General features: G+C 32.5%; 3 protein-coding genes across 8 annotated transcripts; all 3 read left to right on the forward strand.

Moving 5' to 3' along the window:
- The first annotated feature begins 11,832 nt into the window (after positions 1-11,832).
- Positions 11,833-18,107, forward strand: LOC132045259 (E3 ubiquitin-protein ligase WAV3-like). The gene is made up of 2 exons (XM_059435816.1): positions 11,833-12,233; positions 15,822-18,107. Exons 1-2 carry the CDS (start codon positions 11,994-11,996, stop codon positions 17,724-17,726), a joined length of 2,145 nt encoding a protein of 714 aa, XP_059291799.1. The 5' UTR covers positions 11,833-11,993; the 3' UTR covers positions 17,727-18,107.
- An 11,523-nt stretch (positions 18,108-29,630) lies between these two features.
- On the forward strand, positions 29,631-38,051 carry LOC132045232 (receptor-like serine/threonine-protein kinase NCRK). 4 transcript variants are annotated; one of them, XM_059435782.1, is made up of 11 exons: positions 29,631-29,648; positions 31,709-31,751; positions 32,378-32,464; positions 32,733-32,843; positions 33,420-33,530; positions 33,736-34,008; positions 34,206-34,447; positions 34,550-34,846; positions 35,387-35,623; positions 35,824-36,051; positions 37,376-38,051. In XM_059435782.1, exons 3-11 carry the CDS (start codon positions 32,395-32,397, stop codon positions 37,700-37,702), a joined length of 1,896 nt encoding a protein of 631 aa, XP_059291765.1. In that variant the 5' UTR covers positions 29,631-29,648; positions 31,709-31,751; positions 32,378-32,394; the 3' UTR covers positions 37,703-38,051. The 4 variants fall into 4 exon arrangements, with proteins under 4 accessions (XP_059291765.1, XP_059291764.1, XP_059291762.1 ...); XM_059435781.1 differs by lacking the exon at positions 29,631-29,648 and adding an exon at positions 29,868-29,963; XM_059435779.1 differs by lacking the exon at positions 29,631-29,648 and adding an exon at positions 30,522-30,964.
- Positions 38,052-52,266: 14,215 nt separating this feature from the next.
- Positions 52,267-57,860, forward strand: LOC132045236 (protein CNGC15b). 3 transcript variants are annotated; one of them, XM_059435789.1, is made up of 8 exons: positions 52,267-52,545; positions 53,359-53,437; positions 53,970-54,522; positions 54,767-54,979; positions 55,084-55,376; positions 55,711-55,822; positions 56,274-56,510; positions 56,888-57,860. In XM_059435789.1, the coding sequence occupies exons 2-8, from the start codon at positions 53,409-53,411 to the stop codon at positions 57,581-57,583; spliced, it is 2,133 nt and encodes a 710-aa protein (XP_059291772.1). In that variant the 5' UTR covers positions 52,267-52,545; positions 53,359-53,408; the 3' UTR covers positions 57,584-57,860. The 3 variants fall into 3 exon arrangements, with proteins under 3 accessions (XP_059291772.1, XP_059291769.1, XP_059291771.1); XM_059435786.1 differs by having other exon boundaries at positions 52,267-52,512; XM_059435788.1 differs by lacking the exon at positions 52,267-52,545 and having other exon boundaries at positions 52,569-53,437.
- The last annotated feature ends 14,229 nt before the right edge of the window (positions 57,861-72,089 follow it).

Here is a 72,089-nt window from a genome sequence, read left to right on the forward strand (position 1 = left end):
GATATAATTAAAAAAACAAATTGCAATTTGCCCCAAATTCAAAAAAGAGTTCAATTTGACCAAACTGTTATATACATTGTACCATCTTGAAGTTTGACGCATGAGCTTTCATTTGCTCTAGGTATTTTTCAAGGTTATAAGTGAAAAGATGCCAACTCCTTAAGGTTCTAGTAACTTGAGTTGGTATTCCTTTGTGCTAAAAATGTCCTATTACTTATTAGAAACTACGTATTTTGCCCCTAAACAAACAATTCTTGAATGGAGTAGACTTTTTGATCAACTGATGTGCACTTTAAGTTATGAACCACAATATCAATTCTAATTTGTTGAAACTTTTTAATGGTTGATGAGCATTAGAAAGCAGTAGTAAGTAGCATTTACTAGTCATTTTTTTGTCTCGTTTTTGAATAGCAATTGTATTAGAATTTCAGATTTTACAAATGAAACTCCAGGCTATTATCCTGAAGTTTCCCTTATAGAAATTGAAAAACTCTAAGACAATGGTTATTTCTCAATTACAAATATTAAAAGATGACTGAATTCCCCCCCCCCCCCCACCCCTACCCCCTCACCCCCCATTATAAACCTCGAAAAGACGTCATAATGTTTTGACGATGATTATTGTTGAAGTGAGGTCCATCTTATTTAAACTGTTAAGAGTGATACACTTGTATTTATTTATTTGTTTATTTATAAGCTTAAATATGTACTCCTATGTATGCATTTTTTTTTTTTGTCTAATGTACATGAAGGTACAATGCGAAAGAATCTGAGTATTAGAGTCAAAAGGAATGGATTGGTGGATCCAAAATCTTTACAAACCCTTTGATGCTCCTTAATAACTAAGATGTGATGCGATGACAACCTAAAATAGTACATTCCTAATCTAAGTTTATTTCACCATGTTTATTGTTAGTAACAGGCAGCTTGGTTTTATTATAAATCGTTAATTCCTTCGTGGTAGAAGGGTAACGATCACTATTTGAATAAACGTTTAGGCATAAAAAATATGTCACTAATGTGATCATGCAATAGAGAGAAATATTGTTCTTCCTTCTTTCATATATGCAAGAGCGAGATAATCGTAGTGTCCGAATCAGTTTGCTTGTGCCTCTGACTAATTCACGGGATATCTACTAACTCGCACCTGTACATGTATTAACTTTGTCCACCAATGCTTGAGATCACTTTCTTATTTTATAGTAGTAGTACAAATGCTGAGTCTATGGTGATATTAGATCAACCTTTGTAACCTTGTAGTTCTTGTACAAGTACTTTTCAGCGATTTTAACTAGAATTTGAGTTAAGAAGTTTCCCTACTTGTAAGGTTTTTTGTCGGAAAAAGAAAAAGAACTTTTGACCACCGTATTTTCCTTGCATGATCCCACGAGTTGTACTTCTTTTAAAAAAAAATAAGAAAAAAGAATACTCCTATATCTTAGTATTAATAGTCCAAGTTTTCAACTGAGTCTACTAAATTTTGTACGACGATTCCACTTGTTGAATATAAATTTATTGTTAACGGTTCTCAAATTCGGTATACACTGGTAACTCCCCATATGGAGCCTTAATTCTTGAACGTTTAAAAATCTAAGATCTGATTATTACATTAAAATTTTTTTAGTATCAGACAATATATGATCATTTTTTATAAATTTAACTTCAAATATTGTTTTTCCTTTCAAATTCAACTAAATATTGTCGCGCCACCAACTAAAAATACAAACCAACCTTATTTGGTAACAATTTAACTTTAAACTTAACCTTTTACGCTTAACAAGATGATTTACAACCACACAAATATCTTTGGCTTGTTTTAGATCACAAGATTTAAAAGTTTTTCTTTATTTCTTAAACTCCATGTCAAGTCAAAATACATCACGTAAATTGAGATGGAGGGAGTAAGAAAAAAGAATATATCTTATTAGAGTTTTCAACTGAGTCTACTAAATTTTTTACGACTATTCCACTTGTTGAATATAAATTTATTAAGGTTTCTTAATCTCGGCATACTGGAAATTCCCCAAATGGAGCCTTAATTGTTGAACGCTTACAAATATAAGATATGATTATTATATAGAATTTAATATCTAACAATATATTTTTCATCTTTTACTTCAAATATTTTTTTAAAAAATTCAATGAAATATCTTCGAACCGCCTACTAAAAATACAAACCGACCTTGTACCTGCTTTTCTTTCATCATCATTCACTTGGCTACATCAGCCCCTCGTCTACTTACATTTTTTTTAATTATTATATTACTTAAATTAGAACATAAAAAATTCAATTTTGAAGTGGTGAATTGATAAAAAACCACCAAACATTGAATAAAAAAAGAAAAAAGAACAAATATTGTCACAGTGAAGTCATATAATTTTAGTGGTGGCAGTTGTGATCCACAATCAGCAATTTCTGTCTACTTCCAATGAGCTCTTTCAAGAATAAATATTTATGGGGTACCACCGCATTCACTTTTTGCTCCAAAATTTAATTTTCTTTGGACTTGTATAATGAGGCAACCATGATGTATTTATATTGTTCAAATGCTCAAACTTTAGTATACTGAATGTTCATGCAGGTTAACCTTACATTTAAGGAGATTCATTTGTAATTGTTTTGTTGTTATTCTTAAGTCCGTGTCGTACTTGACTTGCTTGTTTAGTGCTTTATAAATTATTGAGTTTAATTTATATATATTGACAGTAAAAAAAAAATTGTACACTTACATCATCTTGACTTGTTATAACAGGTTAACTATTACGACGACACACTAAACTCTTGGTCGGCAAGTGGATCACCCCCCTTCCTTTTTCCCTGACATACATTTCGTTAGCAGCTCAAATTCAGCTCTGATCATCAACATTATTAGTATATATAATCTCAAACAATAACCACGCTAGCTTCAATTCCACACAAGTTAGAATCGGCAATATAAATTCTCACTGATCATATTTCTTCATTTAAACTCAACCTTAATATATAATCTCAGCGATACTTAAAAGAATTTGAAAATTATCCATTTTTTTTTCATTCAATAATGGGAATGGAGCCAATCTTTATACACATCCAACGTCATGGTTCAACATTCACCGATAATTTTGCCCACTTATAGTGCAAATGTATGACAGCCTGTGTGTATTACTCTTTTCCTCTTCCTCATAGATTCATAGTTGAATTCTTTGGTTGAATATTAAAGATGCCAATTTCTTTCCTACCATAATAACTACTATAGGTATTGGTTGCATTGGAACTTGAAAACTTATAGGAAAGTTCAATTTTTAGGTCACAAAAAAGGCTGTCACTCTTGTCTTTTGAATAATAACATCTTCAAGTTCACTTTTGAAAAAGTTTGGTGTAGAGTCCCTACCTAACTTGAAACTTATGTTTTTATTTCTCAAAATTTGAGTTTTTTTTTTTTTAAGTCACAATACTGAAAAATATATTTATGAGATCATTTTTATTTAATTTGCTGGAAAGAAGATATTATTGTTATATTGAATTAAAATCGAAGGTGCATAGTTTCCTACCTGTCAGAATTAATCTGAGAGTATATCAATTCCCAAATAGTCGTAGCAATAAAGTAAGAAAGCATAGCTAGAGGATAATCTCAATAAACTGTATCATCCCCAAATAAACTATGTGAAATATGAGTTTTTCCATAGTTTGTAAAACAAATTGTCACCATGTTGACAAGTATACGACAATTAATTTTGTCAAATTTGAGGTATAAGAAGATTCTAAATTGAATAATAAAAAAAAAAAATTGAATAAAAGAGGAATAAATCAATGTTAACATTTTGAAGGTTCCACTACCATAATTTACAAAGACAATATGTTTTTTTTCCATATTTGTGGTTGTTATGGTGACAAAAGAGAATTGGTTCTTTTATAAATTGGAGTATTTGTTTTGAGATATGCTACTAAATTTAATACTTAATCGAGAGACTTTTAAATTACTTAATAAAAAATGACTTATTCAAATGCGTTAGTGGGATAAAGCCTTCACTTTTATGCAAGGCTTTATGGGACAAAGTCAAAACATTAAAGCATAGTTTAATTAGTTTGCTTTTGTTGGCAAACAAGCTCTAATTAATTGATGTCTCTAACTACTTTTAGTAGACTTATATAAATAATTTGTATACTATCACGTTATGCTAACTTGTAGCAAGGAACATAAAATGGTTATAATCTGTTAAATGTACTGAGGATACAAAATAACTTTACTTTGTTAATATGTATAACTTAAATTCTTAATTAAAATAATCAAATCTCATTTTCAAGTAGCATAATATAACTGATTTTGGAACTTTCTGATAAGCAACTAGAAGGTAAAACCGCTCTCTGCTAAAAACGGCTTCATTAACTCTGGTCAAGGGCAAAAGGATACAAACCACGCCACTACCACATTTGGAGATCCACTAGTATACGGTAGGTAATAATATGACATGTATCTTTTGCATACACTTTATCACCTAACTATGGTAGATAACACTATATTTTTACCTCATTTATCACTTAACTATGGTAAAGATGTATTGGTCTGATGTAAACGTTAAGTACGGGTAAGTTTTTTCCCGTACGATATAATATTATGGGCTACAATGTGTGAGTGACGCCGACATAGGTATGAGACATTGATCAAGAATCTACTACTACTATAAAACATAAAGATCCACTTGGTATATGAATTAACATTGTATTTACTGCAAGCAAAAAGTTGTCCCTTGATTTATGAACTATAGTCCCCCACAAAGTCAAAATCAAAAATAGCGTATGATCATACATTGTAAATATAGATACAAGTTGGTGAAAGTTCTAATTAAAAGCAGAAAACCTGTGGCCTCACTTATGAGATATTGACCTCTACATTATTGCTGTGACCCCTACAAATTAAACAAGAGATTTTTTGGCATTTAATAGCCTCACAAGTTTCTTGTTTCAAGCATTCTGCTGTTCCCTTTTTTACTTATTGCATATTTTTGCCTTGATATTCCCATCTCTTAGCTAGCTTGTGAATTAGCTAATTCTTTTTGTCCCTTTTGTTTCACAATTTGAATGGTACTTGACTAGGAGTAGTTTGGCAATTGTTAAAGAGTTTGAGAAATAGTCTTTACCACGTTGTTTTAAAATTTACAAGTGAAACTTGAAGATAATTTTGAAATTTATAAGTGAAACTTCAAGACAATATTCTGAAGTTTTACTTGTTGATTTTGAAATTTCAAAACAGTGACTATTATTTCAATTACAAATGCCGAAAAGTGGTAATTTATGAAACTTTCAGTTTTTTTGAGTCTTAAAACACCTTATTCGATAAAGATCCATACTAGATCTGACCAACTGCCCGTCCTATCTCCTTTATGTTCTTGACAAGAGTTAATTCCTTCGATGGTCACCCAAGTTTAGAAAATTTCCTATAAAAGTCACTTTTGTTTCATTTAAAACAATAAGGTCACTCAAGTATTACTATGTTCCTTAAAAAGTACTTAAACACCTCAAAAGCCCCATTCTCTTCTAGTTGGCATGCCATGTCACTAAAGCCTCATTTTTGTATTTTTAATAATTGACATATTTAACTCATTAAACTCATTTAATCAAATTCATATTTTATACCCAATTAAATCTCACATGGTTAAAAAGCGGCAAAAGAATCAAACCATACTTTTTATTAAGCCATTTTTTCAAATCTAAATTCTTTTTAATCTCAATTCAAATATATTATCTTTCAATTTAAATTAAAGTTCAAGTAATTAATTTAATATTTCTATTCAAATTCAAGTTTTTTTAAATAACATATTTTTTTCCTCATTAAACAACATATTCTTTCCACATTAAAATATAATTACACAGATAACACAAAAATTACATTCATATTCGTTTAACATTAAAAAAATCTAATTAAATCGAATATTTAAAAAATAAAGTTAGTGTAAATTTCTCTCTTTATTTTTAGCTATCTATTTTTATATATGTAGTGTGCAATTTTTGGCCTTTTCATTTTCATACCATCGATGTATTTTTATTTCTCATGCAAAAGATATAGATTTTCATTACTATAATACTTATTTTAAAATATTATATTATAACTCTTATTTTTTATTTTGAAATATTATATTATTACTCTTATATGAAATATAATATATTCTTAATTAATTTCATGTTATGATATAGATATTCCAACTTGTCATGTTAATCATGTTAATACCTAGCAATATATTAAACTAAAGCTCTAAACAATTTTTTTTATATTTTAATACTTATCTATAGATTTTAAAAAAATTCTCTCTTTTAATTCTAATTCATTTAGATTACATTGTTCCTTTGCAACTTTTTAACCGAGTCATATTTGATTAGATATAAAATATGAATTTGATTAAATGAGTTTGATGAGTTAAATAAGTCTATTATTAAAAATATGGGGCCCTAATGACGTGGCATGTCAACTAGGAGAGAAGGAGGCTTTTGAGGTGTTTAGTATTTTTTGAGGAAAATAGTGATACTTGAATGACTTTATTGTCTTAAATGAAATAAAAGTGACTTTTATAGGAAACTCTCTAAATTTAGGTGACCATCCAAGGAATTAACTCTTCTTGACAATTCATCTCAGTTTTAGTAGAGTTTTAATTTCTTTCGCATGTTTCGCGTGGCAATATATATATATATATATATATATATATATATATATATATACCCTAATTCTAATTTTATACAGTAATACTGTAACGATTAGTATTTTTACACGTGTCGTCTGACCTAATATAATAGGTTGATTATAATTTTTATAATAAAATTTATGTTTAATCCACATGTAATAAATGATACTGTACAGGGTCCGAGTTGTATATATATGAGTTATTTGATTAGGAACCACATAAAATTGAGGGATCAAAGTGAATTTACTCATTATAGTTTCCATCAAATGATGTATTACCAGCTGTCATGCACCATTAGAGGTCAAACTAGAAACTTAGCACATATTATTATTGAGAGAGACATTATATATATTGGTTGAAGTATTTCTGAAAGTGACTTTAAGATAATCCCTTTAGCTAAATAAAAATTAGTCAATTTCTCAATGGTTCTAAATCATTAAACAAACATGAATTTAGTGATGCTCTTTTTGCCTTAGCCCTTAGCCATAAGATAGTGGAAGTAACTATGTCTAATTCCTTCCCATGTTGAGGATTGTGATGGAATGCATAAGATTTTTCCTCCCTTAATAATAGGGGGTTTTGGGTTCGAATTGTGCAGATAGAAAAAAATGATAAAGAACGATTTTCCTTTAATGAGCGTTATATCATGCGAATTCAAATTAGTAGAAGCTTCAAAACTAATATCGGACATTGAGTGAAAAAATAAAAAATAAAGTAGAATTATGCCTTCCATTCATTCCAAAAATTGCAATTTCCATAACTGAAAAAGACATCATTCAACTTAGTACTAATAATAATGTATTGTCATTTTCAACGAAAACTATGTCTTTCTTTTGGGATAAAAATTGACCTTAGCTAAGGGGATAAAATGAAACAAAAAAGATACAAAGACAAAAAATTAAAGATGGTGGAGGTATAGCTCTGTCTGTATCTCTCTCTCTCTCTCTCTCTCTTAATTTTTTATTTATTAACCTTTCGTTTTTACCTTAAATAACTTGCTATTTGAATAATAGTTTGGAGTTTAACAAAAATTGTAAGGGCCAAATCAAAATCTAGCTTTGGGGTAATTACAAGTAAGAGCTTATCCGTATCGGGTGTTTACATAAATGAATATATGGATAACATGCTTTTATACACACATGACTTCTATTATTTAATCATGATTAATTATAGGCTTAATGCATATGCGGCCCCATAAGCTTGTCTTTTTTTTTTTCATTTTAGGACAAGAAATGAAAGACACCTGTTAAGTGTTGTTTGTTTTGGACATTTACTTCTAAGGACACGGGCCTCGAAATGTACTATCAATCCAACTTTACAAATATTTCGAGTTATTCCATCTTTAATGTAGCAATATGATAATATATATTCTAATTTAATAATGCCATATTTTAGCTAAGATTAGCAGCAATTGAGAGGGAAAAAAAGAGTAGGCTTTAATTAAGCAACAATGGAAGAGCAGAAACCGACACTTCCATGACCTAAAGAATAACTTACTACATGTCTAAAATATTACTCCAACTTCATTTCCTCAATTTAGTTTCTGCTTCAAATAAAAATCAGATTTACGGGGTTTGATCACACTTGAGGACGATCCAGGGGTTCAATAGGAACAATCTTTTAGTTGAGGTGCCAAAATGGAAAAAAGGAACAAGTTTAGGGGGCTGCATATGCATTAAGCATTAATTATATTAGTGCATATTTTCAAACATTAAATCACTTAAGCATAATAATTGAGTTGGTTTGGTATAAACGCCTGATGTTTGCTTATCCTATACGCAACATAATATAAGTCAATGGTTCAAAAATATACGACTTAAATACAAGTTTAGCCTTTGAATGCATGAGTAGCAGTGACTATTCCGATATAAGTTATGGTTGAAAATGTATCTTATTTTTTTTGGTTTCTCATCCGTGTTGGAGCCCGACTATAATCGGAGTCGCGCCGCATAGAGTCCATTCGGGGGTTAAGTGCTCCCTATCAAAAAAAAAATTCATACCCAGGGCTATAGCAAATTTATCTTATTGCTTATATTGCATTTGGCCACAAAAATGGAGGGGGGCCTGATCTAATATCAAGATGGGAAAAAAATCACAATATCTCGTAATATCTAGCTAGGGTTGGAAAATTTTAAAAACCAAATAATGTGAAATCTCACCTAATTTATATATATGGGTTGAATCAAACCAATATCTATTGCTTCAAATAGAGTTTTCCCTATTATAATTAGTTGAGTTGGAGGTTGTTCAATCTCCATTTTTGCAATCTCTTAATTAATAAAGTCTCAACCAACATGTATAAACTTCTTGGTTAACTTTTACCTTTTACATCTTTAATTGGTGCACCAAATATTGAAGATGAAACCAAAGCTACCATTCTAGTGTTTTAATCCCCTTTATAGATTTCTTTTTGTTTTGTCTTTCTTTGTAATATTGCAAAAGTTGAAAAGATTGAAACTTTCTTAAACAAATTAAAGAAGTTTTATCAAGGTACGTAATTTCTCAAATAAGAATTCGTCTAAGTTGATATTATAAAAAAGAAGTCTCTTGTCATTACACGATATTGTATCTTTCTACCATTATAACGTCAAATCAAAATCAACACTAAACTGCGAAAAACCATCATTTTCATTTACTTGATGGATAGCCGTATTTGTTACTCACATATTTGACAATTCTAAAAAAACAAATATCATTTGTGGGTTATGGGATTTGCCAAAATAAAGATAAAAATGAATAATTGGATCTCACTTTATAATTATGGTTGCCATTATTATTAATCTTCCTATTAACTTCGATTTGATGTGCAACTAAAATGCAATTTTTGATTTTGAATTGTAGCCAAGCATTTAAAACCAACTTTGATTCTGATCTATAACCAACGACCTTTGATATAAATGGCTGAATCGTAGCCAAGCATTTAAAAACAACTTTGATATGATTAATATAAATTGTTAGTTTGGAGCAGTCTAGCTGTTCTTCCTTTCATAACTGTAGCAGTAGCATTATTCTAGTAGTTTCTTGTCTTTCAATTCATGCTATTACATTTAGTTTTTGTGCTTCGATTATCGCATTATTTAGCTGTTGTTATTCGTGTCTTCAATGCTTTTCATATTATTGGCTATGTCCTCTTTAATTTTGTATTATCTTTTTCTAACTACTTTGATATGTGATACTTGAGTCAAGAATTTTTCGGAAACAACCTCTCTACCTCAACAAGGTAGGGGCAAGGTTTGCATACACTTTACCCTCCCTAAACTCCACTTGCGGGATTTCATTGGCTATGTTGTTTTGTTATACAATGATTATCCACTGCGTACTGATTAAAAGTTATAAGAGCGTTCAAAGGTGTGACCTAGTGATCAATGAATTGGATTGAGAATCATGAGGTCTCAAGTCTAAAAGCAAAAATTTAGGTGATTTTTTCTAATTTATTCAAGCCTTGGTAGACAAAATTATTCGATTTTTGGTGTTGGTGTGAGATAGTATGTACCCCATAAACTAGTTGGGAGGTAATTTATAACCCGTAAATTAATCGAGGTACGTACAAACTTATCCTAACATTACAATTGTAAAGGAAAGATTTATAATAAAGATTAAACTATTTTTTTATTATGAAGTTTGATGAACTGTAGTGTAATGCCAAAATTCCGAAATTATGCCCTAAGACTAAGGGCAACTACTATAAAATATTGAAGACATAAAGTAGTGGAGTTTATAAAACCCATGACTATTACTACAAAGTCCAAAAACATCTCAACAAAGGCAAAGGTCAAAACAAAACTTTGACCCACTCCCATAACCACCAATCCCAAGGTCTCATCATACTCTCTAAAATCCAATTTTACCCTTCTTTTGTCCTTAACAATATTCTCACTATTCACTAACCCATTCATCATGGATAAGTGCACTCACAGCCAAAAATAGAATTTTTGAGGAGATAGAGGTAAAATAGAATCATTAAGATAGTGTTTCAACCAATAGCAATAATGCATCATCTTACTGCATTGACCTTAAGTGATATACACCATTAATGTAATTATATCATAAAATCTATTTATATGTTATAGCAGGATATATCATTAAGATTTTTTTCATCTTTACACGATAATATAAGCAAGATTTCAGGCATATTGCTCCCGAACCCATCCTAATCTGGAATCATTTATTCGGTTGCTCGAAGACAAATTTGGATCATCTTACATAATTCAAGAGCAAATTTGACTATTTCTCTCTTAAAAAGAAACTTATGTGTCAGAAAAATTTATCGTTAATGAATAATGACATATTTAAATCAATTTTATAACGATAAAAATATATTTAATCCCAATTTTTAACGGATGGTCCATTTGGAGCATTTCGCAAAGTTGTAAATTTGGACCTTTTCCTATTTAAAAATTAAAATCTGAAAAAAGGTCAAAATTGTGATTTGAGAATACTTCAAGCATGTGTAAAAATCAAAGGGGGTGAGGTGTTAAAGGGGGGCCACCATAATATATATACGTAACAAATATTTCATATAAAAACTGTTTTGTCCAAATTGTTAAAAGCTATTGGATACCGTGTTCAAAAGATAACGCTACAATCAAGAACACCAACAAGAACCAAAAAAACCAAACACAAAACACCCCATTTCTAATTCACAAACTTCAATTCTTTTATCAAAATCTTTTTCTAATATGTCTAGCTAGATTAATTGTTCTTACAACAATCTTGGGGGGTTTTTTTTTTTTTTTTGAGAAAAAATAGGGAGTAAATGTAGAAAAGCAAAGCTTGCATCGGGTATAAGACCTACGTACACACTATCTTTTCAGACCTACTTATGAAATTATATTGAATTTGTTTGTTGTCGCATTGGGATTAAATATGTGTATTTTTGTAAAGATATCATGCTATGAAGGATATACTTAGATTAAATCAATCTTATAATGATAAAAACATAATTTAATTCCAATGTTTGACGGAAGCATTTCACAAGGTTGTAAATTTGGACTTTTCTTTATTTCAAATTACAACAAAAATAAAGGTCAAAATAGAGAATGCATCAAGCATGTGTAAAAATGAAGAGTAGGCGTGGGGTGTGGGGGAGTGGGGTGTTTGGGAGGTGGTTTAAGTGGGGTCCACCACCATAATACGTATACGTAACCAATGTTACATATAAAAACCTATTTTGTCCAAATTGTAAAAGATAACACTACAATCAAGAACACCAAAAAACAAGAACCAAAAAATCACTCTATTCTCCATCATTTCTTTTCTCTAATATGTCTATATGAATCTTGATTAATTCTTCTCATTACAATCTTGGGTTATATTCTTTTTCTTCAAAAAATAATAATATGGGAAGTAAATGGAGAAAAGCAAAGTTAGCATTGGGTTTAAATATGTGTTTATATGTACCAAAAACACTTGAAGATTCACCGGCCACGGTGGCCGGAGAAAGGTTTTCCGATGTTGTTTCGTTGTCTCCGACCAGTCCACGTAGGCACTCCGACTGCCACGTGGATATGCCTACTACACCAACTCCATCTTCATCTGGTTTGAGATTGCCTAAACAACATAGCTACAAATCTTCTAAGGTTAGTAAAAAAAAAAAAAAAAAATGATTCAATTTTTTTTTGGTTCTTTGGATTACTCTTATGGAAAAATAAATGGTGTTAGTGATGTTTCTTCAACTGTTTTTTTTGTTTTTGGTTATCTGGTTCATCTAACAAGAGTCTCTATTGCTCGCTCGGTACCGATTTGACTAGACATAGAGTTTAAGAAAGAAATACGATCGTTGAAACGGATATTTCTGCAGTTACTATAAATTATCTTTGAGGATAAAATGGACAGTTTAAAGTTATATTGTAACTTCATACTTATTAAATATAGAAATGTGTCATTCTTTTATCTCTCACGAGTGCACGTGGGAATTTTCACTGCCACGTGGACATGCCTACTACACCTACTGCATCTTCTTTTGGTTTGAGATTTGCCTAAACAGCATAGCTCCAAATCTTCTAAGGTTAGAAAAAAAAATTAAAAAAAGATTTAAACTTTATTGGTAATTTTTGTTTTTTGGATTAGTGTTAGTGAAAATTAAAGTGGGTTAATGATTTCCTGTTTATATTTGATGTTTTTCACTCTTTTTTTGGTATATTCTGAATAGTGAAAATTGAGTGCTTTCATGGGGAGAAAGATGTTTTATGTAGGAAATATTTTTTCTTAAGAAGTTATTTTCCAAAGTTTTTATATATTTTTTTTTATTTGGATTACTCATAATGAAAACTAAACTGGGTTAATAGTTTCTTGTTTATATTTGATGTTTTTAACTGTTTTGATTTGGATTTTTAGCTCCAAATCTTCCAAGTTTAACAAAAAAAAAATTAAAAAAGATTCAATTTTTATTGTTGGTTTTTGTTTATTTGGATTATACTTATAGAAAAATAAACTGGGTTAGTAATTTCTTGTTTATATTTGTTGATTTTCACTGTTTTTTGTTGTTATCTGCTCACTCTGTTTCAATTTGTTTGTCTTAATTTTTCATTTAGTTCGTTTAAGAAAGAATGACTCTTTCTTTTGTGACAACTCTTAATTTCAACTTTTCACGTATTATGTTTAGCCTACAAAATTAATGGTCATTTTGGTACATGCTACATATAGATCACAAGATTCAAAAGTTTTCTCTATTTTGTTAGACCCCGTGTCAAGTCAAAACCTGACAAATAAATTGAAACAGAGGGAGTATTATTTTTTGTTTATTTGGATTACTCTTACAGAAAATTAAACTGGGAATTTCTTGTTTATATTTGATGTTTTTCACTGTGTTTTTGCCTTTGTTTTTGTTTTTGGGCTGGGGCTAGTGTCTGGTTCATTCATCTAACAGGAATCTCCATTATTATATTCTGAATAGTGAAAATTGAATGCTTTCATGTGGAGAAAGATGTTTTATTTAGAATTTTTTTTGCTTAGGAAATTATATTTTTAGATTATTTTCTTGATGTTTGGTTGAGTGTTAAAAGTATTCTGATGATATATTTGAGGATTAACAGTTGATAACAATAACCAAGTGTAAACTGAAACTAGAGATAAGATGCATCTTTTTCCTTTCCCAGCTAATTTTCAACTCTTTAAGTTTCTTATTTGTCTTAATGGGATCATTTAAGTGGTTTTGGTTTTCTTTTGCTTTTTCCACTAATTGAGGATAAGTTATAAGCCATCTATGAGTTGGGGTCAAAGGGTGGAGTCACAATAGTAGTTACAAGATCACTAGAATCTAGTAACTTTGGCTCAAGTTATCTTTTAGAATTATTTTCTTGATGTTTGGTTGAGTGTAAAAGTTGATAACAATGACCCAGTGTCAATTGAAACTAGAGTAAAGATACCATCTTTTTCCTTTTCCCCCAGCTAATTTTCAACTGAAATAATCTTCAATGGAGCTGGTTTTCAACTCATTTAAGTTTCTTATTTGTCTTTATTGAGATCATTTAAGTTGTTTTGGCTTTCTTTTGCTTTTCTACTAATTTAGAATAAGTTATAAGATGGGTATGAGATGGGGTCAGAGATGGAGCCACTGTGGTAGTTGCGTGTTCCGCAGAATACATTAACTTTAGCTTAAACTTTATATTTGTGTTAAAAATCCATTTAGTACGTAGAAATAATCTATTCAAAACTTAGTAAGCAGAAAACATTGTGGTCCAAAACTCTGTAAACTAAAAATTCTGGAATGGGACATAGATGTGAAAGACCTGTTTCCTGCCTTTCAAGTGGTTCTTATTGCTATATAGAAACTTGTGTTAGTGTAAAGATGGTGATGCTCTTGTATTCTAATGTAGTTTTTGAGATTCTCCATGTTGGGTGGGGATAAAGTTAGATAGGTATCTGTGAAAGGGTGGACCCCTATATAGTGGTCCACTGGTTTCATTGTAAAAAGGAAACAAGAGACTAATTTCTTTTTAACTTACTCTTCTTGGAGGTGTAAAGTGCTTTGCTTGGTCAGCAACTACACTATTTTTACACACATGACATTTACTCATTTGGTCATTTCTTATCACCCCTTTTCATGGCACCATTGATTGAGAGCTTTCTTGCCATTAAGTACTTTCAAGAAAGCAATTTCAGAGTTGAAAAAACAAAAAAAGAATGGATTTTTATTTTAATAATGGCTGAAACAATGATTTCTATTTCTTTTGATACGTGGGGTTCTTGAATCTTTGATTATTTTAACACTGTATTTAGCTATTTCTGTGGTTTGCACCTACTTTTCAAAAGTTTAATATATGGCCACCACTGTGCTTTGATATTTGACTACTCAAAATATTGACTTTATTAAATGGTAGACCAGTGTGCACATGTTATAATATTCTTAAATAGCCATTAGTTGTGAAAGTAATTGGTGTAGGCATCATCAGTTTCATCTTTTTATGCGGCCGTCTTGATAATGTAGTTGACATGCAGACAAAAGGGGGCCACACTTTACAATGACAATCTTAGCTGTATGATGGCAATGTAACTGTAGCCTTCTGTAGATAGGCCTACCAAGTAACTATTTTTCCTTTGAGGTCATTAAAAATGAGTTTTTTTTTTCCCAGTATACGTAACTGGTGGGGAGGTGGCAGGTGAGCTGAACACTACTCTCTCTTTTTATTTTTTTAATGGTGGCGTCTTGCACTCACCAGGACTAGCTCCATGGATACTTGCTAACTTTGTCCGCTAAGGCTTGGACATATGAGAAAAATCAACTACAGTAGTATTTTTGCCTTCACTGGGGTTTGAACCTAAAATAAAAAAAGATTGCAATTATCCAATTCATGGCGATCCAACAGTTCCTGGGGCTCGATATGTGCAAAACATAATCTAGAATTTAAAAGCTGTTGGACTACTGAGAATTACAAATAAATTGAATTAACCTGTCAGCAATAAATCCAAAGATGTTAACTTTTTGTAATTTAATCTCTTGGTATAAAGAAATGAGTGACAAAATCTGATGAACCAAAGTTGGATTTTTTAAACTTGAATGTGAAAGCTACTTTTTTGTACTACTGGAATTGTATTGAACAATTGTTTGCCATTGGAAGGGCTTTCAGACATCCGTTTTCTCGAAGTATTTTAAGATATGTTCATGTTAGATTGTTCTTTCAGAAGAGTCATGGGTTTTAATACTCAACTTATTTTCTGCATTGCAGAGTACGTGTGCAATATGTTTGATGAGCATGAAAGCAGGCCAAGGTCATGCAATTTTTACAGCAGAATGCTCACATTCATTCCATTTCAACTGTATCACTTCGAATGTAAAGCACGGGAACCAAATTTGTCCAGTTTGCAGAGCAAAATGGAAAGAAATACCCTTTCAGAGTCCTCTTACTGATAATATATCACACCCAAGGTCTCGGAACGGACATGTACATATGTCTGAAGATGATGCCTGGATGACAGTTGTAAGACGGATCCCTCCTGCTCGATTGGACACCAATCGCAACATTTCTACACTTTTCCAAACTGCGGAGCCAGGTGTTTTTGATGATGATGAAGTTGTCGATCACCAATCCTTCAGCAGCCACAAAAACTCATCAACCGATGTGGGTAATCATCATTCCGTAGGGGCAATAGAAGTGAAAACATGGCCGGAAATCTCTGCTGTTTCAAAATCAGCATCTCACAAAAACTTTGCTGTTTTGGTGCATCTCAAAGCCCCGCACGCTGGTCAGAGTTCCCGAGCTCCGGTTGACCTTGTGACTGTTCTTGATGTTAGCGGAAGCATGGCTGGTACAAAGCTTGCTTTGCTAAAGAGAGCAATGGGGTTTGTGATTCAAAACCTAGGCCCTGCTGACAGGCTTTCTGTCATTGCCTTCTCTTCTACTGCTCGTCGTCTCTTTCCTCTTCGTAGGATGAGTGATACTGGTAAGCAAGAAGCACTACAAGCTGTGAATTCACTCAGTTCCAATGGTGGGACAAACATCGCTGAGGCCCTAAAGAAGAGTGCCAAGATCATGACTGAGCGGAAGTGGAAGAATCCCGTCAGCAGCATAATATTGTTGTCTGATGGACAAGACACGTATACCGTTAACAGTCCTAGCGTGGCCGCTACACAGATTAATTACCGTTCATTACTTCCTGTTTCCATGCAGCGTATTAATGCAGCTTCAGGTCTCCATATTCCGGTGCATGCGTTTGGTTTCGGTGCTGACCATGATGCAGTGTCAATGCACTCAATCTCAGAAGCTTCAGGCGGAACCTTTTCCTTCATAGAAGCTGAAAGCGTTATTCAAGATGCTTTTGCTCAGTGCATTGGCGGCCTCCTAAGTGTGGTGGTCCAGGAATTGCGTGTGGAAGCTGAATGCGTTCATCCTGTTTTACGTCTCAGTTCGATAAAAGCCGGAAGTTATAATTCTAGTTTAACGTCTGATAACAGAAGTGGCAATATTGAAGTTGGAGACTTATATGCAGATGAAGAAAGAGATTTCTTGGTCATGATAGATATTCCTGCTGATAATAGGTCAAGCAACGATATGACACTCGTAAAATTTAAGTGTACATATAGAGACCCTTTATCGAAAGATTTAGTAACCTTGGATGATGTTCGTGAAGTCAAAATCGAGAGGCCCGACACAATTGGACAACTTGTTGTGTCAATGGAAGTTGACAAGCAGCGTAACCGGCTTCGATCAGCGGAAGCGATGGCAGAAGCAAGAGCTGCAGCTGAAAACGGTGATTTAGGGGCTGCAGTGTCCGTTCTCGAGCGTTGCCGGATAAAGTTATCGGAAACCGTGTCAGCTCAAGCTGGAGACAGGCTATGTCTTGCATTGGATGCTGAGCTGACAGAAATGCAAGAGAGGATGGCAAATCGTCGAGTTTATGAAACATCGGGTAGAGCTTATGTTTTGTCAGGACTAAGTTCCCACTCATGGCAGAGGGCAACAGCTCGTGGCGATTCAACTGATAGTACGAGCTTGATTCAGGCTTACCAGACACCGTCCATGGTTGACATGGTTAGCCGATCACAAACAATGTACCTCGGTAGTCCTGCTCCTCGACCTCGACCACATCTAAGGCCAGTGCAATCATTTCCTGCACGACAACAGCCTAGGTGATCCTAAGACACGCCTTTTCTTCCTGCTCTTTTGTTCTTTTATCCTATTTCAATCTTTCGGGTTTTGGGATAGCTTTGAGCTATATGGAAAATGGAAGGGGGTATATTTCTAGTAAAATGTACATTAATAAAGAAGATTTTGGCAAGAAATCGTGGGTAAAAACAAAAGGTGCACAGCCAGTAATTTGGCTTCAAGAGGAATTGGTGAGGGTTAGAATTAAATCTTTTGACTATTATGGGTGTATAAGGAGAAATTCATGTGTTCTCTTTTGATGAGTTTTGGGGTATAGTCCATTGTAATTGTGGGTATACGGGGGAGTTTCTTGAATTTATATATGACAATTTTCGTCACTATTCTTTGAGGAGCTCAATTTAGTGACTTATTCTGCAGAGTATTATGTAGATATTAGTAGTTCAAAATTACAGATTGTGCAATATCTTACTATTGCTGGTACATGACATGAAAGCTAATCACTCCAGAAGCTAATGTACCTATATCTTTGATTAATAGGCTCCAATCAATAGCATGATAAGAGCAAATTGGTTGATTTTGAACCAAAGAATTAAATTATATACATTGATGGTGTAAAAGGCTTTTGTACTATCAATGCGATTTAACTGGTTATAGTAGGTTATTAGTATATCAAGTTTGCTATGAAGAGTATATGATGTTAAAAATCTATTCACTGAGTTGCTATAGCGATTTGACTAATTCAATATACAACTATTTGATTTTCTTATATCTTATTATATATAAAGGTGCAAAGGCGAATGCCTATTTAACCTTTTCCAAAGATAACCAGTTAGGTATTAAGAACCCACTGAAGAATGAAGTTTAGAAGCTCAAATCATCGATTTCAATCCTATAAAGCTTTTATTTACTATCACAAAGCCTAAATTCAAAGTGAAACTTTGGGGCAACAATAAAGTTGTTTTCGTGTGATCTATAGGTCAACCACTGCTGCTTGTGTCACGATAGACTGTCTGCATTACATCCCCTTAGCTTTAATCCTTCTCCAAACCCTGAATGAATGCGAGATGCTTCGTGCACCAGACTACTCACAAAGCTCAAACTCGGCCCTTAAAAGCTTCATAAGAGGCCTCCAAGTTGACTTCTTATTTTGTAGCTTGACTTAGAGGTAAGGAAAGTCATAATTCCCTAGAGTGCAATAGTTAATAAATCATACACACCATGTCTAGCAGAGACGTTGCCATTGTACCTTCATGAAGGTGGTATGTCGCAATTGAACAAATGGAAATCGGCAGACACAAAAGAATAAGATAAATTCAGAGTTTAAAAGAGATAAATATGAACTACTATAAAAAAGAATCTTTTAAAATACTATCCATCATCCATGTATCTTTTTCTCAAGGTTAGTATACACTTGTAGACTACAAATGGACTATCTACTTGCATGACTACTCTCAGGTGATTGTTAGAGTGTACAATTACTTGCATATATCAGGACGAACTTGACTACATATAAACCTCCTTATGGTCCTAAAAATAGGTGATATTTCACCTATATTTTTTAGGAGCTGTAAAAAACTCGAGTGGAAAATCCTTAAATTTATGTCAAATCCGCCTGCTTAAGCTGTTTAGGCGCCAGATTAATCTGTGGTCTCACTATATTCCTTCTTAATAACTCCCTCCAGTCCAAAATAATTGAGGATTTAGCCTCTAAAATTTGATCCAAAGTAATTGAGGTTTTAGTCTATCAAGAAGGTTTTTTTTTTTTTTTTTTTTTTTTTTCAAATTTACCCTTGACACATTCTTAATTCAATAAACAAATTTAATGCTTGTTATTGTTTCAAATCCCCTCTTAACTAAGGGTATTTTAGTCAATACTTTTAATTTTTAGGAGCAAGTGAATTTCTTAATCCATATGTCCAAATCTAAAACCTCAATTATTTTGAATCGGAGGAAGTAATCGACGACATGATCCCAATACAATAAAAAAGGATAGGTTCGAAGATTTTAGACTGGGGCATTAATGATTTGGGATCCGATGCCACCACATTAATAACCAAATTACTTATGTCAGTGACTGAAATCTGTGCTAATTAATGAGTTTGATGTTCTGAAAATTGATCCTATCTTTTAGTTTCCAATTTCCAAAAGAGATTGAGCTGCACGACAAGGTCCATTAGCACTTGCAAAATATGCTTTCGATCAGTTGATTAATTATTCCCTCCAATTCATCTAAACTATCTCTCATTAATTAAATGCTATCTGACTTGATTAAGCCTGCACTGATTGAAACAACAAAGGTAAATTTCACATTAATAATGTAACATGTGATGTTTTAGAAACCTAAAACATAAAATATTTTGTTATAAATTAACTTTTTAATATGCAGAGTTAATACACTGTGTTTCCTTTTACTTGTTCGCCTTTGCATTTTATACTCCACTTAAGATATACATTAACTAAGTGTTTATTTCATTAAATTCTCTTCATTAATGAGCTTCTTAAAATGATTATAAGTACTTCTATTAGTTTGAGAAAAATTACTTGACGATTATGGTAAAATTTAATAAACATTAATTCTTACTTAATTCGTTACAACAACAATAACATGCTTAGTGTAATCCCACAAGTGGAATTTGGGGAAGGTATGATGTACGCTGACTTTACTTCTATCTTTGTGGAATAGAGAGGTTGTTTATGATAGACCCTCGGCTCAAAATTAAAGTTAATTCACTAAAGTTAAATAAGTAAAAAATAAAATAAAATTAATTTTAATACTAGACAAATTAAAAGGAGTGCGTGAAAGATTTTATAAGAATTGAATAAATTTATTTTAGTCGACAAGGCAAAGTACGAGATTCGTATTAAAACAGCGTATCCATTCTTCAGAAACTACGGTGCTCTATGCATCGAAATTCATGAAATTCTACCTTATGCCTGCTAATAGTTGACTTCTTTTATTTCTTGTCTCATAGTTGAAATTAAATAAATGAATCCAGAAATAATAGAATAATTAAAGAGTAGAATATTTAATCCTTCGACCACTTTGTTTAGTTTAGTGTAGTAATTACTGACAAAACCTACTTTAGAAAGTTGTGGGAAAATGTTAGGAGTAATATTCTAACATGTCATAGTACACTCTTCTTTATTTTATGGCAGTCTAAGATTTTGACAGTTTTATGCAGTTCTCTAACATTTGTTAAACAACTCATTTAACTAACCAAATTTATCTTTTGATGTGATTTTTTCTTGTTTTTATGGAGCTATATATAGTTCGATTGAGGGCCATAGTTTTATAAATTTGATTTATTTTTTCGTTTCTTCTAAATGTGTAAGAAGTTACTATTTTAACTTCTTAACCTACAGTTTGGGGCAGGGCATGAAAAGCTCAGTGTGAAATTTGAATGAGATATATCTTTCTTTTTTTAAATTCAAAATGTTCATAATTGAGGTTACACAAAATCGGAGCCAGAAAAGGAAAAAGTGGAATCTGGAAAAGTCTTCTCTCGAGTAACCCAAGCGATCAAATAAGTTCTTTGACAAATAAAAATGAACAATATTGAACACACTATAATTAATGACACGGCAAAATGTAAACTCTTTAGGTCTTCTAATTCTTTAGAATTACCTCATATTTGGTGAAGGAACAACCGGATCAGCTTGTTTTTTCCTTTATTATATACTCCCCCGTTCACTTTTACTTGTCCAGTATTCCAAAAATAGATTTTCACTTTTACTTGTCACTTTTAGCATATCAAGATAAGATAATTTAGTTTTTCTTATTTTACCCATAGTATTAATTACTCACTTCAAATCATGTTTCAAATCCAATAAAAATATGCACTAATTAATATGGGTACATTGCTAAATTATGCACTTCATTTATTATTTCTTAAACAGCGTGAAAAGTCCAAAGTGGACAACTAAAAGTGAACAGAGGGAGTAGTTTTGTATAACAAATAGAAAAAAGCTGTATAAAACAAGTAAAAATGAATTCTTTGATTTTTTTCTTCGAAGAGGAAATATAATACGTATTCTCCATTTAATATGTCATGCTTTTGTTTTGTTGATAATTTTACTTCAAAAATGGTGCTCAAACTATCATAAACTTCAAACTATCATAAAAGGTTATGTATGAATAATTTTCTAGTCTTATGGTTTTATTTACCATTTCGACAAAACAAGAATTGCTGTGTCCTATATATTGTCCTCTTCATATTCTTCCCACAAATCATGTTAACCAACTCATATCTCTAATTTTTCTTTAATAAATCGAGTTCACCATTTAGGCTTGTGGTGGAATGAATTGTTTATCGAAAAAATTCAAATAGAGAGCAGTAGCGGACACAAAAGTTTAAAATCATGACTGTTCAATTACCTCTAATATGTAAGATATCTACTATAGTTCATGAGATAATTGGGTGATTAATAAAGGGGAAATTTCATAAATATACAATTTGGTCACTTACATTGCAAAAAAATAGTTCGAAACTTACATTGTAAAGCTTTAACCCATATATACTCATATACACCCATATACAATATTATAATCCATATACCCATATACACCCATAAACAATATTATAACCCATATACACACATATACAATATTATAACCCATATACACCCATAAACCCATATACATAAACACCATATACACTCATATACCACCATATGCACCCATATATACTATTATACAATATCATACACCCACTACCCCTACCCCCCCCCCCCCACCCCAATTTTTCCATCGCCAACCTCAACCACCACCGATGACCCCATCGCCGTCACGTGCGCTCCACCACAGGCTACTCCACCACCGCCGTAAATATTTATCGGAGATGGGGCAAAACCAGTAAACATGTATAAATATATAAAAACACAAGGGCACTCGCCGACGTTCATGGAGGTCGCCAGAAAAACGCGAATCTGGTCAGATCTTTAACAATACAATTAACATTTAAATAAAAACAAAACGTCTCCGGTGACAGCGTTAAAAAGAGAATTCGGTCAGATTTGTAACAATACACCGCGAATCCGGTCAGATCGTTGGGCGTTGTTTGGCCGGAGATAGCTTGCTTCGCCGAAATTAGACCTGAAACACAAAGAGTACAGAAGAAACGTGACCGGGGAAATGGGGAAGACAAAAGAGGAGCGAAGCAGTGAGGGAGGGGTCATGGTGGAGCAGTGACGGTGATGAAGGTGGGAGTGAGTGCAGAGAGAGAGAGGGAGGAGGAGGGAGTGGGTCATTTTTTGAAAGATTTAGCAAAATGGGTCAATTCTGATAGCATTGCTATCCTAATTGACATAGGATGTAAATTTCTCATTAATGAATCCAAAAGTCTGATTTTACTGGTTTCATATATGGTATACAACGTATTTGGTCATAAATAATGGGTACTTGGGCACCCACAAATGTTAATGTAGTTCGCTTGTAGGGAGTTGCTCTCCTTTAAAGGATTTTAAGTGATTTAAATTAACCGCTTGTAGGCAGTTGCTTTCCTTTAAAGGATTTTAAGTGAATTTAAATTAACTGGAATCTCAAACACGAATATCGAACACTGAATGATAAATTAAAAAATATCAAGTTCAAGGGAGGAGAATAACAAAATAAATTTGAAAGTTTATAAGTAGAATAAGAAAGGCACCAAAATAGAAATAACAGAGCTTCGTAAAATTTACTTTGCATGATCTGCATGCAAAAGAAATGGGAGAGTCAACAAAGAGGAAGTACATTATATACACATATTGGTGTAACTTATTTTTTTTTTTTTTTTAGACAGATTCTTCTGGAAGGCCTTGGAGTCGAATGTTAGACAAATTAACCTTAAGTTAACTAGGAAAATTTCTTTTCTTTTCATATGATTTTCCTTACTATTTGTATTAGGGATGAGAATTAACGAGTTAATTCCCTAAATGATCACTTATATTTTGGGAATTGTCTCCTAATATCACTTTTGTTTCTTTTAGGACTATAATATCATTCAAATATCGCTATTTTCCTCTGAATATACTACACAACACAAAAGCCTTCCTCTCTCCTAGTTGGCATGCCATGTCACATTAGAATTTTATTTTTTTAATAATAAATATTTTTAACTCATTACACCCATTTAACTCAATCCAACCCATGTCATGGCTTTAACAATTCTTTAACATTGTAACTTTATCATACTAGTCTAGCCTTAATTTTGAAATAATTAATTGATTCCTTCATTCTTCATTGGCTCAATTTATGAACTGAACATGTACATCAAAAGTTCGTCCATGTAATCAAGATGTCAAGAGCGATGACAAAACTAGACACTATCTTGCTTCTTTTTCTTTCATCATTTTAGAATTTAGAATATTAAAATTATTTTGATTATTAAAGGGTCCTGTTATAAATAAAAATAAGTTTGTTAAATTGAGAATTAGTATCCATATTTGTGACGATATCTTATCCAAAATATCAAGAGTACATAAACATTGGATATTGCCCAATCAATCCTTATATGTGTGGCAATAATCAACATTTGGAAAATGTATTACTGATTATTCTTCAGGCACTCTTTAACAATGTGGATACTGATAATAAATTCTATGCTCATAAGTTTTCGTTGATTTTGTTGTACTTCAAAATGTTCAAACGATCCATGGCATGATCAAAATGAATATTAAATTCGCTAAACAGTATGATTTAGTAGACATTAAGGTGTTGTTTAATGAGCCATTAACTTGTTTGGATCTTTTTCAATTGGGAAAAAGTTAAGCTTCTTCGGATTTTTTTAATCGGGTCTAAAATCATATATAAGGCATGTGTTGGATTGAGTTAAATTAGTTTGATGAGTTAAATAAATTTATTATCAAAAAAATAAAAGTTTAATATGACATGGCCATGACAACTACGAGAGAAAAAGGCTTTTGTGGTGTTTAGTATATTCTGAGGAAAATAATGATAGTTGAATTATATTATAGTCCTAAAAGAAACAAAAGTAATATAGGAGGGAATTCTCAAAACATGGGTGACTATTTAAGAAATTAACTCCAATTTTTTTATAAGAACAATTGCAAATAGGTGTAGTTTCCTAAATATATAGCTTAGCTCTTATTTACAAAAATATCTATTAGATTCTAACTCATGCCTACAAAAGTGATTATTACAAAACATCAGATTTTCATATAATCGAGTTTTTTTATTTTAACATAAAATATATATATTTTTTATAATTTTTTTTGAAATATTAATTTTAAAAGGTAGTGATCATTGTCAAACCCCCTATCACTTATGATATTGGTTTAATATATAAAAAAGAAATTGCTTCGATTCAGTGCTAAGTAATATGTGAACCCAAATTTTTTCTAATCGTCATGTCAAATGTGAATACTAATTTATATTTCACTAAGTTGCAAGAGTCATATATTCTGATAATAATTAACAAGAAAATTATTAATACAAAAATTTCTTTCTGTCAGTTAAACCGTAAGGTGAAACGAATATGGGTTCGAGTATTGGTTTAATATACAAAAATTGGAGGGCCGTATCAAAAATATACAATGGGTGGGTATTAAAAAAAAAAAAAAAAGTGAAACATGATACGTAGTAGAAGCCACGTGGCAACTGCTACTAGCCATTATTGCGCCACATCGGGAACACCAAATTCCCACATGGTTCCATGGGCCCCACTTACCTTAAATAAGCCAAACTTAAGCGATAAAAGATGAAAAACTTTTTACATAAGTTTTTGGGCAAAAAAAAAAATATTTAATTTTTTTAAAAATAAAAATAAATTTTAAAAAAATATATTTAGTAAAAATTATATTTTAAATTAATTTTTAATAAAATATAAATTTTTATAATTTATTTTAAATATCATGTTTTGTATAATTTAAAAAAAAAAATTATTTTAAATTTTTGTCAAATGTATATATTAGTTCTTTATAAATATGAGACATTAGTTATATTACAATTTTTATCCTTCAAAGAACTATGCCTCACTGGACATAAGTTGACGATTGTTAAAGAATAAAAATGAAAATGAGAGAGTGTCCAATTACAGTATTGGTTTAATAAGAAGGAGAATTCATTGTCAATTGTAATATGTGAATCAAATTTTTTTTTGATATAACTAAAATACTCATTTAAACGTACAAGTTGCAAGTTATATACTGATAATTGACCACAAAAAATTAATTCAAAATCCACTGCAGTTAAAGAAAAAGCCTAGGACTAATTTGATCTGCTAACAAAAATCCCCGGGAAAAGGAATTCTCCAAATTTAAACCTTTAAGTATATAAAACATTCTAAACCATCTTATAAAGAAATGAAGAAATAGTAGGGATCACAAGAATTAGTTCGGTTGAAGTTGGTAATAGCACTTTTGGTACCCCGATTACTCGTCAATTCTGAGTTTAGTTCTTATAATATCAGAACGTTTAATACTTGAACTCTTGCCTTAATGTAATAAACATTGTTTTAAAAAAAAAAAAAAAAAAAAAAAAAAAAAAAATTAAATGAAAATAAAATTGCTCTAGTCCAATTTTATTTGAAAAAATAATATCTGAAATAGGAACGACAAAGTAATTTATGGTTGAATAAATCAAAGGATAAAAGAAGGGAAGGTAATATGGGAGAAGAGAGAAGTTTTTGAAGTGGGACCCAAATTTATCCATTTGTCAAGTAAAGAGGTGCCTCACACAAATATGACTTGACATGTGAGGCACATAGTAAAAAATTTCAATCTCAAAGAATTAGAACGTTCATTGAAGTCTGTGCAGTTGTTAAGAATTAGAACGTTCATTGAGTACTCCGAGTTTTTTTCACTTGTAGACGTGGCATTTTCCGGCAGATTCACCGGTGAATTAAGGTGACATTACCGGTAGCTGAGTACTCTTGAGTGTTTCAGTTATACACGTGTCATTTCCATTTGCATTACTACTACTAGTGTCGTTTCATAAGAGTTCAAAAAGTCGCCGTGGCTTTCACTTTGTACACGTGGCATTGTTTCATTAGAGTTCAAAGTCGCCCCTTCGAAACTTGAATTATGTAGTGATTTCATTTACAGTGATTGCACTGTGACGTTACACGAATGAAGGAGAAAGAATGATGATAATTTTTGTATATTTGTTGCATTATTGGTATGTTAGATTTAATCATGTGTATCTATTAAATCAGTGATACTGTTACTGTTATTACTGCTACTACTAATGCGTTTCATTAGATTTCAAAGTCGCCGTTGCCGGCGAACTTTGAATTTTGTATAGTACTAGCTTTTTTGGTCCCTAAATTATAGGTATATAGTATCTTATATTTACCAAGCACATTTAATATTCAATTAGATAAAAAGAATAGTAATTTTTTTAAAAAAAAGTACTTTTCATAAAATTTAATCTTGTTTTTTTAGATTTTTTGATAATTTATTTGATTAAACTTTAAAGATAAACTAGATTAGATTAACTCAATATTTTTAGCTTAAAATTTATATATTTGAAACTTATGTGAAAAGTAAGTCCAAAAAATAATTAAAATGTTAATGAAGTGTTGCAGTGTTGTTTGATTAAACTTTAAAGATAAATTGTATTAAATTAACTTAATATTTTAAGATTCAAATTTTTATCCTTTTATGTGAAGTATGTCTTAGTCCTTTTATGTAAAAAGTCTTTTATACTCAATTTATGTGATAATTTATTTGACTAAACTTTATAGGTAGGGATAGATTAACTTAATATTTTAACTATATTGGCCATTTGATTTATATATTTGAAAACTAAAAAAGTACTATCATTATCAATTTGATGAAAAAAATACTAGATGAAAAAATGTTTCAATTAATAAAGGTTAAGATGTTGCTTAGTTAAATATAAAATTTACTAATATATTTAGTCCAAAAGTTTCATTAACACTAGAATTTTCTAGTATTTATGTCCATTTTTTCTTTTGTGATAATTTATTTGATTAAACTTTAAAGATATTTGTTGCATTAGGTGTGTTAAGATTTAATCCTTATATATTAGAAAATTAGTGATATATATTCACTTTCATATCAATTTTGAAAATAGAAGATAATTTGTTTGATTAAACTTTAAAGATAAATTATATTAGATTAACTTAATACTTTAAGATTCAAATTTATATATTTAAAAATTACGTGAAAAGTATTCTCATATCAATTTAATAAATAAAAAATTCTTTTTATCATGGAGCCAATATTCACGTTTCAAACATAAATTCGTCATTGAGTTTTTTCTAAAAATTTTGTTTACATTTTTCGGGTGGGATATATGACATTGTTTTTGAACTACTTTTGAACTATATTGGCATCAAATTTTTTTCAAGTTGGAATTTAGTTTAACATAACTGGTGTTGTTTTTAATTTTTGTGGGTTAAGTGGTGAAACGACTAATAATTACAGTAAATTTGTTAGCATTCACAAGCAGAGCAAAGAGATGAAAAATGCACATTTCAATTAAATAAAGGTTAAATGTGCTTAGTTAAATAAAATTAAAAGTTAGCAATAATTAAAGAACCAAAAGTGTCATTAACACTTGAATTTTCTAGTGATTATGTTTCCAGTGATTGATTGAACTGTGTCGGTACACGAATAAAGGAGAAAGAATAATGACAATTTTGTATATTTGTTGCATTATTGGTGTGTTTAGATTTAATCATGGACATGTTAATTTAGTGATATATTCACTTTCAATGAATGTTTGAAAATAGAAGATTTTGAGTTTGTTTACTGTGGACCTATCTAAAAGGCATGTCAAATTACTCAAATTAAATGCTATTTTGACAGTCTACGTGACTTTTGAGTTTTGATATAATGATATCACACTCTGCATTTTAAAAATCAAAGGAAAATCATTATGTTGTTAGTAAATATTCAATTCTTCATCACTCATGGAGCCAATATTTACGTTTATAATAAAGTGCATAAATTCAAGTCATTGACATAAGAATTGTGAAATTTTGTTTTATTTTTCTTCGTGGGCGTTTGGACATAAGAATTGTAAAATTTGGAAAAAAGTATTTGTTTTCAAGTTGAAAATGATATTTGGAAATTGTAGTTGTGTTTGGACAATTATATAAACTGGAGTTGTTTTTAATTTTTGTGGGTGATTTGAAGTGAAAATTGTTAAAACAACTTTTTAGAGTTTTTTCAAAATCACCGTAACATATTCTTATATATCTTAATATATATACTATATATATTTATATATATGTACTATATAATAATATATATATATATATATAAGTGATAAACTATCCATGACCAAATAAGCACTTATTTATGAAAAAGAAAAAAAAAATTCTTGTCTGTAATTTTATATGCTTATTTCTTCTTAATTTTATTTGATTAACTTTGGAGAAAAAATATATTGTGAGTAAATTTATCAAAGTATAATATTTGAATATTTAAAACTTTTTTCTGCTTTTTTAATGCATCGGAGATTTGGAGTCAGTCTAACCACTCTGATAACTGAAAGCATAAACTGTCACAACTTTTGCAAAGCAAAAATCAGTTCAAAATCCCAAAAAGGAATATCTTCAAAAAAAAATAAAGCTAAATTTGTAATTTTTCCCTCTTCTAAGAATCAAAAAATTGGTAATCTGGACAAGAAAGGCATCATAGATTAATGTCACCTTTTGCTAATTTCTATATCTCTTATAGCCTATATACCGACAAAACTTATATGTGTATATATGCTGTTGTGGGTCTCCCTTGAATATAAAATATATATGTTATATGCTATACGTCTTTGTTTTCAACTTAATATATATCACTATCAAGAATATATCCACAATACTATATATACACTTAATACAAAGAACTCTGCTGTTAGTTGATGTTGCAGGCCAGGCCACAACAGCTTTTTAAGTAGTTTCTATCAACCCCATAAAATGTCTTGGAAGCAAAGTCTTTTCTAACCGTTGGTATACATGTACCACGGTTGGACTTTCCCAAATATTGGTAGACTTTACTATTTCTAGCATACCATTTGTGTCTAAAATTGTACTCCCTCCATCCCGTCCAATTTAAGTGTCTTATTTTTTTCATCTAGCGTACCATAGTTGGACTTTTCAAGAAATTGGTAGACTTTACTATTTCTAGTATACCATTTGTGTCTAAAATGTATCTTATCCGGTTAAACCAGTTATAATTTACCTTTACCAGGCCACAACAGCTTTTTAAGTAGTTTCTATCAACCCCATAAAGTGTCTTGGAAGCAAAGTCATTTCTAACCGTTGGTATACATGTACCACGGTTGGACTTTCCCAAATATTGGTAGACTTTACTATTTCTAGCATACCAATATTTAAAATTGTACTCCTCCAAAAAGTGCCAGTATCATAGTTGGACTTTTCAAGAAATTGGTAGACTTTACTATTTCTAGTATACCATTTGTGTCTAAAATGTACTCATGTCCGATTCATTTAAGTAATTTTTCTGAATTTGAGGTAGAAAAAGTGAACAATTGATGTTGAGGTGTGTTTTGTTAACTAGTTTGTAATACTTTAGGTAGAAAACTCTTACGAGGAAATTAAAAAAAGAAGAAGTGATGTTTGAGGTGTGTTTTTGACCCTTAACTCATTAAATTAATGACTTGTGAAGCTGATAAGATACACCCAATAATTAGTTTGCTACTATATTAACAATGTATTTGTTACTGGTTAATATTATACTGCTTTGATTGTTAGACAAGTCTCTTTCTGATTTGAGATTGGGTTGCTTTACTATTTCTAGTATACATATATGGTTGAAATGTACAAAATTAATGACCTGTGAAGCTGGTTAGATACACTCAATAATTAGTTTGTTATTGTATTAACAATGTATTTGTAGTACTAGTTAGTTTTATACTGCTTTGATTGTTGACAAGTCTCTTTCTGATTTGAAATTGAGTTGCTTTCATGGAGTTTGGTTTTAGCTTTATATAATTTAATATTTTTCTATCTAACGGACCTTTTTCTTTTAAAAGTGAGTTTTTTCTTTTTCTTGGATGTATGTTATAGAAAACCAAATGTACTTGTCTTAGGTGTCTGCTGTCCGATGACTGGTTTTTGTTATCTTTTTGGCCTTTCTATTCTTAATGTGTGATGGGTCTAACATATATGGTGAATAAGCATAGCTGTGATACCCTCTGAGTGTGATGCAGTTTTCAGCTAATGTGAGTAAGTTGTGAGGATAAGATTTTCTTGCTCTCTTGGTCTAAATTCTTGCTTTGATCACAAAATTTGACTCATCTGATACGGAGCACGTGGCTGGTGTACAATTCAAGAAACTTGGTAGGATATACATGTTGTTGATTGCTGCCTTAGGTGGAAGTTGAATTGATTTTTGTTCTTAACTGAGATTGTCTAGGCTTATGCTTCTACCTTTGTGCATACGGAATTGTATTTTTCCTGCCAAATGTTAGGACTTGGTGTCATCTTAATTGTCTGATGTAACTGCAGTGTCAAAATGTTAGATGGTTTGCACGTGCAAGCTCTTTGAACACTGTATTTACACCTGTTAGTTGAGCATCACTTTCTCTCAGGAGACTATCTATTCAGGCTTCATTGATGATAATTTACAAGTTTCTATAATGGGTTATAATTTGAAGTTCAAACCTACTTACATTTGTTGGCCTACCGTCTATTAAATCCTAACTATCATATAGTACAAATCATCCATGACACTCTTCCTGCTCCATTATTTATGATTAGTATAATTCCAGCTTTTGATCTTCCTACTCCATTTGAGTCTAATTGTCATGTTAGACCAATAGAACAACGCCACTTGCTTAAAACTTGGAGAGCAAAAATCTAAAAATTGTTTCCAGGCTGTTCTCTTTGTCTTTTCTCTTGCACTGAAAGACAATTTGTGGATAATATGAAATCTTCTCATTCCCCTGTCTTTTCTCTTTGTACCAGAATATTGATTTATGGATGACATTATATATGTCATTTGGTGCACTTATAATAATTTTAATTGGATTTATGTTGTGTAATTGATATACAATGTAATGATTTGGCATTGCCTTCCTGCAGAATGGTCCTTGAGATGAAGCTTTCATGAATGAACTACTCTTTGGTAAGATATCTCTTTATTCATTATTTTGAAATATTTAAATTGTTACCAACAGCTTTTACAACGTTCTCGAGGATTTATGTTGAATTAGTTCAAGTTTACTTAGTAGGTAGAATATGCTTTCAAACATCTCAAGACTTGATGGTTTGAACCTCAAAGAACATGCACAACTAACATGGAAGACTTGGATTTTTTTTTTTTTTAAATTTGTATGATCTATATCCTTTGCTTAGTTCGTAGCATCTCACTAAGACTTGATGGTTTGAAGGATCAGTAAAAAGATATAATTTACTGAGATTTAAGTTTTACACGTTCTAAATTAATCTTTATTTTTAATTTTATCGGATGTCTGCGAAGGGACAAATTAATCTTTTACATTCAACTATATGTTAAATAAATATTGTGATGGAACGGTTTAGACTTTCTATTCCATTCAAAAGTAGTTGTTGGTTCTCCCAGAACTCACTTCTGTTATTTCATTTGCGAATTTCATTCTTCTACTTATGCTGTTGTCAGTCTTACAGTTGGTTGTAATACTTCAATGGTCCTTACTCTGAATTATAATATGTTCATGGCTTCTATCACTTTTTCCCCCTCTTTTATCTTTCATTCTTGGCATTTTAATTCAGTGATTTGACAACACGAAATGAGGGTTGGAAAGGAAGCTGCAATTGCTTTCATCATTAGCTTGGTCTGGATACAGCAAATTGTTGGCGGTGAGTATTTTTGTTGGGAGCATTACCGATCGCCTCCTTCCAGTTCCTTCTTTGAGAGTCTACAGACTGCATATTAGAGTAGCCTTTCCCTTTTCAGGACATGTACTTCACTTCTAGCTGAATCCAATTGGTTTAGCAGTAAAGAGTTTAGAGTTCTATTATTGACACTCTAAATTTGTATTAGAGTTTGTTTCACAGAATGAAACAATGTAAATTCCCTTTTAAATGTACATGCAGAAAATTGAAACTTTGTCTATCTCTTTATCAGATGAAGAAGGGCGTAATGCATCAGTAACAAGTAAATGGACCTGCAGCTGTCACGCCAACCCGAGTTTTGCTGTTCCAGTAAACTGTTCTTCATCCTGTGATTGCACTATTGGTATGATTTCCTTTCCCCTGTTTTTGAAAGTTTTTTGCTGCAGTGCTGTGTCACAGTTGCTGTAGTGTTTGGACTGGTAATACTTATTTGAAGCAAGTTTCATGTGATGTCATCCTCATGAACTGAGATGGAGCCAATTGCTTCTGGATGTTGTAAACAGTGTCGTAAGATAGGAATAGTATAGGAAGCTTACTGCTCATATAACAGTAATGCTGATCTTCACACATGCTTTGCTATTTGTTCTGTGGTTGTATTCTCGATAATTGTTCTCCTTTCCAAACTAACTGCCAGCTGCAACTTCTAAAATATGATAGAACTGCATTGGTACTTCGAATTTGATCGGAAGAATTCAGTTCCAAATATGCAAGGAGATTTTGGTTTAAATAGTTGTTTCTAACAGATTTTGTGAATAAACTCTCCTCTAAGAATCAACAGTCTTCAACTGTATGTTGTATGATTTTCTTTTGAAAACTTGAGATAACTCTTTTTTTCTTACATGTTGATTTTGTCATATGCAGGATCATACAATGTAAAAAGGTTAACTCTGCACTGATTTCGTCTTATGCATTTTTGCAGACAAATCAAGCAAGAACAGATGGATATGTATATGTGCAGCTGATGGGTTGCCTAGAGTGGCTGCTGATCGTAATGATAGCAGCTGTTTTACAGCCTGTGATTGTCGTTATGGTATTTTTCTACATGTCTGATCTCTGAAACAATTCAATCAAATGAGTGATTTATTGCATAAACTGTTTGTTGCTATAAAAACTGCAGACCAATAATTTTTGCTGATTCTTTGTCCTTGATAGTGAATCTGTTTAAAGCCGTCCATTGGATTCAGCTTAGCTAACAGGTTTAAACAATTGATTAATTATGTGTTTGCTTCTGATAGGAACTCAGCTTGAAATGCAGTCTGCAAAGAAGAAGATATCCAGCAAAGTTATTTTGGTCATTCTCTTATTATGTGCTACCGTCATAACTCTTGGTTTTGTTGCTGCTTCGATGTTGTGCTATGCCTATAGAAAGGATAAATATTCTATTCAACGACCTCTATTTTCATCCGACAAAGAAACAAGTTGCAACAGTGCTACGAACTTAATACTAAGCCCAGGAACTTCAATTGGAGAACATGGAGGATACACAGGTTCCTCCAACTGTGTTGCAGGTAAACCTGGATTTCCTTAAATGATTTGAGTAGGATCTTCAATTGAAATTACAGATGTTTTAATGTATTACGTTGTGCTTAGGATTAATTTTCAAGCGATTTACTCTTAGAATCCTTAAGAGGGCTTTTGTTATGTAGTATTAGCTTCCTGATATCAAGAATTGGCTTAACTTCTCTCTGAAATTTTTATCCTGTAGGTTGTGTTCCCAAAGCATCCAGTTTTTTCAAAAGAAAACAGGAAGTGTTTTACGGAACGATTATTCAATTTTCTTATGCTGACTTAGAGAGTGCAACCAATAAGTTCTCTGATTCTAATTTGATTGGGGTGGGAGCAAGCAGCCGTGTATACCGTGGTTATTTCAAAGATGGAAAAACTGTGGCAATTAAGCGGATTAAAACTCAGGCAGGGCGGGACGCTGACTCTGCTTTCTTGACAGAGGTAATACCTACAAGTATCATTCACTTTATATGTTAGTTGGGAGCCTTAACACATCTGGATACATAATGAAAAGGTTATTTAAATATTCTTTTGATTTTCCAGATAGAACTCATATCAAGACTTCATCATCGTCATGTTGTTCCGTTGCTTGGCTACTGCTCTGAGCACCATGGGAAACATGCGGAGAGGCTGCTAGTTTTCGAATTCATGGAAAATGGCAATCTGAGAGATTGTCTGGATGGGGCTTCAGGGAGACATCTGGATTGGAGCACACGGGTCGCAGTTGCTTTTGGAGCTGCACGTGGCTTGGAGTATCTCCATGAAGCAGCTGCACCAAGAATTTTACACCGAGATGTTAAATCTACTAACGTTCTATTGGATGATAACTATACAGCAAAGGTAAATAGAAAGTCTTAAATGTAAAAGATGAGGTGCATCCCCCAAAATTTAATAAATAGGAAAATTTGTATGTTGAACAATAAGTGGGCAACATGCTAGACAGTTTCTACTTACCAAATAGATACTGAGGAAATGGTCAGCTTCAATTCTTTTTGGAATGCAGCATTTGAGTTTAATTGATTGTGCTTTTGTTTAGCCATTATAATTGGTTGCCTCCAATGCTGATTCACATTGGTGGAAGAAATGAGCTGTTATCTCCTTATGATCTTAGGCAATCCTCACTTCTTGATCTTAGGGTTGAATTACGCCCGAGATCCATTTCTCATTATGTCATCAGATCATGCAGAGGTCTCCGGTTCAAGTTACACCGCCACCCATTAGATGAGATGGTCACACACTTTAACGCCGTTTAGACTACAATCTTTTTATGATTGCCAGATTTAATAACTACTTCAAATTGCAAATCATCTCATTTTCCGTTATTACTTTCCTCATGTAATATCCCACTTTGTCTTTGACTACCTGAATATACGTGTGCAGATTACTGATCTTGGCATGGCAAAGCACCTCCAAAATGATGGTATTCCTAGCTGTTCCAATTCTCCTGCTCGGATGCAGGGGACATTTGGCTATTTTGCACCTGAATATGCAATTGTTGGAAGAGCTTCTCTGAAGTCGGATGTTTTTAGTTTTGGGGTTGTGCTCCTTGAACTGATTACTGGACGGCAACCAATCCATAAGTCAGCCAACAAAGCAGAAGAGAGCCTCGTGATATGGGTATGGAAAGTTAATGAAACATTTTTTCCCCCTTTCTCCATTTTGCTTAGACTTTCTACTTATTTTTTATGGGAAGAGGAGCATTGAATTGGAAAGTTTATGTTCTCAGATTCCTTTGCAAAGCTTCGTCGTCTCTCAACCCTTAATCTCACGTAATAACAAAAAGATAATGGTGATTACTAATTTTCATCTAAATACAGGCCACCCCTCGTCTGCTAGACAGTAAACGTGTAGTCTCAGAATTGCCAGATCCAAATCTGAAAGGGGAATTTGAAGAAGAAGAATTGCAGGTAATGGCTTACTTGGCTAAGGAGTGTCTTCTATTGGACCCAGATTCTCGGCCAACTATGAGTGAGGTTGTTCAAATCTTGTCAACTATTGCACCCGAAACATCTAAAAGGAAACACTTTTCAAGAGATGACTTCAAGGTATCTGAGCAAACTTATTCTGCTTTTCTGTTGCCAATGGAATTAACATGCTTTTTATTTGCCATTTTATGTTCGCATAGATGTTTGATTGATCTGTGTTGATTTCACAAACAGATAAACATTACCAATTATTTGTATACATATATTATAGATTTCTAAAAGGGGTAAAAATATTAGGTGCTTATATCCAATGTACATATACGTTCGGATTTAGAAGAAACTACATGTAGCTGAAAATTATGCTTTCTGGACATATGAAAATTGAAGCTCCACATGAGATGTTAAAATGCTATAATATTATCATGCTTTATGAAATGTTAGGAATGCTTCATAGGTTCAAACGCACCATAGGCAATAATCTGGTATTTAAGTGGAAAAGGATAGAGGGGCGGGGCCATTATTCACCGAGTTTCAAACCATGTGCCACTGGCCGTCGAGGATTCCTCGGTTATCAAAAAAAGTTTGGAATGAGAACACTATTGTCCCCAGGAAGATCACTTAGGTGACACTTGACACCAGTCTAGATTTCCTTTTCTGGTGCAGTTGATTTCCTTTGTCATTATAGGTTGTTTGAGCATCACATGGTTGTTTACGTGCAAGTCCAGTTTTTGTTGTAATCCATACAAACGTAGAGACAACTTTATGCAGAAGTAAGGGGCTGGGCATAAATACTGAAACCGAAAAACCGGACCGAACCGAACTTCAAAAAACCGAAACCGAAAGAACCGAATGCCCACCGAAATTTAGTACATTGCCCAAAAAATTAAAATAGTCCAGGCCCATTAAGTTTAAGCCCAAAAAAAAATCCAATTGCAACAAGCCCTCTTTTGCTTTTTTATCCCTAATTTTCCACTTCAATTGAGAAAATCAAATATCCTTAACAAAGAAAGGTAACTAGGATGTGTCTTTAGAATTAATGTATGTCCTTTATGTGTTTTCTTAATTATTCTTACGGTATATATATAACACCTAGTAATCCTATATCATAGTTATGGTTTTCTGTTCTTGTGTATCCTGTTTGTTTGATTTTGATTTCAATTTATCAGTTTTATGTTTTATTGCTTTTGAGAATATGAATTAGTGTAAATGGAATCGCTTCTAATATCATATCAAAAAAACCGAATTGAAAAAACCGAAACCGAACCGAACTTCAAAAAACCGAAACCGAAAACGAAGAGACCTTCAAAAACCGAAACCGAAATAGCCGAACTGAACGCCCACCCCAGAGTAACAAGTAGATCCCATACAGTAGATGTTTTGAATTTTGATATATAATAAATATTGGATCACACTGAGACCTGCTACAACTCTGTACATTATACAGGAATCATTCAGTTATGACAACAAGAGTTATGGAGAAAGTTCTGGCTTTGTTGAAGTCGAGGAGATCAAGCAAATAACATCTGAGAATCGCTCAGCTCACTGCTCGTTGCCAAATTGCGAGTTCAGTCATTGTGTCGAAATTAGTGATGCGAGAGAACAAGTTATTCCAGCTGCATATGTTGAGAAACTGCTCCTCCCAAGCTCAAATTCCAAATGTTGGAGCTCACATGATGATGAATCAGTTGATTTAACTGAACCACGGTTTGAGAAATTTCATATGCCAACTGTTAGATCCCCAGGAAACAACATGGATGCTGTAGGAAAATAGCTGATTTCATTTCTTTCACCTTTGGTTGCTTGAGGACATATCAAAAGGTGTTAGGGAGTGATGGTTTACTCATGTTTTCACGTCTTAGAGAATCACGGGTTGGTAAATGATTACACATACAAGGCAGTTGATTTCATTTTTTCAATTGATGTAAACAAGTTTACGAGGAATTTCCTACTCTTCTTTCTTTTGTAAATGATCCTAGTTAGATATGCAGGTATAGAAAGAGAAAAAAAAAGAGATACAAATTTAAACATGCTTTATTGCAACAAGTTGGAACTTGTAAAACCTTTGAACTCATTTTACAATTGCAGTTGATCCATCAATGTTGAACTGTCCAGTACAGTAACTTTAGTTTGCCATAGTGAAAAAAAAAAAATCAATCTTTGATTTTCTTTACATTAGCAGAGGTCAAAGAAAGTAATTTTCACAGGTAATACATTTTTCACGAAAGTTTAATTATATGAACGAAATTTTTAGTTCTTGAATTAAGATAGGGATTTTTATGATAGCAATAGTGCTTAATTCGATGTGTTTGAACTTCATGCATTTCCATGACTATCTATCATACACGAGCAATCAACAAATTATGGAAGTATACTCTGCAAGTGTAATTAATAGAATAATCATGTATGCAAGTGTAACTAATAGAGTAATCATGTATGCAAGTGATTAATAGAGTAATCATGTCATTAGTCGTTTGCTGAAAGGGGCTATAAGATTAAAGGAAAATCTGACATTATTGACCATCTTGACTAAAAATCTCAACAGTCTTTGGGAAAGTTTGAGAAATGAGAACATTTTTTTGCGCGGATTGTCTTTCTTTTGGGGTGGTCTTTAATTTTTGTCCCTCAAGTCACTGGTCTTTAATTTTTGTCCTTCGCTTAAATAGATGACCGAAAATATCCCGAGGTTCTGGGTTTGAACCCCCGCTCAATCAAAAAAAAAAAAAAAAATCGCAAGGCAAGACTTTGCAAAAAGTCTGCCTTATGCGACAGACTTTGCCTTAGGCATAACTAAAAATCTGCTGTCATCGACAGACTTTGCCTTAAGGCATAATTAAAAATCTGCCTTATAAGGCAAAGTTTGTCGTCTCCGGCAGACTTTTAGTTATGTCTTAAGGCAAAGTCTGCCGCATAAGGAAAACTTTTTGCAAAGTCTTGTCTTGCGATTTTTTATTTTATTTTTATGACTAGGCCGGGGTTCGAACCCATAACCTCAGGGTATTCTAGGCGAAGGACAAAAATTAAAGACCAGCAATTTGAGGGGAAAAAATTAAAGACCACCCCGAATAGGGCATTCCTGCGAATTGCCCGTCTTTATTTAGTAAATGACACATTCTTTATTTTTCTTATAATTTATGGACCTTTTAGACCATAGTCTAAAGATTACTTTTGAACAATTTGAAAATCTTATGAGAAACGTTAGACCATAGTCTAATGATCATTTTTAAGCAAACTGAAAATCTAATGAGAAAAACGTTTGACAACGATCTAAAATTTGGAAACTACTGCAGAAGTTAGACGATAGCCAAATGTTTTATCTATAAGGTTGAGAAATATATGAGCATACATTAGATTCGAGTCTAATATATATATTCTGGAAGGGTAAATTCCAAATGATTATATCTGCGCAACTTTTAAAATAGAGACAAAATCTAAATGGTGACCTAAACCAGTCTTTTCCTTATCACTAGAAGCCCAAAAATTCCCCCTAATTTTTCTTCAAATTAAGCAGACCTATCATAGGGCACAATACTCATACTATATGCATGCAAAAACTATCCAGTTTATTTTATCTTGTTTTTTGTTTATTTTCTTTCTATGCAAGCAATGGAGCTACGATTGATGCTTTTTCTAACATAGAAATGGGTGTGAGATCATATTTGATAGATGTTGTCACTTATTCAAAAGTATTACAGTAGTTTTACTGTTCTCCCAAAAATTCAAATTTTGGTTGGTCAAGTTAAATCACAATGATACACGTCATGCATTTATTGTGTGATATATATATCGGGTAAGAATAAATTTTTTTCCCTGTACTTTAAACGTTAGGTATATAGCTCCAACCTCGTATCATGTACGGTACCACCGTCACTTCCAAATGAGTTATTTACTTTTGATTTTTGAATTACAATACTAATTAGAAGGAGATGAATCATGCATCCTAAATGGATTAAGTAACATAAACAAAAGTTGACCAGAAAAAGAGTTAATATTTGTTGTAAAAGTCTGTTGAGCATGACAAAGAGTTACTACGTTCAAACAAATAAGAATGGAACATATATTAACTCTACTTGCTTCTCTAATATTTAAAAGATCTTAAATAAAATTCGAATAACACATGCATTAATTGATTCGACACTTTGATAATTCCGTTGTCATTAAAAGCTCTACATACTCAAATAGGGATGATAATGGAGCGAGACGATGCAAATTCGGATGACACATGCATTAATATAATAAATCGATTTTCTCTTGCAATTTCTGGACCTTTTAGATCACGGTCTAAAATTTTATTTGAATAATCTTAAAATCTTATGAGAAACTTAGACCACGGTTTAAAATTTGTAAGTCATTCAAACGTTAGACCCTACTTGCTTCTCTAATATTTTCTTAAATAAAATTCGAATAACACGCATTAATTACGATAATTCCGAGTTTGAATCCTAAATAAGTAGTTGCTATATCCGTAGACGAATTCAAATTAATCAGCCCCCAACGGGGTACCGAGTGGTTAAACAAAAAAATGATACAAAACTAGGATTACATGTTAAGAAAGGAACGAACTTATAAAAATGAAAAAACAAATTGCTTGTGGGGCGTAGTGAGGCGAGCAGCAGCAGCAACAACAACATACCCAGTATAATTTCACAAGTGGAGTTTGGAAAGATAGCGTGTGCGCGGACCTTATCCTTCTTTTGTGTAGGCAGAAAGGTTGTTTCCGATAGAGCGTAGCGACGCGAGACGGATTGAAAATAGAAAGTTTTGCCACGTGGGGCGGGATGATGCGGGTTGAAGTGTTTGCGAGTTAAGACAGAACTCGCATATTAACAACCGACCTGCCTGCCAGCCAGCTATCTCTAAAGTCTAATAAACTCGAATACAACAAAAGAAAATTTAATATTGTTTCCTATTTCCCACTTGAGAAAAAACAAGGTTAGAATTCTGTTTTTATGGAAATTGTTTATTAGAAAATTTTCTTCTTTAAGCTAACGTCAATGGGCTCCATGCCAACATTTGCATTGTCATGTGGGCCATACAATATTTCTGGGCTTTGGGTAGAGATCTCGCTGTCAATGTCGGGCCCAACCCATTCCCTCAACACCTTGCATAAATTTCTCTGCCGGCAGTTCTGTGTCTGTGAATTTACAAATACACCCCCACCGTCATGCAAGACTTCCCTCCGTCCCAATTAAGTGTCTTAGGCCTCATTTGTTTGCACTTAATAGAAATCAAAAATGGTTCACTCATTTGAAATTTTAGATCAGTTGTGTTTTGTTTTTTGCAAATAGTACTTTTTTTTTTGAAATGTTCTTAATCATTGAATTTGAAAAAACCTTAATAAATTAAAAATATTTTTTATGGATAATTTCCAAATCCACCCAAAATATCATCGTTGTAATTTCATGGCCAAACATCTTAATTTTTTTAAAAGTGAAAAAACATGTCTTAATTTTAATGAAATCAAACGAGACTTTTGTTTGACTAAGCACAAAGTTTAAGAAAAAGAAAAAAAAATTTTGAATCTTGTGGTCCTAAATTAAAGATGTGTATAATTACTAAAATGTCCTTTAATATTGTGATCTTTGTCATGTAGGATGTTTGAATTGTCAACTTACTAAACATAGAAAGAGACACTCTTTTTGGGACATACCAAAAGGAAAGTAAGAAGTAAGACATTTAAATTGGGACGGAGATAGTAAAACTTTTGAAATTTGTGATTTAAAACAAGTCTTAAACATGTAAATCATCTCACTAAGGGTAAAAGAAAATTTTAAAATTAAGTTGTTTCTAAATATATAGAAAATTTTGATATTTTTTTGGGTACAAACATGAATTACGACGGAGGGAGTATTATATAGTAGGAAGTATATAATTGTTGGTTCTACAAAGGCACAAATTAAATCGGCAAGAATTGGAGACCAACATTACATGACTGATAGGTCTGCTCATTTAATACAAATGTCACCTTCTGTTAAGTGATCTATCATATTATACACCGACTTCAATTCCTATGTATATTCTACTTCAATTTAAATTTTATCCATGTCTCTTTTTGGTTTTCTATTTAATGTTCGGTATTTGTTTTGAGCCCCCGTTTAATATAGGTTCGCATTATGTGGGGGCTCATTGAAGAGAAAGGGGGGGGAGCGTACTCCTTACTGCGATTTATTTCATTCCTAAGATACGAATTTTAGAGCTTTGGTTAAGGTTGGTACAATCTTATCAATCCCATTATAACTATTAGTGATCTACACTTAATTTTATTTTATGTGGCGTAATTTGATTGGACGTGAAATTTACGAAAAACAAAAGACCGTTAGAACTTTGTGTGTGTATATATATATATATGAGATTTATGTGATTGTAAAAGTATACCATTAAGGGTAAATAAGTTAAATTATTATTAAGTATCAAAATATGCAATTATTTTAAAACTAATTAATAAGGAATAATTCCACAAAGGCTACAAACCATTTAGAGTATCCAAATCCTATCACTCTTATATGGAGTAACATTTTATAAATCAACTTTCCAATATGAAATTTTCTACTTACATTTAACAACTTTATGGATATAGTGTTATGAAACTACATCATCGTACATTTGTAACATTGAGATATTGAAAGATAACTCTTCCTGCTCTATCACAATTTTGCAATAATGTGATAAACCCACCAAACTCTGGCCAATCAGAGTCTTTCTACCAAATTCAAAAAAATCAGCATGTACTAATACACACGAAAACCAACCAAATTCATGAATTTGTGTTTCGTCTAGCTAAGATGCCTAGTTATGGTCTCCTAGGAATTGATATATGTTTTGCCATCCCTCTTATTCAAGGCTAACCCATTCTTGTTTCTCCAACAAAATACAAGCAATTCATTGAAGTTACCTTTTATTTATTTATAAAATCATAAAATGCATTAATCATAATGCTTTAAATAAGCCACACATTAAGTGTTTTGTGCATTATCTTGCAAGCTAAGATAACCCTACACAATTAATAGGTGGTTAATTTCTTATGTAATTAGAAAATAATGCAAATCCATCTTTCATTATACTTGCAAGTTGCATGATATCTTTATCACCACGTATCCAAAACTAGAACTTTATGATATATAATATAGTTTGTTGCTTAGTGATGACCTAAAAGTACAAAATAAAAACTTAGTCCCAATGTAACTCCAATTCTTGAGTAGTATTTGAAGTCAAATTGAAAAAGAGTGTTTGGAAGTTGAAGTTATGTTTGGACATGAAAATTCAGTTAAAATTTTGTGAGTAAAAGTTTTAAAAAAATTGAAAAACTTCTAGAACCTGTTTTTCAAACTTCATTTTTTTAAATTCAAATTTGAAGTTGAAATAATAGGTTAGATCAATAAACAAACACTTTGAAATAATCTCCAAATTTTATCCTAAATTTTTTTAAACGCAACATATAGATGGACAAAAGGGACTTTCTGATGAAGAGTACGATTATGCTGTATTTTAGACTTTATATAAGATAATTCTCAGCTATATCTGGACCTTCGTATTACAAGCGTGCAATAATATTTTTAAGTAAATCAAAATCTAATTATTAAGACATCAAACAAAGATAATATTTAATATTAGGGAGCTAGCTAAGCTAGTGATTTATTTATAACTTAATAGATATGTGCCGTCCATGCTGATTAATCTGGCTCCAGCTTTATACATAAAAATACATTAATATCATGCATGGCTCCACATATTATATCCACTTTTAATTATGAGATTCATTAAGATTCTGAATAAATTATTTTCCTTCAAAGAATAGGTGTATATGCATGTGTGAACCGTGACAAGTCTCTCAATATTTGTGAAGCCATTTGTCCGTTTGCAATGTATATGATTGAACTATATATTTAACTAGCCAAAGAGCTGCATATTTAAATGCTAGTGTGTTTTTTATTTTCCTTGTTTATTTTCAGTATTAAACACGAGTAAATGAAGGCAACAATTTGTTTAAAAGTCTCCTCACTCTGGCATTTCCAAGTGAAGGGATAAAGGAAAATCAGAGTGAATTAGGAAAACAAATTACAATTTCACAAAAATAAAATAAAATAGCAGGGGCAGCGACATAGGAGAAAAAAGAAGAAGATTTTTTTTTTTTATATATATATTTTTGAAATGAAAATTAATACATACCATTTAGCTTGGAGATATAGGCTATGATGAGTGTTTTGGAATATATATATATATATATACGCATATATATAAAATTTATTTTCCATCCACCGAAAAATTATGTTGTTCCTCTTCTATTCGACGTCAAGATATATAGTTTTCTTTGTTTTCTTGTGACATCATGATGCCATTTTACTTATTTTAATACGAGCAATATACTAGTTAGTCCTTTTTAATCTCACCTCCTTTTAACCAATCACAAAACAATTTCAAGACATTTATTCTTTTTTTAATAATTATTACTTACAATGTTTATATTCTGGCCAAGGAAGGAGCTAAGCAGAAGTGTTTTGATATGGCAAATATCATTGTAGTCCCTTCAATGTCGTTTGTAAACAATGTGTTTTGGGCAGATATGTTAGGAAATATCTATGAACGGAAAGTAAATTTTTGTAATGTTTAAAAAATGGCGGACTCGCCGGAACATGTAACATGCATAAGCCTGAACACTGATTAACTTTTGTGTGTGTATGTATATATATATATAGACACTAGTATGAGTCCCATGTGAATTTTCCAAAAGTCATAGTTATAATTCAATTCTACTCATTCTTAGCTTGCTTCAACAAACTTCAATCTTACCTAAACATCCCTTTGACAATTGTGACCTAAGCCAAATAAAATTAGGACAATGATTGAAGTCCCTTTATCCCTATTGTCAAACTATCCAGTTGGATGCTTTTCTTCAATTTATTTTATATTCACACATAGTTTGTGCTTAAAACAAAAAAAAAAAATCTAGGCGTGTTTTTCAAACTTCATTTAAAATTTAAAGTTTATGGATTTTGGATTTTAGTCCTTTGAAGTTACTTAGTTCTAAATTTATAACATATATATATTATGTAATTTTCTTATAAAAAAATACAGAATTTAAATCAAAGCTAATGAATTTTGTCAAACCCACACCGTACATCGTGATGGAATGTGGAGTTCACATTCTTCTAGAAGCTTTACTAATTCATCCAACATGGACAAATCACAAAAGGGAAATGCAATTATTGTTGTTAGCACTAATTAGTCAAGTTTTCAAGCATAAACGTGGTTAATGTAATCAATAATTTATCTATTAATGTTATTGGTACTCATTTAAAGTTGAAAATTTCAATTGTGGGGAACATATTCTCCTTGTGGTTGTACTGATTTTAAAAAAAGATGCCCCCAATGTTATATCCCGTATTTTGTACATTCGGATATTTCGAGATAGTCGTGGTAAGTTAAGGGCAAGATTATTTTCCGGTTTTGTCTTAATGCACAAGTTGCTTATAAATATTAGTGGTGTGGAAATATTGAGAAAGGCTAGGGGTAAAAAGGAAAATTCACAAGGTGGTTTGCAATGTATATGATTGAACTATATATTTAACAAAGAAAAGAAGGTTCATACCTTGGCCGTGTGGTCCCCACCCCAAAATGCTATGTGTCTACTTTGCATTTTAAGTATATATATATATAGAAAGTGATGACTAAACAAGATCAATTCATCATTTTAACTTAAGAAGTTGGAGAGAAAAAAAAAAAAAAAAAAAAAAACAAGGTTGGCCGAACTTGGGCCATGGAAGTTGATCAAAAAAAAATAATATTTTCTTCTAGTATCGCAACCAATTGGAAGGCCCTTATTAACGTGGAGTAGTTGTTGGATCAAGCAAAGTATTCATTTGCAAAAATTTAAAATAAAATAGCAAGTTGAAGGGAAAAAGGTAAGGTTTTTTTTACATGTGTTATGGATATATATTTAGAAATGAATGAAATTCATGAAATATGTGTGGGTTGGAGATTGTAGGCTATGATGTGTTGTTGTGTAGATGTATATATATATATATATAGTATTATATGATTGTTGTTATTGTGGATTCCATGAAAAAAGGGAAGATTTGATGGCTTGAAATGAAGTTGTAATCGTTGTGGGATTGTTGTAGAAGTTAATGTGACATTAACATGGTTTCTTATACTTATATGAATGATGTCGTTAATGTGTGGTTGTTGGTATAATTCATGAACTTGGAAGTGAAGAATGTGTTGTTGTTGCTCTTATTGAGTTTGGAAGATTGTAAGTTGGATTGTTGTCGTTAAGTTGAATGTAAGTGAAATGCCGTCGAATTATGTGGAAAGGGTTGCTAATGTTAGAATGCATCTTGGATTAATTGTTGGAGTTGGAAATATGATTGTTGGTATTGTTGTTGATGATTTGACCGAGTTGAATTCTCGGGGTTGGTCGAATTTATAGGGGAAATGCTGTCGAAATTTCTGTAAACGAAGTGTTAGTTTAGGATTGGATTCTTAAGTATCTATAGCTAATGTTTGGTATTTACTAACATTGTTGTAGATATTGGAAAAGCCGAGACTTAAGTTCGGATTATCTTAATGACAAGGATGTAAGTTACCCTTTCTTTCTTTTGGCATGTCCTCAAGTAAGGTATGACGGACTTGGGGTAACATTCTTTAATTCCGAGCTTGTTTACGATTCTTATTCAACTTATATATATATATATATAGTCGAGCTTGTAGTATGATCGCATAACGAACAAAGCATAAAGAGTTCTTGTTTCTAAAAGAGTTTTATAATATTTATGTCTCTAACTTTCGTAGACGGTCTCTGATTGCTTTGAAACGTTCGTAGAGGTTTCTGTAGTAAAATGTCCATAACTTTCTTATACTAAATCGGATTGACTCGAAACGTGTTTATGATCCTTCAAGTGTCGCTTAGCGTACTTATCTATCGAGTCTTAAAAATTAATTTAGGACATATAGTTTTGAACTCCCTGGATGCCTCAATATGTCCTATCCAGTTGGATACGTTATCGTGCGCATTTATTTTATATTCACACATAGTTTAGAGGGCTTTATATGTATATATATATTACGGGAGTATGATGTGTTCGGGGTATGATGTGTTCGGAGTATGATGTTTATGAGCTATTCCCTATTCCCGAGTATGATGTGTTATGGTCCTTGACGGGGCGGCGACATATTTTGTCCACCGAGTCCATAATGGGCCCATATATATATTATGCATGATTTTGTTTTAAAAGTAAGCATTTTGATATTTTGGATAATGTACTTATTTTTTCGTACTTCTTGTTCCGATTATGGTTCTATTTGCTGTACTCGATACTTTATATACTGGACATAGTTCACGTTCTTCTAGGCTTTGCTAATTCATCGCAACATGGTAGAAGACATTGCTAGAAGATGGGAAATGCAATTCTTTGTTGTTGCACGAGTAATATATGTTACAATTCTCGATTGATGTTAGAGACTTTAAACGTGGTTCAAGTAATGTGGGTAATTTATCTATGTAATGTTCGCAAACCGATGTACCATTATGCATTATGTCACAAATTCCGTGTGATTACGGATTTTACTTGACTTGGGAACGACGAAAAGAATGTTTCTGAAAGCCTTTACTATGTATTTCATTTTTATTTGATTTAAAAGTCCAAAGAGATTATGTGTGTAATAAAGAGTCAGCGGGTTCGCTCGACCCTAAATAAGGGTCGGGTGCCCATCATGCCCTATCAAGATTAGGGTGTGACACCCAACCCTTCTTTAATAGCTGTTATACACAATATGGTTCCCGAATCATGATAATAAAGTAGAAAAATTAGTGAAGACTAGTTTTCTTTCTTTTATAGTGAATCGGTTCTTTCTTGTTTCCTTTAACATTCTTCAATTAAAGATTTGCATGTTGAATTATTCATTTAATAACAATTTTGAGAATTATGTGGATATATTTTCATACTAAATATATTATTTTCATACTAAATATATTATAAATGTGACGCCCAAGGTTTTGAATGGATGTATAGTATAACACACAGAGTTTCACAAGCAACGTGCGGTTTTGGGCTTGATATATAATAGCCTAAGCAATAAATTCGTGAACCCTAAAGGGCCAAAGCGAACAATATGTGCAATGGGCTTGGATTGTAACAAATATGGTATCAGAGTCAGACGCTCCCTCAGTATTGATGGTAGTGGGGAAACCTCATTGAGGCTTTTAAGTCCCCGAGGAAAGAGGGGTGTATGTGGGGGAAAATTCATTGAGGACGCTAAGTCCTAAAGGAAGAGGGGTGTATGTGTTGCCCATGATGGAGGGTGGGCCAACAAGGACGAGTCACGAAGAGAACTAGTTTTTGAAGAAAGGGGCAAATGATACCTTAGGCAAATCCACATAGAAATGAGAGAAGAACATGAATAGCTTTATAAGGCATAATACAAGTTCACATGATATGTGCGATTTTGGTCTCGATGATGACATAACAATAGGGACAAATCCACAGGAAATTATTTACACCCATGACCTTTGGAAATGGTTGGTCTTAAACTTTTGACCCCCGGGTTCCCCACGAACAAACCTTCGAGGTCAAAAATCAAAAGTTTTGGATGAGACAAAACTTGTTAAACTTAAAGTGCAGAGTCAAACCTCCAAGGCTATTCTTGTAAATCACCCATCGTGATACCTGTTAGGCCAAAACGGACAATATCTTTTATGAGTTTGGATCGTGATAATAAACATTATTTTAAATACATAAAAAATAAACGGCATATACATATTAGATATTTGAAAATATTTAGCCGCCTTAATTAAACATGTAGTAATTTAAAGAGGCAATAAACTGTCACAAAATTCATTTGGAGTAACTTAATATTTTAAATATATTAAGTGGGCGTTTGGCCATAAGAATTATTCACTTTATTCCGGATTTTTTTTCACTTTTTTCACTTTTCAGCATTTGGCCATAAGAACGAATACAACTAGAAGTTGTATGCGAATTCCAAAAACAAAAAAAAGCTTGTTTTTTAAAAAAAATTACTTTTTTCACTTTTTTACAACTACATTTCAACAAAAACTACAATTTTGTATTTAATTAAACACAACTTCAACTCCAATCCAAAATCCAAAAAAAGTGATTTTTTTTTTTTTTGGTATCTATGGACAAACAGCCCTAAGTTTCAGTGATCCACTAATCTAACTTCACTCTTAATGCACAATATTAATCCTTATCTTCGTCCAATTTGGCTTTTAAAAAGAGTAAAATTTATTGACTAAGCAAAATTAGTGCGGGGTTAGATTCCATTTGTTGCTAATTAAGCAACATGGTGTTTCCCCGAGAGACTATATAGAGTGTTCTACAAAGTACAAACCCCAACTGTCCGTACAATTACATGAAAGGTCAAAACAAATGAGGAGAAAAATATATTAAATCAAATATTTTTTCACCAATGGTGTTTGATTATAAAATTTAAATACAACTTGAAGTTGTATTTGGAATTTAAAAAATAACCAAAACTTGTTTTTTACTTTTTTTTCACTTTCAAACAACTAAATATTCTTTGCAAAAATCATAACCAAACACAACTTCATCTTCAACTCCAACTCCTAAAATACCAAATAAAGTGAAAAATATTTGATTTTCATGGCCAAACGCCTAAGAAAACCTAAAAAGGAAAAGAAAACAACTAAGTACTTAAGAAATAGAAGTGAAAGAGAATTAAACCATGATTTACTAATACTGAGCATTTATGGGCGGGATTTAGACGTCAATTAAGGGAGCAAAAATCATGAAAGACTAGGAGTTTGCCATGTATGAAGAAACGCATTTTCCATAAAATGTTTTTCTTTAGCATCCAAACACCAAAAAAGGAAAAACGACATTTTTCGCTCATGTTTTTGTCTGATCTCCATTTGAAATATAGTTTTTAAGTTTTAGGAGTATAGGACAATGAGATAGTTTTCTTTAATTTTTATTTTTTTTATTTTTCTTCATAGCGAACACACCGTATAGCTCAAATTGCAGTGACAAAGAATATTTAGAGATTTTTTTTATATACCTAAATCTTAGTAGAAGAGTAATTAAATACTTATGTTAGTGAGAGGTATCAAATACCATGTTCCTAAATCTCAATAGACAGAGTTTATCTATATTTGTGTTGATGGTTATCAAATCCGATAATTATGTCGGTTGGAGATATCAAGGACCTTGTCCTAAATATTGATAAATAGAATTATTTGATACTAATGTTAGTTAGAGATATCATGTATAGAGTTATTCAATACTTATATTAGTGAAGAATAACTTATAAAATAGTCATTATAATAGGAACATACCATCAAAATTGTGTTAGAATGAATAAGATCTCTCTATTCTTAATCTTCTCTATTCTTAATCTAAGGAACTCAACTCTTGAAAAATTAAAATATCCTAATAGAAAATATTTTCCCTTTTAATTAACAGACCCAAAGTAATTAATCTTCAAAATCTTCAAGACACCAACACGAATTTAAAAAAAGATTCGAACCCCATTGCTATAAAGAAAATTAAAGCAGCTAATAGAACATAATTACCACTATGCAGCCTGCAGATTTGTTTTTAATCACTCATCTATCTCTCTTTTTAAATGTCTCCAACCAAACAGTTTCAAAATTAGCAAAGAAGTGTTAAATAGCAATATATGTCTACAGTGCCACGTGACACTATCCAGTTAGTCAACTTCTTGAGTCAAAAAAAAAAAAAAAAAAAAAATCAACAAATGATGGTTTGTTTTTAAAAGCACAAAATATATCCAGCCAGTTGTGAACTCTTTTCTAGCCTAGATAGCTGGATATATATATATATATATATATATATATATATATATATATATATTAACCATTCATTTTACTAAGTGTCTTGTCCTTTTCTTGGTGAGCATTTACAGTTGTTTTTTGGGCGGGATTTAGACGTCAATTAAGGAGCAAAAATCATGAAAGACTAGGAGTTTGCCATACTCACTAAAAACAAAATAAAAAAATAAAAAAAATTATAATTTTTTTTATATAAATGTTCCTCCCAAATGCAAAAATAGCAAAGGGAGAGGAAAATACTGTCTACTTGTTTTTATTTCAGTTTTCAGTAACCCAAATATAGCAATTTCTAATTTCATTTTCGGAGAAAAGGCTCATGTTTTTAAATATCTCCATTTGAAATATAGTTTTTAAGTTTTAGAGAGTGTTGGGTAATGAGATGGTTCTTTTTTTGAAAAATATTTATCTTCATAGATAAATATTTTTCAATTTTGAACCATCTCACACTCTACAACTCAAATGGCGGTGACAAAGAATATTTGATGATTTTGTTATAGACGTAAATTTTGTTAGACAAGCAATAAGATACATATGTTGGTGAGAACTATCAAATACCATATTCCTAAATATTACTAGTAGACAAAGTTTATCTTTATTTCTGTTGGTGGGACGTATCAAATTCAAATAGTTATGTTAGGGGGAGATATCATCCAATACCCTATCTTAAATCTTGATAAATAGAGAATTATTTGATTTTTTTTTTTTGAAAATAAAGAATGAAATGTAGAAGTTGAATCGAATACTTATGTTGATTAGAAATGCTCTATAAGATAACCACTATAATCGGCAAACACCACTAAAAATCGTGATAGAATGAATAAAATATCTTCATCCTTAATTAAAATTCGTCTCGTTTTTTTGAAAAAAAAAAAAATAAAAAATCGAGAAAGTAATTTTTATTTTAGAAAAATTATATATTTTTTCGCGCATCATCAAAACACCAAAACAAATAATATAAAAAAATGAGTGGAAAAGCATTTTAAAAAAATACACTCGAACACAATTATTATTATAAGAAAAGCAGCTTATAGAACAATTACTCATCTCTATCTCTCTTCTTATTCTTAAATGCTAAATCTCCAACCAAACAATTCAAAAATTAGCAAAGAAGTGTTAAATAGCAATATATGTCTACACTGCCACGTGACACTATCCAGTTAGTCAACTCCTTGTTGGATCTTTAGAAAGTCCAAAAAAAAATAAAAAATTCAAACAAATGATGGTTTGTTTTATAAAAGTACGAAATCAATACTCCAGCCAGTTGTGAACTTTTTTCTAGCCTGTATATATTCATTTCACACAATTATCAGTGTCTTGTCCTTTTCTTGGTGATACTGTACTACAGTTTCACTAAAAACAACATAAAATAAAATGAAATAAAACCATAGAAAAAATTATATAAATGCCCATTTTTTGTAACTGAAAAATCCTTCTCTCCCAAAATTTCTGCAAATAGCAAGGGAAGAGGGAAATTATTCTCCTCTTCATTTCAGTTTTCAGTACCCCCCAAAAATAGCATTTTCCCTAATTTCAGTTGTCCCTTTTTCTTATTTATGATAAAGTTTGTGTCTTTCCATTTTTGGATTTTACTTACTGTGTTGGGTTTCTGATTTTTCTCTGAAACTTAGCAAGAATCATAAAAAATAAAAAATAAAAAGAATCAGCAAAGCAAAAAGTGGGTTCTTGAAAAGAAAATAAAAAGATTTGACTTTTTTGAGCTTTATATCAATGCTGCATTTGGTTCCTCAAATATGATGGTTAGTGACTTCTTTCTCTCAAACTATCAAAGGGTACTAGAAGAATATTTTTTCCATAAAAAATTTCCCTTTGTTTGAAAATTTTAATGTGTTTTAATGTAGTTATTACCTCAATATGTTCATTGAAGGATGTATGACTATTTTTTTGTTTGTTTGTTATAATATATACTCTAAAAGGTTGATGCATTCTTTGTTTGTCATAATAGAAATTTAATGCATTCAGGGTACTAGAAGAATTTTTTTTTTTTCCATCAAATATTTCCCACAGTTTGTATATTTTAATTTGTTTAGTGTAGTTATTATCTTGATATACCACTTGTTTTTTGCTCTTTTGTTTTTTGTTTTTTCTTCCTTGCTCTGTTCAACATGAATTTGTCTGTTGATTGTAGAATGTATGACTAATATTTTTTTTTTTTAGTATAATATATACTCTAAAGGGTTGATGCATTCTTTGGTTATTGTTTGTTATAATAGAAATTTAATGCATTTAGAACTGGCTCTAAGTGTTTGACTAATTCTTCCACCATTGGACTGAGAAATCAAGAATTTTTTTAGAATTTTTTTTTCCTGAAGTTTTGGTATTTGATAATGAGATTTGAAGACTTAGTCACAAGTTTGACTTGAATTGTTAGTCTATTTTTTAGACTAAACGTTAGGAGTAATAATTATAGAGTCTTAACTACTTTATGTGTATTTGTATGTTTGAATCTTCACATGATTTCTACTGAAAGAAAGAAAGAACAGCTAGTACTCTTTGTCTTGTTTGGCTTATAATTCATACTGAATCATTTTCGAGTTATTCGTTCGTGATTTCACAGGCCTTCTGTTTTTTGTTATGTTTCACAGATCAAAACCTGTAACTGAAGCTCTGAGGAGATTGTTTTTTGTTCAGCGTCATGGCTTATGGTAATTCAAGATCCGTAAGGTTAGTCCATTTGACTTGTTCAAATTATGTTATTGAGTATGAGTTCTTGTTCTGTTTGCTCTCTTTCATTTGCTAGCTGTTATGCTCATCTTTTTGTATAAGAGAATCTGTTTATTTTAGGGAAAATTACGTGATATAACGACTTAACCCCACTAGATTTCCCGTTTTAGCAATACTTTTAAACTATTACAAAAAGTAGCTAGATTTTCATTTATAGCAGATTTTTACTGTATGTATGTATGAGGCCAGTGTATGTATGTATGTATGTCCGCTAGTGCATGTGTGTATGTACGATATGTTTTGAAAATAAAACTGTTGCTATGTTTTGAAAACTCAATAATATTGCCACAATTTGTTATTAGGGACATAAATAGTGTTATTTATGAAAATTCCCCTTTTGGCAAAGAGATCTTCTTCTGTTTGCTCTTTCATTTGCTAGCTGTTATGCTCATGTTTTTGTATCAGAGAATCTGTTTACTTTAGGTGTGACATTGTCATCAATTATGTTATAACGTTTGTCTCTGGATTTCAGATTCCAAGATGATGTTGAATCGACAAAATATGCAACTATAAACGGAGATAATGTGATTAAAGTGAAGTACAAGATTGACGGATCACTGTTACCTGAGCCAGCTAGTAGAAAGAGTGAAAAGGAGCCTGACAGGAACGGAAAATTCTTGAAGGCTAAAGTATTGTCGCGGGTTTTCTCAGAAGATTATGAAAGAGTGAAGAAAAAGATACTGGATCCTCGTGGACCTTCAATCCGTAGATGGAACAAGATTCTCTTAGTAGCGTGTTTAGTCGCTTTATTCGTGGACCCTCTATTCTTTTACTTGCCGGTGGTCCAAGATGAAGTCTGCATAGATATAGGAACTAATCTGGAAATTGCCCTTACAGTTATTAGATCAATAGCTGATGTCTTTTATATGATTCAGATATTTGTTCAGTTTAGAACCGCTTATGTTGCTCCGTCTTCTCGAGTATTTGGGAGAGGAGAGCTTGTTGTAGATTCTTCAAAGATAGCTAAAAGATACTACAAAAAAGGTTTCTGGATTGATGTCGTTGCTGCCCTGCCCTTACCACAGGTTCGTCAACTGGAAATTTCGGTAACTATAATCCTTTGTACAATCAAACCTCTCTATAACAGTGTCATTTGTTCCAACATTTTTCGATTGTTATAGCGAGATGCTGTTATAGAGAACATATCATATAACATGGGCTGTTATAGTAAAATGTTATTATAACGGATTACTGTTATAGAGAGGTCTGACTGTACAGTATAATAAAGTTGAAGTTGTTAATGGATTTATTCATGTCCATGTGTTTCAGGTATTAATTTGGGGCATTATCCCTAATTTAAGTGGCTCAACAATGGCGAACACGAAGAATGTGCTTAGATTCATTATCATTTTTCAGTACTTCCCCAGACTTTATCTCATATTTCCGCTTTCCTCACAAATAGTAAAGACTACCGGTGTTGTTACTGAAACAGCATGGGCCGGGGCTGCTTACAACTTGATGCTTTACATGTTAGCCAGCCATGTAAGTGGATTCCGAGCTTGCTCTCCGAAGCCACTTCCAATTACAAGTAGTAATAGTAGTTTTTCGTATACAAATCAAGGATATTTTTTTATTTGATAATATAGGTTGGAGGAGCTTGCTGGTACCTTCTATCAATTGAGAGACAAGAAGCTTGTTGGAGACATGCCTGCAGTTTTGAGGAGCAATCGTGTGATTTTGGATATTTTGATTGCCGGAGGGTTAAAGATCCAGGAAGAAACGCCTGGTTCTTGTCCAGCAATATTACAAAGCAATGTAATCCTAATACTAGTGATTACCCGTTCGGTATTTACAGTGACGCTGTGACAGCTAATGTGACAACTGCTTTGTTTTTCAACAAATACTTTTACTGCCTGTGGTGGGGCTTGAAGAACCTAAGGTAAAGACAATTTAAATTGTTTAGCGAAGTGAAACAGAATTTGAAATTCTTCTATTAATGTATGTGATTTGGATTTGGCTTTGTTTTAGAAAAAACATTTTTTTTTGCAGTCCTTTACATGAGAAGGCTTTTGTGTTCCTTTGTGTTCCAGAAAATATAACAAATGTAAATTTTTCGAGACAGGTTGACATAGTTTATTATATTTGTATGAGCAACTGTGCCTAACTATTCCCTGTACTGGTGGATAACTGATGATTATGAAGAGGAGGTATTGACTCCAGTTCTTTTTTTAATAAATGAATCTTAATGTCGTGTTATGTTGTCTGATATGCAGTTCTCTAGGGCAAGATCTCGCAACAAGCACTTATATTGGAGAAATAGCTTTTGCCATCATAATTGCAACTCTTGGCCTAGTTCTGTTTGCATTGCTGATTGGAAATATGCAAGTAAGTTTGCTCATGTACCCTTAAGGGGTCGTTTGGTTGCTGGTTAGAGTTATATAAGTATTAGTAATGCAGAGATTAGTAATACAGGGTTTAGTTATTCCATCTTCTACCTTGCATAAATAAAAATAATACATAGTGTCCCTCGCAACTTATACGTGTATTAGTTATGCGGGATTGTAAACCGGTAACCAAACACCATACGTGGTGTGCTGAATTTTATACACAATAACTAAAGTGCTACCAAAATGGTACTGATTATTCTGGTTTTAATACATGAATAATTCACTTCAACCAGCAACCAAACGACCTTTTACTGCATTTCAGGCTTGTTGTCCACAACCCTACATGAAAACATTGCCACAGTTGAGATGTTCTTCAAAGCCTTTAGGTTGTAACATGACTTAAGTTTGTTTACTGGTAATACACATATACTCACGCACTTTATTGGCAGACGTATCTCCAATCAACAACTGTAAGATTAGAGGAATGGAGAATAAGGAGAACTGATACGGAACAATGGATGCATCATAGGCAGTTACCTCAAGAACTAAGGCAGTCTGTACGGAAGTATGATCAATACAAATGGGTGGCTACAAGAGGAGTCGACGAGGAAGCTCTTCTCAAAGGACTTCCTTTAGATCTCCGTAGAGATATCAAGCGTCATTTGTGCTATGATTTAGTTCGAAGGGTGAGTTCTAAAGTTGTTTTGGTCTTCTTTTATAATATTGGTGCGCGTGAAAGTAAGCAGAACTTGTTCTTGGAGTAGTTGACGTAATACTAGAATATAGTCAAGGAAACTAAAAATCTTTCGTGCTGATACACTATAAAGTAGCACGAGAAAGAAAAGAACAGTATGCAAATGCTAGCACAATGAGGCCTCTGTATAACAAACACCTTTATAACAACATTTCACTGTAACAGTCATATTTTCTGTGGAACCTATCTTTCATGTTATGTTATATTATATGTTCTCTATAACACCAAAAAATATCATAACAAAAGATGTTATTAAGAGGTTTGACTGTCCTATACCTATCCAACTTAACCATTACTGAAATTTGATAGGTTCCTCTGTTTGATCAAATGGATGAACGGATGCTGGATGCAATATGCGAGAGGCTCAAGACCGCTTTATGCACACAAGGCACTTGTCTTGTGCGCGAGGGTGACCCTGTCAACGAAATGCTCTTCATAATTCGAGGGAATCTTGATTCTTACACCACGAATGGTGGTCGTACTGGTTTCTTCAATTCTTGTCGTATTGGTCCAGGTGACTTCTGCGGTGAGGAACTATTGACATGGGCGCTCGACCCACGTCCAGGTGTGATTCTACCATCATCCACTAGGACAGTAAAAGCGGTTTCTGAAGTAGAGTCGTTCGCCCTAGTAGCAGAGGACTTAAAGTTTGTTGCAGCACAATTTCGGAGGCTACATAGCAAACAACTAAGGCACAAATTTAGGTTCTACTCGCACCAATGGCGTACTTGGGCTGCGTGTTTCATTCAAGCAGCATGGCGAAGACATAAAAAACGAAAGGGTGCAGCCGAGCTTAGAGCGATGGAGAATCTAATGAATGAAACAGACTCGGTAAGCGGACAATTGGATAAAAATGCACCAGAACCTGTATCGGGCTTTTCGGTATATGCAACAAGATTGGCAGCAAGTAGAAGGGGTCTTCACAAGCACACTGATTCAGATTCCAGTGCAGTTAGCTCACTGCAGAAGCCTGCAGAGCCTGATTTCTCAGTTGATGAAGAGTAACTTACAACGACGACTACAATGAAAACAACTACGCTCCAGTCCCAAACAAGTGGGTGAACAGTAACTTAAAAGAGCTAAAATATGATACTATTATACAAGTCAAACAAGTATACAAATGTAAGAGGTGCTTTATATGTACATTGGGATTTTAGTTTTATTTGTTAAAAGGTTGAGTTGATATAGAAACTCTCTTATAGCTGCTATGTAAATTATAACAGGCCAGTGGAAAATGAAAAGAGAAAAAAAGAAGAGGAAAAACAAGAATTGTGGCCTCAAAGTGAGTGTAGATATTTTAATTTTACTGGGCTTAAATCCATATAAAATTTGGATTAAGTCCTAAATTAAGAATTAGTGGGCTAAGAAAATAAATCATTCAAGTCCAAAGCACAAATTTAAAGTCAAGATCCAATTTCATTGGTGCAAGTCCATTCAGACTTAAAACAATCTTATACAAGTGAATTATTACGTTGCCTAATTAGGATCGATATATATGTTAAAAGTCAAACATATATAGTCATTCAATAAAACGAATGAAACCATATTCCATAAAATAGTAAAAAATTAATCTTTTTCCTTTTGCATCCATTTTCTTACCAAATCAATATTTCACTTCATAGATCCTACCAATCTATAACTAATTCAATGCCACTATATATATTCTTGGTAGTTACATCAAGCATAAACAATTAACTTGCTAAATTGCAGTGTTACAGGTAGAACTATCAAGAACAAATGGAGAGACAGTTCTCAAAAATGATGGTTTTTGTATTTGCTTTATTTCTTATTTCAACTGGTAATGTTATTCTTACTCTTCTTCATGTTCTTTTATTTTTCTCTCTTTTGAAATACTAACACACATCGAATTAATTTCATGTATGATCACTAAGTCATTCACTATAATAGTAAGACATAATTATTTTTAATTGTCACATTAAAGTAATCGAGTTATGTTTGAATTGCTCAAAAAATACAAATGACCGAAAAAATAAATTTCCGGCACTAGGTTATGACACGTCACTCACAACGTTTAGCGATTTGGGCTGGATTTGCATATTTTCTGAAACTGAATGAGAAAAAAAAAAGGTGTAACCATTTTATTTGGTTTTTTTGTCATTTAAATGTTTAATTATAATTTTTACGCGGTTGACTTTTCTTCTATTTTTTTGACGTGGAACTTATAAGCGCAAAATACTGATGTGGAGAGTGACGTGTCATAACCCTATGCACAAAAGTTGACCTTTCGATCATTTGCGTTTTACTCACACTAGTTTTTATTAATATAATAGCAAAAATAATAGTGTGACTAAACTGTTTATATATAAATTGGTAAAGTTCAGTGATGATACATGAATTAATCCCGAAAGCACCATAAAAGAAACTTTGCTGATAACTAGGGGCTGAGGCAGGTGGTGGCTAGGGGGTTCACTCGAACCTCCTTCGGTGAAAAATTATCCTGCATATGTAAGGTTAAAATTATTTTTTATATGTATAGAGTAGATGTTGAACCCCCTCGGTATCTTCATTTGTTTACTCCTTTATATTTTTGAACTCCTTTAGTGAAAATTTTGGCTCTGTCACTGCTGATAACATATTAAAACACATGAATACAGGTTCAATCTTGCAAGCAGCAGGCAAATCATGTAACAGTGATCCTGATTGTCTCAATACTTGTGGTCCAAATTTGTTGCCTGTTTGTCTTCAACACAAATGCATTTGTGTGCACGTACAGAACAAGTTTGCAAGACGTATGATGAATGAAAATACTCATACCCTTCACCAAGTTTCATGAATTTAATTATTCATTGTATTATTGAGAGTAATTATTCATTATTATTGCATCAATAATACCGACATGTAACCGTTTGTTTGGGTCTTTATTGCAAGTATTTTCTTAATAAGCATTTTCTATTATTTAAATTTCTTTATATCATGCATAATTTATTTTTCTAAAAGAACGGTACCTTCAAGTAAGCTGGTCTTTTCAGATATTCTCAAAGTTTTGTTGATGCATTCTTCTTGATAATGAAGAAGAATAAAAGATCACCTTTCTGGAGATACCCTAAGAAGATGAATGTTTAACTAATAAAAATGGTGGTTAATGGCCGCATGTAAATGTGTATATTTTACTTGAATGTATTTAATTGAGAATGAAGTTTAGGAAATTAAATAAAGGAAACATACATAGATAGACAATTTCTCCAATCTAGAGCAAGTTCAGCCGATTTAACTACATCCAACTTTTCGCTCGAATCACTTATACATATGTATATTTTCTTTTAAAGAAAAATATCTAAATATAAAATCGGTTGCATCAATTTTTAACCCATTGATTTTAAATTCTGAATTTACTTATGATTTTTAAAGGGACAAACCAACAATATCTTATTTGTTTATTAAATCAGATCCTGTCTATAAGTACTTCATGATGACTCTAAACAATTAAAGTAGATCAAAATTTTAAGTAAGAGACCAAGAAACCAGTTTTCTAAGCACCTTTGTACCTACATTCGTCGGTACATGTGAAGAGTCCGAGCAACATAAGTTTTTTGGCTTTGGTAACTGGATCCATATCAAAATCACATTAGTTCATTATCGCAGGAGAATACATTTTTTTTTACAATCATAAGTAACTTATCATGTTGCCTAATTATGATTTAGGACCTATATACATTTTAAGTTGAACATGGTCATCTAATAAAAGGAATGCAACCATATTCCATAAACGGTGAAAAATTAATATTTTTCCTTTTGCATCTATTTTCTTACCAAACCAATAGTTCACTTCATAGATCATATATATATATATATATATATATATATATATATATATATATATATATATCTCGATACGTGCGTTGCACGTGTATGTTAAGTTACGTAATAGACTATTATATATAAAATAATACTAATTAATCTTATATTAAAAATAAAGCTTTGAGTAAATAATGATACTTCCTCTGTCCCAAATTTATGTGGTGGTATCTTTTAAATCTCAAGAGTAACTTTTTAATTGACCATGAATTCGGACATGAATCTTGAAGATTTTTGAAATAAAGTTTAAATATTTGAAAACTACGTAAAGTATTATAAATCACAATAATTGACAATTCAAAAATATTTAAAAGACATGAAAAATTATGGTCAAAGAAAAAATTTGTTTGACTTTTGTAATCCGAATGGTGCCACATAAATTGATACAGTGAAAGTATATAAAAAAATAAATTGCAAGTTTCTATCACTTTTCAGTTTAAACATGCAGTATTTATACAATATCTAAACACAATGACATCTAGTGTTAAAAAACTGGATAGTTTCTATACAATTACCAAAGTAACTTCACAATTGATATAGTTAGATCAAGTCCAAAATTATTGGAACATAATCCATCAACCCAAATCCACTAATATTTTTTTTTTTATAAATTTATATAAATTTCATGATCTCTTTCAAGCGTCAACTAATGAAAGTGTAAAATTTCACAAAGTAAGAATACTTAAATAACAGATTAGAATTTGAGATCAGTTAGTGTTTTTTAAATTTATACCTTGTCTGCGATTAGCACCTTCATAAAAAAATTAGGTCCTAAACTCATCCAAATTAGCAAGATTAGACATTTTAAATAATCGGAACATGGTAACATCCGGAAATTGTAACACCCCGTATCTTGGAACTAAGGTTAGACTCATATCATTAGAGTTTTAGTGGAAAAACTGAAGGTTTGAACGTTTTGCGAAAATGGTTGATAGGCTTACTTCGGGCAGCGATAACTCCTTGATTAGTTGGGAATTTGGGAAAGTACCTTCAATGAAAGTTGTAGTACGTAGAAATACTTTTCTAACGATATAAGGACCAGGCCAATCAGAGATTGGAGCAAGGAGATATGATCGTCTCAATATGGCTAATAGTAAGGCACTTAAAATTCTATAGAATCGGCTAAATTTTCGATACGTCTGCCTTACGGTCAAATTTCGTGAAAATACGTTGGGAATTTGAGAAAACTTAAAACATGAAAGTTGTAGCTCTTTGAAATAGTTTTCCAACGGTATATTGTGGAGCCCAAACAGAGCTCTGTACAAGAAGTTATGACCATTTTACCCAACACTGCGTAGAACCGACACACGTTGCTTTGCAGGGCGAGTGAGGGCGTGTGCGGGCGCGTGGGGGCCGATCGCGCAACTCTGAGTATCGACCTGCAGAATGTCGTGCGATGGCCCCGCATCGCGGACCCATTGAGTAACAGGTCGGGTTCGGGTCAAAAGTCGGGAATTCGCGTTTTAAGTTATGTTTAAGCTTGGGGTTTATTTCCCTAACATCCCTAGTCACGAAAAATTACCCTAAAGTCAGAAAGAACAAGTCCCAAGCCTCAAGAACCCTACAAGGTAAGTTTTATCATGATTCTAGATTGAATTCAAGTCCTTAATCCCTTTCTAACTTGAGTAAACCTTTCCAACTCGATTCTAATATATACTCTAATAATCTAAGCAAGAAATCATTGTTCCTAATCTAGGGTTATCAAGAAAACCCATCTCAAGGTTCAAGAATCAAGATTTAGGAAATCTTCTCCAAAACTCAAGTCTCTAATTCAAGTTTTGGAGCAATTAAGGTATGTAGAACTTCCATCCACATGTGGGAATCTCTACGTTCTTCCCCATGCTCCGTTTCTTGATATCCATGAAGTTCAACTTATTGGAGATAGAAAAATAGGCTAGATGTGTAATGGTCAGTTATGCAATAGTTGACAGATGATTGTCAGCTGTATGAGAGTGATTAGCTAAAGGAATTAGTTAGTTAGTTAGTAGTGTAGTTGGGAAAGTCGGTGGAACGTGTATATATGTGACTCCACTATGAACTGAATAAGACAACTGGCATTTATGCACTTTCCAGTTCCATGGATTCATTTTCTTCCACCATTTTTTCTCTCTAATTCAAACTGTCAACATGGTATCAGAGCCATCTCAAATCAGAGATGTGAATCTGAATTAGAGAAGAAATAGGATATAGTTTTTTAGTTTTTAAATTCAGACCTGCAAAATTTTGAAGTTTTTGAAGCTCCATTAATGGCGGCTGATCGAGTTGATCATAATTACCCTTTTTTTTTCATCCTTCTGATACAGCTGGAACACCTATTATTCCAATTCAGTTGATTGGAATGGAAAATTACTCTATGTGGAGTCGTTCTATGAAATTAGTAATTTGGGGAAAAAATAAATTAGGGTTTATCGATGGAACGTGCAAGAGAGAGGATCATCCAACGAACACAGCTCTTTGGGATAGATGCAATGCGGTGGTTTTAGCATGGATAATGGGTACAGTATCGAAAGAACTACGCAGTGGAATCGTGTATGCAGAGAATGCATCATCAGTGTGGGCAGAATTGAAGGAACAATTCGATAAGGTCAACGGATCCAGAGTTTATCAGTTACACAGAGGTATAGCAACAATGATGCAAGGTACAAACTCTGTTTCTGAATATTACTCGCATTTGAGGACATTTTGGCATGAATTCGATAGTTTAATTCCACTACCTGTATGCAACTGTGAAAAGACAAAGGCATTTGTGCAACACCTACATATGCTAAGAATGATGCAATTTTTTATGGGACTAAATGAGTCATACGAACAAACTAAAGGGCAAATACTAATGATGCATCCAATTCCTTTACTTAATCAAGCTTATTCACTGATAATTAATAGAGAAAGCCAAAGGATAGTGTCAAACTCAATAGTTAATTCTGAACACAATGAAGTGACTGCCCTAATGGGGAATAAGGGAAGTCATTATCAAGGAAGTGTTGTTGGTCAGGGGAGAGGTAACTCTCAAGGAGGTATTAACTACCAAGGTAGAACCAATTTCCAGGCAAATAACAACTATCAGAGAAGGGGAAATTTCCAGAATAAGAAGAAGAACTGGGATCAGATATGTGAGTTTTGTAAAATTCAAGGACATGTGATGGATGATTGTTACAAATTACACGGATATCCTCCTGACTTTAAATTCAGAAAGAAACTAGGATACAATGCTCATAATGCAGCAATGGAAGATGAAAGAAATCATCATCACTATGAGCAAAAGAATGCTGCAAATTCGACAAGGACCAACTATCAAGGTCGTGAAGTAGGAGAAAGTCGCAATGCCAAGGAGCATCAACAGTTTCCTCATGCCATGATAACACAGGATTCACACTACAAGCATGCACCGCAATACCCACCACATTACTCTCCTGCACCAGTTTTCACACCTGCTCCACACTTCACACCTGATCAGTTTGGCCAACTCATGCAGTCACTCAATAAGGAGACCACAGTAGATGAAGCAGCACACATGGCAGGTATGTCATGTTCCTTTATGGTTGCAAAGAAATCTAAGGATTGGATAGTAGACAGTGGTGCTACTAACCACATGACAGCAGACTCAGATTTATTAACTAATAAAGAACCCATAAAGCAGACAGACTCTCAAAAGGTTCACTTACCAAATGGACAGGTGACTCAGGTCACACATATAGGATCATGTCATTTCAGTAACGGAGGAACACTTAAAAATGTTTTGTATATCCCAGAATTCAAGTACAATCTCATGTCAGTCTCCAAGATTACCAGAGATTTGCATTGTTCAGTTTCCTTTTATCCTCACTTCTGCATTTTTCAGGACCTCTCCAGTGGGAGACTGAAGGGGATTGGTAGAGAATCAGGTGGACTCTATCTCTTTCCCTCTACAGCTTCTCTTAAAAGCTCATCCCATGAAGCATTCAGTTGTAATGTTAACAGTTCAACTGTTGAAGCAGACCTATGGCACAAGAGAATGGGGCATGCACCACCAAGTGTTTTGAAGCACCTTTTAGGAATAAAGGACGAACACTGCAAGAACATTGCTGATAATTGCAGAATTTGTCCACTTGCTAGACAACCTAGATCCTCTTTTCAGTCTAGTGATAGTAGGACTTTGGCTGTTTTTCAACTTTTACATATGGATGTGTGGGGACCATTTCAGGTTCCTACTGTAGATGGTAATAGATTCTTTCTCAACATTGTTGATGATTTTTCTAGGATGACCTGGTTGTTTTTCTTTGAAGGTTAAAAGTGATGTCATTGTTGTTTTGAGAAACTTTCTTGTCATGGTGAAAACTCAGTTTCATAAACTAGTTCAAGTTGTTAGAACTGATAATGGATGTGAGTTTGTCAATCTTTGCTTGTCTTAGTCTCTTTCAATCTCATGGCATTATCCACCAAAGAACTTGTGTCTACACACCTCAACAGAATGGTGTGGCTGAGAGAAAGCATAGGCATGTGCTTGAAATTGCTAGAGCCATTAGGTTTCAATGTTCTATTCCTTTGCATTTTTGGGGTCATTGTATCTTAGGTGCAGTTTACTTGATTAACCGGCTTCCTTCTTCTGTTTTGCATGGCCAGACTCCTTATGAGGTGTTCCATGGCAAAAAATGTTCTTTGGACCATATTAGAACCTTAGGTTGTTTATGTTTTGCCAAAAAATTACCACCTGCTAACAAGTTTGAACCTAGAGCCATTGAGGTTGTTCACATGGGATACTCTTCTGTTACAAAAGGGTATGTTATTTTTGATCTACAGTCCAAATCCTTTTTTATTTCTAGAGATGTTCAGGGAACACATTTTCCCCTTCAGTGCATTTGCACCTGTTCCCAAGGTTGTTTCCCATCTACCTTTCTATTTCTCAGATATTGATTCTGATTTTCCTATCACCACTGTCCGTATCACCATTACCACTACCCCTACTCCTCCACCAGCTACTGCCCCTTCTCTAGAGCCTATTGAGGACCCTCCACCTGCTCCTATGGCTACACTTACTGCTCCTCTTAGAAGATCCACTAGAAATAGAATGGACCCTACTTGGTTGTCTGATTTTATCACTACTTCAGTTGCTACAAACTGTTCTTACCCCATCACTGATTATGTGTCCTATGCCCATCTATCACGTTCCTATAAAGCATGTTTGCTATCTTGTTCCCTTGTCAAAGAGCCCCTCTCCTTCAAAGAGGATGCTCTTGATCCTAGATGGGTGGCAGCAATGCAAGACAAAATTATTGCCTTACAGGATAATGGGACTTGGGAACTAGTCCCCTTGCCTCCTGGTAAAGTTGCAATTGGTTGTAAGTGGGTCTTTAAAGTAAAATACCAATCCAATGGTGAGGTGTAAAGGTATAAGGCTCGTTTGGTGGCCAAGGGGTATAATCAGCAAGAAGGTCTTGACTATTATGAGACCTTTTCTCCTATAGTCAACATTGTCACCATCAGATTTGTCCTCTCTATTGCTGCTTAGTCTGGCTGGCACATCCACCAAATGGATGTTTACAATGCGTTTCTCCAAGGTGACTTACATGATGAGGTGTATATGACATTACGAGGGATTTTCAAGCTGTGGGGAGTCACCGGGGATCGGTCTATGAGCTTATCAAATCCCTCTATGGCTTGAAGCAAGCAAGCGAGGGCGATGGAATCTAACACCGAAGCATTAATTCGATGCGGATTCACACGGAAGCGATTGTGACCATTCTTTATTCATTCAGATAGTCAGTACCAACATTGTGGTGATACTTGTTTATGTGGATGATATGTTAATGGCAGGTGATGACTTAACACTCATACAAGACACTAAAGACAAGCTGCAGCAAGCTTTCAAGATCAAATACTTAGGACCCTTAAAGTTCTTCTTAGGAATAGAATTCAGCAGGTCCAAAGAAGGGATTATCATAAACCAAAGAAAGTATTCCATGGAGCTAATTAGTGATACGGGAATAAGTGGGGCAAAGCCAGCAAGTACTCCTCTAGATCTCAATCAGAAATTGACAACAAAGGAGTATGATGACATTAGTGGTGTATTTGGAGATGATGAACTTACTGACAAGGAGAGTTATCAGAAACTCATAGGGAAACTCCTTTATTTAACTCTTACAAGGCCTGATATCTGCTACGGAGTCCAGACATTGAGCCAATTTATGCAAAGGCCCAAAAAATCCCATATGGAGGCAGGATTGAGGATAGTGAGATATATCAAAAATCAGCCTGGGCTTGGCATTTTATTGAGCGACGGGAAATCGAACATGCGGGTTTATTGTGATGCGGATTGGGGGCTGTCCTAATACGAAAAAATCGTACGAGATTTTTGGTAAAACATGGAGATAGTTTGATATCTTGGAAATCCAAGAAACAGTCGACTGTATCTAGGAGTTCAGCTGAATCAGAATACAGAAGCATGGCTACGACTGTCTCAGAAATTGTATGGATCACAGGGTTGTTTAAAGAGCTTGGCCAGAAAATTATACTGCCAGTTCATTTATTCTGTGATAGCAAGGCAGCACTACAAATTGCTGCAAATTCGGTATACCACGAGAGGACAAAACACATAGAAATCGATTGCCATTTCATTCGAGAAAAGATTCAAAGTGGTTTGATCAAAACACAGTTCTTGGGAACAAGAGAACAACAGGCAGACATCATGACAAAGGGTTTGGGAAGGCCACAACATGAGATACTGTTATCCAAGTTAGGAGTGTTCAATATTTTCGCAACTACTAGCTTGAGGGGGAGTATTGGAGATAGAAAAATAGGCTAGATGTGTAATGGTCAGTTATGCAATAGTTGTCAGATGATTGCCAGCTGTATGAGAGTGATTAGCTAAAGGAATTAGTTAGTTAGTTAGTGGTGTAGTTGGGAAAGTCGGTGGAACGTGTATATATGTGACTCCACTATGAACTGAATAGGACAACTGGCATTTCTGCACTTTCCAGTTCCATGGATTCATTTTCTTCCACCATTTTTTCTCTCTAATTCAAACTGTCAACACAACTCCTAGGGCATTAAACCCAACATATTGGTAGCCCGTATTTATGTATTTATGTACATGAATTTTGTATCTATACTAGTTATTGTATTCCTAATCTTCCATTACGGTTATTAGGAACCCTAGCTTAATCCATGAATCATGAATTCTTCCTCATGTGTTCTCATTATGTTTATATGAAACTTTATGATTTTATGTAGCAAGTTACAAGCATGTTTTCAAGTCAATATATATATATATATATATATATATATATATATATATATATATATATATATATATATATATATATATATAATTATGAACTATTGTTATTACTCATGATTCAAGAATATGTTTGCAAGACTATGACAAGTTATCTCATGAAACCATATTACAAGATATTTCATGAAACCATGTTACAAGTTATTTCGTGAAATCATAATTACAAGTTATTTCACGAAAATCATGGGCTTCTTAGCCAACTATATCATGTTCATGTTTTTGGGAATTGCTTAGTTAACCAAGAAGGCTCGGATAGCTTTGAAACTACGTTGCCCACGGCGTAGGATAAGGGTTGTCGGCAAAGAGACAACACCTTCGTTATGCGGTTGGATCCTTACATGCTTATTATTACTTAAATCTCATATCCCTGGCGAGGTGTGAGTGTTTCTGGTAGGAAGTAAGTACCCGATCATGTTGTCGGTTATACTATAGCATTCCCACGTTACAAGCGAGTTTTACATACATGTATTCCATTGATTCTTGTTTTCGGACTTTACTCACATTTCATGCTCGTGTTCAAGTTACATTCGATTTCGGTTCATGTCTATACCTATGTTGTGTCATGTTCTTCATTTCGGCGGAGTTTTACATACTAGTACTATTCACCATGTACTAACGTCCCTTTTGCCGGGGCACACTTCACGGTGCGAATGAAAAAACATTGAATGAATATTTTTTTTATTAAGAGTGGATACATACACACGCGGTAGGATTACTTCGATTATCGGCTTATTGGTGAGCTTCACTCCTCTCGGGGTTCAACATGTAGATACGCATTTAGTATTCGGTTTATGGTAGTCCGGGGCCATGTCCTGGTAGTTAGTATTCAGACATGTTTTAGAGGTTTCATAGACATATATTAGTTCACAGAGTCGGCTATGCTTTCATGTTTGCAGACTATTATGTTTTCATGATATTTCATGTTATGAGAAAATTCTAAGACTTTATTCCGCAAATTACATTTCATGATTCATTTAAATTGCATCATATAGATTGTATTGTTTTGATGCCCATGTTGACAAGCAAGCCATGAGGTTCGCTCGGACATATGCAAGCAAGGCCCGCGTGCCGTGTTACGCCCAGGCCATGATTCGGGGCGTGACAAAAATGATTGTAAAATAATCAATAATATTGACTAAAATGATATCTTGATTTGCTTGAGATAATTATAAGGAATTGAACGACCAAAAAGTTGCTTCAAACACACAAGAAAATTAATCTCATCCAAGAACTCTCTATATAAATAAGATTACTACTGATGGTATGTAACTCATGAATTTATTAGGAAATAATGTTACTCGTCCTATCCAATTTAGGTGATAGTGAATGACTGAATACAAAATTTGAGAAAAACATTGAATAGATATTTACATCATTTTATTAAGAGTGGATAGGTTAAAATTCCTCTAAACTATCATCATTTTGCGAGTTTCACACCTAAACTATTATATGTTCTTGTTACCTCAATAATTATTATATCCACTATAGTTTAAGTAAGAAAGTTGCAAAACAATAATAATGTAGGAGTTTTTTTTAACCATTTCATTCTTTTATTAAAGGTTAATGATAAGTTCCATATTAAATGGAACAGAGTAACAAATTTGGTGGATCTGAATTTAGGTCATGTGACTTCTACATAACATGGCTATCCAAAGAGCTAGACGTATTTTAAGTATCCAGGTTATAGATGAACATATCATAGGCAAAATAAGAAGACAACTATGAATCAAGAAAATTAATGTCATGTACAAGGACTTTTCTGACAAACGGTACTGTTGATTTAACAATATATCTTTGGATGGACTGATGGTGAACTTTTCCTTCAACTATGGGTTCTGTGACTACTAAATTGTCTCTTAATATTCGTTCATAGGGGTTTTTATCTTTTAAAAAAGGATTAATTCTTTGAAAAATGATCCGAGTATATATAGAGATTACTTAGAAATAAGAAAGCATCTTTTTCTAATTTTTGTCCTATACTTGTTTAAACCTTTAACTTTTTTCTTTCTTCATTTTCTTTCTTTTCCATTCTTACTTCGCTGCTCAAGTTTTATTTTTCTTTCTTCTTTAACTTCCTAATAATAAAGATAAGTAACCAAAAAGATAATATTCTCAAGTCTCGTCATAAACTATAAAAGAAGATATAAAAAAGTAGTACAAAAAACACTTTATAGAATATGAAAAAGTATATATATTATCACACAATAATTATTCATTTTATTTTGACAATATAAAGAGAATCAACATAGCCAGGAACAGGAAAAGAGAACAAATTATTAAGAATAAGAAAAGAACCAACAAAATATTCATAAATTAATTTAACATTTTTTTATGAGTGAATATTTAAGTTTAACATTTTCTTTAAAAAATCCTAATATTAATCCGAAGCGCGTCTTCTTCGTGCTGGTAGTCACTTTCTTCTTTTTCAATTTCGTTTTATTATATGCTTTTGGATCTTTCAATTGCTACACGTATTATGAATTATGTTTTGCTGATGAAAAAAAAAGTTGGCTATGATTGTTGGGTGCAACGATGAAAATACATCATTTATGAATTTTAATTTCACAGCAAATGCTAGGCAAATCATCATTTCTCGTTAAAATTTAGGTTTTGACCTCTATTTTTTGAATAATTAAGTTTCAAATAGCTTTTTCAAAATTATCATATTTCCAAACAGATCTAATAGGAAAATAAATTATGCTTTTGTCAATAAAAATTGGAAAACTACGTATATATACGTATTGGAGAGAAGATATTTACGGCATCTAATCAAAAAACATAACGATATATTCAAAACATGAATTTTCAATATTTTTCGTTTTTTTATTTTTTTCGAGAAAATATATATATTTTAATTTTTTTTTTTTTTGCTCAATGGCTTAAAAAATACCTCAATTTCTATGTATGAAAAAGTTGTATGAAATGTGTATGTGTGAGCAAAATTTTTAATATAATTTTCATTAAATTTAAGTAAGCCTTGAATAAAATTTCCTGATGTTGTTGTAGTTGTATTAATTTTAATCTAACATGAACTTTATACAAAAATTATGAATTTGCTCGAAGATACAAAGTGAATACACACAATAACGGATTTTTTAAGCCTTAATAGATATATACAGAAGAATTTTGCAAACTTTTTAAGTCTTGAGCGAGATATACACATTTCATACAACTTTCATGAACAGCATAAGTTTTTGAGCAAAAACAAAAAAAAAAAAATATTAATTTTTAAAAAAAATAAAAATAAATTTAAAAAAAAATATTTTTTTTAATAAAAATAAAAAATATTTTTAAAAAATGATTTTTTAAAAAATAAAAAATAATTAATTTTTTTTTTTTTTTTTTAAATATAAAGCATGTTTTGTATAGGATTTGTAATGTTATGTTTTGTAAATATAATATCGATTATTAAATATTTCTCAGTAAGATGTATATATATACACACACATCTAAAAAAAAATTATGAATTTAGAGAGTGAATATAATTACCTTAGAAGAAATTGTTCATTGTATTATTGAGAGTGCACAAACTCGTCAATACAAATGATAAAATTAAGCAAATACTTAAAAAAATGGAATTCAAAAGTAAATTTTCAACGAAAACGTTGCCATACCTTTGCATCGTAAGGAAATGGTCCATTTGAATATGATGGCAAGACTGCACATGCATGAACCTCACAAGACAATTTGTGATTCTATAAAGGAAAAAAAGAGAGTAAAATACAGTGAGTATGCAAAGTAAAAATCAACATTCTTCTTTTGGATTCGATATTGAGAATTAACGTGCGATAAGACTCCAAAAATAAACCACTTCCTGTACATAATCTATAATCTTGTCCTAGTTACACAAAATAGTTGAAAATGAAGTAAACAATCTGCTCGAATAACTACAAATACTCGACTATACATATACATAAAAGCAAACAAAAACTTGTGAAACTTAGACTTTCTTGCACAATATAAAACTACAGAATTGAGGCATGGCAATGGCATATGAATGGACATTAATTTGTATTAATTATCCAATTTAATTGGAGATTTAAACAGTTGTTGGCCATGAACAGCAAAATGAGCAAAAACAGTCGAATAGGAAGATCAAAAAGCATTGGCATTAATATGTATTAATTGCTTCGTTTAATTAGAGAATAAAGATGATTATGGAGGGGCAAAGACTTTTAGGCCTTTTATATAAGCTAAATTAATTGAATGGAGGAGGAAAAATTGTCAAGAAAATGAGAAAAAAGATAAATAGAATCCTTGGCCAAAGAGAGGTGCCACATCACTCTCTTATTGCCTAGCTTTATTACATATACAGATTAATATATAATAAATAGGATAATTAGATTATTAAGAAGGGTATTTAGGTAATTTAACTTTTTACACACACATCTAAAATAATCAAAATGCTCATGTTCTTCACCAAGC

Source organism: Lycium ferocissimum, unplaced genomic scaffold, assembly GCF_029784015.1.
Source record: "Lycium ferocissimum isolate CSIRO_LF1 unplaced genomic scaffold, AGI_CSIRO_Lferr_CH_V1 ctg638, whole genome shotgun sequence".
In the NCBI taxonomy this organism is placed as follows: Eukaryota; Viridiplantae; Streptophyta; class Magnoliopsida; order Solanales; family Solanaceae; genus Lycium; species Lycium ferocissimum.

Bases quoted from the DNA above. Each gene is read 5' to 3' on its own strand.
- LOC132045232 (XM_059435782.1), top strand. From the start codon at position 32,395: ATGAGGGTTGGAAAGGAAGCTGCAATTGCTTTCATCATTAGCTTGGTC. The intron at 34,448-34,549 runs GTAATACCTACA...TTGATTTTCCAG, and splicing joins ACTCTGCTTTCTTGACAGAG to ATAGAACTCATATCAAGACT. The intron at 34,847-35,386 runs GTAAATAGAAAG...ATACGTGTGCAG, and splicing joins ATGATAACTATACAGCAAAG to ATTACTGATCTTGGCATGGC.
- LOC132045259 (XM_059435816.1), top strand. From the start codon at position 11,994: ATGGGAAGTAAATGGAGAAAAGCAAAGTTAGCATTGGGTTTAAATATG. The intron at 12,234-15,821 runs GTTAGTAAAAAA...TCTGCATTGCAG, and splicing joins ATAGCTACAAATCTTCTAAG to AGTACGTGTGCAATATGTTT.
- LOC132045236 (XM_059435789.1), top strand. From the start codon at position 53,409: ATGGCTTATGGTAATTCAAGATCCGTAAG. The intron at 54,523-54,766 runs GTTCGTCAACTG...CATGTGTTTCAG, and splicing joins CTGCCCTGCCCTTACCACAG to GTATTAATTTGGGGCATTAT. The intron at 55,377-55,710 runs GTAAAGACAATT...TCTGATATGCAG, and splicing joins TGGGGCTTGAAGAACCTAAG to TTCTCTAGGGCAAGATCTCG.